Here is a 72,089-nt window from a genome sequence, read left to right as displayed (position 1 = left end):
AAGCAAAACTATCAGATTATATCAGTAAGAATCCAAACATAACCTTGAACAAAACTTAGCATCTGGTTTCCACTGACCTTCAAAGAATTATAAACACAAGACTATTAGCACAATTGAGAGAACTTCCCTCAGTTCTCAAGCTTCTCTCCCTATCACTCCACCCACAGAAGACTATCAACTTACTCCATCAGAAAAAAATTAAAAACTGTTATTTCATACAATAAAACCTTAGCTCATCACAGTAAAAATCAAAACTAAGAGACCCCAAATATATCCATCCGAAAAACAAAAGGTTTTCTGTGTGTTGCTTTGTCTATTTGTTCACTTGTTTTTGTTTCTGTTTTCAGTTTCAATGACTTCATGAACAACTCAGAGCTTACCCTCCCTAAGCCTTGGATCATTTTACACTTACACAAGCTGCTTCTAGTTATCCCGGGAAAAATCATGCTTTTAGACTTTTGCAATATTTATAACCTCAGAAAATCACCAGTGTTCCTGGAGTCTAAAATGACTGTACCCAGAGGAACTAATTTTCATCTGTGCTTTGAACTTATACAGAAACTGCAGCTGCCTTTGCTTCTCTGGCTTAGAGGTTAATTTACTACAGGGTGTTCTGTTTGGTTCTCTTTGGTGTTATTTAGCTGATAAATACTCCTTGGAAAGATTGTGACCACCTTTGTCATGTCCTTATTATATTGTCAAATTTGGTTTATATCATCCCCTCTCTCTCTCTGAAATTACATTTTGTTGTTGTCAAGAGTGAGTTGTTCCTTCGGAAACTAGGAAACCCCCCCCATTGTGTGTCACCTTGAGGATAAGTGTGACAGGTAATTCTAGGTCACTGCTTTCTCTTCTTCCAGGGCTTTGAAGGGGGTGGGAGACAACCATTATAAAGTCATTCGCTACTCACTTTCTACTACAACCTATCTACTAACAGGATATCAAATTCCCAATCAGCAAGAATTAATATTTAATGGAGTTCTTATAAATAAAGTGTATACCTCCCACTGATGACAAATTAATATGCCCAGAAGTTAAATTTCATATCAAAGAAAGAACCCAAGTCATTATGTGCTGGGTTAGGGTTAAAATCTTAGATCTTTCGGATTCTCACCTAATTTCTTGCTTCATTAATTAATGAAGCAAATACCACTGCTTCATTATTTGCAGCCAAAAAGTCTCCCTGGGGCTGTCCTTCAGGTGTGGTTTCTTGCAAAGGACACAGAGAAAGAATTTCCAGTTATTACAGTAAGGAAAAGAAAGGACAACCTGCTTTTAAAAACAGAAGAAAATTCAAAATATTAAGTTAGACACCCTAACACTTGCGAAGTTTACATACCTTTCACATTACCTAAGTCACTCCACCAACCATGTTTTCTTCTAATGCTCCAAATTTGAAAACATACTTAAAGTACAACACAGAGGAAACAATGAAAGGCTCAGACTTATAGTCAAACAAAAATTAGAATGGAACTCTATGTGAAACATTAAGCAAAGATGCAATTGTGGTGTGCAGCTATTAAGAAGGATGAGTCACATCTGTGTAGACTGACCTGCAAAAGTAGTTACAATCTAGTAAGAGAACAAGTGTATTGTACAATAATGTATACAGAATAACCCCATTTTTATAGAATGCATAAATAAGCAAACATTTGTAAACATGACAGAAAGTTACAAGTTTCTATGAGCATAGAGGAAAACATGTAAGTACACATAGCCAATAGTTAAGATTGGTAACCTCATGAAGGTACAATCAGAAAGAAGAAAGCAGTCTACAGTCATACCACCCTGAACGCGCCTGATCTCGTCTGATCTCCGAAGCTAAGCAGGGTTGGGCCTGGTTGGTACTTGGATGGGAGAAAGAAGAGAGCAGTCTTCTACTCGTATCTTGGGAGTGAGACCATAGACCTCCCACAGCTTCCCCACTAAGGACTTGAGAGGAAAAGAGTTAGGAATTCAGACAGTATTATTTATTGAGGCCTTCTACAAGGCCTAGAGAGAAAAGATTACCATAGGATGAAATTGGCCCATCTGAAAGCAGAAAAAATGAAAGCTATGAATTTGCTAATAGGGACCATTTCTGCCCGTGGCCCACAAGCAATCTGAGATGCCTAAAAATACAATGAAAGGAGTGCTTCGCAGAGAGGAGTTGTTGCAGGAGACGAAATTGGAATGTTTTCCCTCTCAGCTACACGCTGTTATGCACTCTAGGAGCGACCGACAAAGGCAACTACTAAAACGGCTGACCTAATTACAAAGAAGCAGCTGGGATGCAGCCCAGGAGCAGGAGGCAAATTTCTGGGGACTCCTACCACAGCTATTGTTTACCCTGACCCCCAGGCAGAGACCAACATGGACAAAATTTAGTTTAGAGTCAAGTACATGAGCCAATCTTTGAGACTAAGGCAAGGCCTGCAGGTAAGAGATTGAAATTCTCTTCGTGGCCCACTTTCACAATTCCAAAACTATCTTGATATGATGTCTGACTTTGGATTATGAGCCCATGGAATTCAGGGAATGGAAATTGCCAGAGAGCCTCATGAGCTGTTAAGGAAGTTGTTTTGTTTGAGCTATGAATCAACTCCCAGGATCCTGAAATTTTACTAAGCCAAGTGGACTGATTCAGGATAGTACTATTAAATAGCTCATTCTCCCTAACTTCGATCCGAGTTGTAGCCACGGAAGCAAAGAACAAGAAAGCAGAAAGCAGAATAGAAATCAAACTGTTTACAAAACATTCTCATTCGGTAGGTTTTGGTTGGAGCTCTGTACTTTTAATAAACCAAATGGGTTTATTACACACACAAATACTTGATTCATAATATAGTATTTTAGGGGTACAGGAATCTGAGCCATAGGTTACTTCAGGCATTGACTTTCATTACAGGGTTTTCCCATCTGTTCAAATAGTCTCTTCTGACCATCTCTAGTTCTTGAGGACCAGGAAGCACCAGAAAGAGAGCTGCAAATTAAGGCCTAGGTGAACCACAGGAATCTGGAGAAAATTTGGGGCCAGGTAAAATGTTTTCCAAGAAAGCTTGCAGTCAAGATTCCAGGGTTGTAATCGGAATCATAATCAAAGAGAAAGAACAGAAATGCATAGGCCAGCCAGCATGAGATCCAGAGAGTAAAGTGAACTCATAAATGGAAGAATTAAGCAATGAGGTCAGAAGGCAGGAGAATCTCACTCATGAGTCATCACCAATACTAAGGCCATGAATCAAATAAGGGTGTTTAAGATCCACTTTTATAGGGAGTGTCTATGTGTGCCTTGTTTGATCTCCAGCCTCAGTCATCCCATGTCTTCCATTCAGATGTTCATGGGTTGTGAGCCTTTTCCCAGAGTGCATTAGTGGTAACCAGGGGCAATTACTTGGATTTGAACAACTGTCAGGCAACTCAGTAGCTGGGCCTGTGCACCAGGATCCAGATAACAGGATTTTCTACAACTACCATCCTGTGGGTTGGTACTTAGCTGTCTCAGTCCCACAAGCACCTAGAAAGAGAGAAGAAAAAAAGCAACAGGCACACTTAACTAGAGAAGGCAGCATATTTCCCATCTTTGAGTAAAGGGAACCTTGAACAGATGGAGGGTAATATTTATAGAAGTAGCTGAATTCTTGGCATACACCTGTCCATGCACACACTGGTGGCGCTCCCACAGTGTGGTAACGTGCTTCCTCCACTCACATAGCTTATTTCCCCCTCTGCAACTGAAACAACATGGTTGGCTTGCCAGTTGACCTTCTGTGTGCAGACAACTGATTCTGTGGTCTAAACTAACAAATTATATAAGTGTCCGGAAAGCCTTTCTGGTGTCAGACACTTTGGTTCTCATTGTTCCTGCGTAAGACCTGTTCCAGCAACCACAACTCCAAGACATAGAAACACACCGACTGACATCCCAGTAGAGGTGGCCCGTGGTGGTGGAGGCACTCACTGCCAGGCCAGGATGACCTGGTATAGCTTGAAACACTCTCAGAAACCCTAAATGGTGCTCCAGGAGGAGTCTGGTCAGGAGTGTGGGACCGTTCATCTATTCGTCTCCCTTCTCTGCCAGGATATCAAGATGGACACTCATACTATTTCCCCATACACAGTCTGGGGTACAGAGTTCATCAGTGGCATAAAGAAAAGGAGGTGCTAGACTTGTCAGGGGAAGTCTTCCTGCTACGTGGATCAAAGCAAAGTTAAGCCTGCTCACGGGGTAACCTTCCTGGGCCACTACCAACAAGAGGAGCCCACTGTCTCAGGTGGGTTCCTTTCTTTGGGATACTGGTCAGAAACAAAGGGGTCACTGCCAGCTCTACTGCAGCAGAAAACACTGTTTTCACCAAATTCATTTATTCATCTGAGATATACAACTAGACCACACTTCTCAGTCACCATTGCAGGAAAGTGTATCCCTGTAGTGAATTCCATCCAACGTAATACGAGGGAGAAGTGATAAATGCCCCTTCCAGGCTTGGACCATAAAAATCTCTGAGGTGTCCAGGCATGGCACCTCTTTTATCCAGCCTACTGGCTGAATATTGGTGCACTGGAATCTACACACTGAAAATAGAGCTTCCATCATCCTGGATCCCTAACGTTACTGGGAAGCCAACTGGAAACATCTGAATCAGTTGTTATATGAAAAAGAAAGGAATGATTCTTGTGTTGAGTCACCTACTTGAGGGCTTTGTTGTCACACAGATTGATGTTCATGCCAACCTCTTCCTCATGGAGGTGGTTATTGAACATACTTTGTCCATATCACCATCCTCATTCATTTACACACAAACTGAGATTACACAACGCGGCTGCTTATAGAAGCACATTTATGTCCCATTGGTGGGGCCAGGATAATACCACCCAGGTTATGATGGGACCAGAGGAGATGACCATCCACAGATTCCTGAAGAAGTATGACCACAAAACTGTAATTTTAGTGTAAGAAGAAAGCAAAGCTAATTGCTAGAAAAGCATCCGTAAAGTCAGGGTGAAGGGAGGAAGCCATTCATTCACAAGAGAGAAAGTAATGATAATGGAGCCAGGAGGCCAGCAAGTGAGTTGGGTGGCAGAGCATGAAGACAATCACAGCACATGGTGTAGCAAAGGTCCACTTTCTAAACGTGTGAATGAGCAGCGCAGACCTAGGCAGCGTCAGCCCCCATCTTTTATAGCCAGAGCTGCATCTCATTACCTACCAGAAGCCTTTACCTACTGACTGCTTCCCTGCAAATCTCACTGCTCAGGGTTTATTTCCCACTTTATTTTCTTTAACCTTGGTCTGCACCTGTCAGACACTGGCAGGGGTTTGGGGCTCCATTTCCATGTTCTCACCACTTCCATGCCTAGATGTGAACATTTCTCACAGGCTGGTGATTGCTGTGTTATGTTACTGTGGGTAACTGGCCCTTTTCCGGAAGAGAAAAGAACTACTGTTTTTGCTCCCATGTTCTTTCTAACCCTGTAACTTCATAATACCACTGTTTATCAGCCCCTTCTGGGACTCAACAGAAAGCACCCAGATGAGCACTCAGGCTGCAAAAGGGGGCAAGTTCTCATGAAGCCCTGCTTCTAAGACTTCAGGACTTCGTGACAAGAGTCACACGCCTCTAAGTATTCCATGACCTCTTGGCCAACCTAAGGTTCCTGGGGAAGGAGGTATCTGGCTTTTGGTTAAAGGTCTGAGCAGAGACTTCATCAGCCTGAGTCCCTCTCCACTACCAAAATCTTGCCTGCCTCTCTAGTGGTCGCCGTGTCCAAACATCCTCCTAGGGAGAAGCCCAGCACAAAGAAATGACCACATCTGATTGTTCAGATCTCAAGTCTTCTGTTGGCCTTGGCCTCCATGAGCTGTGCACTCTCGTGGCCCGCAGGATCCCTGCCCTATATTCAAAAGGTCTTTCAGTATACAATGGCCAGTAATGCTTAATAAGGATCCTTGGTTCTTGCTTGCAAATGAGAAACATGTGACCTCAGCTCATGATGAGGATATTCATGTTTTATCACATGGGATAGAATCTATGCAAATTATCAGTGCTGAGAAGTCTTCAGCAGAGTTGAACCTAGTATATCCCAAGGTGAAGATGTGATGAATAATGTAGACAGATCACCAAAGCCTAGGGCCAGGAGACCACACAATCCTTGAGGACAAGCTGAGGGTAGGACAAGAAAGGTTTAATGGGACAATCAGATTCCAAAAGAAAATCCTTCGTGCATGCAGGAGAAATAAGGTGAAAGAAACAAGAAAGCTTAAGTAAGAGGTTGGACAGATGATACTACAATTTGAAAAAAGCCTGAGGTTCTGTGTCTGCTCAGATGTGGGTATGAATTTTTCTGTCTCCTTTTTACGAGTCCTGTGGCCTCTTAAATTCATTTAACCACTTGAAGCCTTGGAGGATTTAAAAATAGAATACCCCCTGGAGTTACTGTAAAAATTAGAAGTTATACATTTATGTGGATACAATACTTGCATCATCTAGCAGGCAGCAAATAAATGATGACTGTCATCAATACGATTGTTTGGTTGTGAACTTTCCACAGGTGGTAACAGTCTTAGTTGGGGCCTGGTGACAGAAATCATTATTCATAACACTCACTCAGCCAACAATGAATCTCTATTTTGTATTGAAAGCTTACTCTTTACTCGCTGAACAAAGTAAACTTTTTTTACATGTAAAATCTGAGCTAGCAGCCAAAAACCAAGTACCCCATGTGAAAACCTATAATGTCATGGGTTTTATGTAGTGCTTCATCTTTATTTTAAACTGCCAGTATTTTAAAACTGTGTTACTAAAAATAAATTCGATTCATTTCTATACAATACTGCACTTGCTTGGCTGCCTTTTTGTTCTTCTAAATTTTCTTTCTTCCTTTTTTTAATTGAATAACCCTTTGTCCTGGCACCATGTTAACATGCCTTTCGGTCTATTTATATATGTGACAACTTGGATTGACTTTTTATTTCAAGTTTCTTCCTGGCAAACACAATGAGCACAGTAAGCCTACTTAATAAATGTTACATAATAATAGTTATTAAATGTTCTTTTAAAAGCTCAAGCAGTTTTTATCTTTAGCTTTGACTTTGGGATAATTTTATACTTCCCCAAAGCTATTTATAGGTCCCATCAGGAAGAACAGCTGAAAACAAAAAGTGTTCCCAGTCCTGCCAACACTATGGTGAAAATGATTTAAACTCTGAATTTCTGTTGCAAGCGTTCAAATGACATTCAACATACGGATGTTTAATTCCAGTAACAGAAAGCTTTTCCCATCCAGAGTCTTCCTGATGGAGGTGGTTACTGAATACGCTTTGTCCACATCACCGTCCTCATCCATTTATCCCAAACTGAGATTACACAACACGGCTGCTTACAGAAGCACACCTTTTATTTGCTGCCATCTGCCCGTCTGTAGCTGTGCTCCTTGGCTGTTCCGTGAGTCATCTCTTCCTTTCAGCCTGTGAAGCCTGAGCCACAGCACATTTAGTCAAGGCCACAGATATAATCACACATCAACCTTACAAATACAAGGAAGGGAGGGCCTCCTCCATAATGTAATTTGCACACCATAAGGTCAAAAAATTATATACATAAATGCGCTACAATTTAGGCTTGCCAGGCTTAGCAAATAAAAATTTTAGCAGCTCTATCCACCCTACACAGTTGTCCCCCAAACTAGCCTAGATGCAGTGCCAGAAAATCCCCAGATTACCTTCTCCCCCAAGTCAAGGGAGCAGGATTGTATAGTGGGCAGGTCACTGGGTTACAGACTGAAGACCTGGGTGCTGGTCTCAGATCTTGCCACTTTGCACCTACTTGGTTTGAATAAATCCATTAGGATTTTCACCAAGATTCTATTGATTAAGAAAAAAGGTCCATTGCCAGACTTCTGGGAACACTGCTCTCTGTGAGCTGCCATACTAGGTGCTGAGGAAACAATAAACCCGCCATCAGGGAGCACAGTATCTACTGGGACAGAAACCTGCGAACTCGGGGAGAAAGGGGAGGCTAGAAATCAACTGAGCTGATGGTTTCACGGTTGTTACTGAGGGGGGTTGTAATCACACCTCTGTCAGATTACATTGCTGGATTTCCCGTCAGTGTGCACTTTGTTTTACTTTATATTTGTTTTCATGAGAAGCTTTTTGCCCTGGAGAGAGATCAAATGGAACCTGTTGCTTGGCAATAGTGGACTTCACACAGGTGAACACAAGCTACTGTGATGTCTCACCATCGAAGGTAATCTCAGCTTTTGAGACTACATAATACCTTTGGGAAAGTTGTACGAGAAAGCTCCATCTTTTCCCCTGTCAGAGAGAAGAGTCTTCTGTGCTGCTTGCAGGTGCCTTGCTCATTGGGTGAATCCTGGAGAGGTGAGAGCTGGCGGAAATGGCCTGGCTCCTCCGACAGCTTCCCGAGGAGCCCCAGTATCCACGGAAGAGGAGTTCTTCCAGTGTTAAGTCCAGAAGGGCAAAAGTGGTGCAATACTCACCAGAGCAAGTGGGGAGGGGGCAGACCCCACCTGGGTCCACTCCAAGGTTTCAGGCCAGACCGAGGAGAAGCCACCGCTGGCCCCCACACTGGGAAGCAGCAATTTCTGGCCCCGTCACACTGATGTGCCACGTTCCTGTGTCAGTGCGCTCAGCTGTTGAGTGGCTGAGCTTGGGTGGTAAACTAAAAAAATTAAAATAAAAATTACTTTCTTAAAAGTGTGAACTTTCCACTATTCTGTACTTTCTAATAAAAATGTGCCTCTTAGATTAAGATACTTTCCAGTATCATTCATCTCACTTCTGCTCACTTGATTATTGCTTTTTCCAAATCTTGCAACCTCTCTATCCAGCCCTTCTCTTCTTGGTGGTAAAATCTCACAGACTCCAAGGAACATGGAAAGAGATCTAAAGTTGGGAGCTGTCAAGCTGTGTTTGAATCCCAGCTCTCCATCCTAATTACTGTGAGAATTTGGGCAAATAATTTAATTGCTCTAAAAATGTTTCTTCATCTGCTTATTAAGGTACAATGCATTTGCAAACCTCTAACAGGTACTGTCACAGAAGAGATGTCAGTAAGATAAAATTACACAATTAAACATTTTAAATTATTTTCTAACATTTAAAATAAACTGCACTAAGTTTTTGGTACAGTATTTATTTCATTTGCTACAAATGATTCAGCTGATTACAAAATTATAATTACTATATCTACCATAAGTTAATGGATATCTTATAAACACTGTCATTTTATGTCATGCTGAGAGTTCTGGTGACACAGAAAGGAGGGACAAAGCTGGCACAGGACCCTACAGCTTCTGGTTTCCTCACCTCCACCACTTCTCCCCAGGAGTCTTAGATACCCCCTGGTACTCCAGACAAATCAGTATGCAATCAGAACCCAACTGTGCACCAGGGTCATGGCCTTTCCAAAAGAGATTCTGGAACTTACGCGATTACCAGTAAGTGCCTGGGTGTTGGTGTCCCTAAAATTTAAGCCACAGTCAGCAAGTTCCATGAAAGTTCTATGACATTAGAGATGGTGTCCCCAAAAGGGGCCCAGTCAGCTTGATGGTCCCTTCCCTGACTTAGCCAAATATAGTTGATGACTTAAAACCAAGAACAAAACAACCTTGGCTTTGTGTTAATATCCACCACTTTGTGATAGGTGTTACTGTTATGGTTTTTATTATGTAATACATGGGGAGTAATAATCATCCAGTATGATGCTTAGTATATTCTTCTCACCATGAACTCAGTCTGTTATCAGAGAATAATAGGAGCAAGGTGGCCTAGGAAAATATGAATTTTGGCATTAGGCCTAGGTTTGAATCCAATTATGCCTGAAAAGTTACTTAATCTTCTGGGAACAGTTTCTTCAGGTGAAAAAAAGGAGAAAATAGTGTGAATTAAAACAGGTTAAGTGTATTTTGACTACAATAAGTGGCCAAAACACAGCACCCATCATTATTATGGTTTGCGTACCTTTATGCTGAAGTTAATGTTGTAACTGTAAAAGCTGTCAAATTCCGTCAAAGTATCATCCTTGACAAGTACCACAAATAATGAAGTTCACATAGAAACAAAGTTCCTTCACATAATCACCTTATCAGCTGACTACTACTCCCCTTTAAGAAGTTTCCAAACAGTTCCAGTGAAAATCAGGGACAAATATTGTGCCCTGTGATAGAGAGAATCTGAATATAATGAATGCAGTGTGTGTATCCCACCTTCTGTAACAAGCTTGCCTTGGGCATTTTATCAACCTCAACACTGAGATTTATGGGATTTTTTTAGACTACCACCACAACATCATAAAATAATTTTATTATCTTTGAATATCACCATTGTGATGATCTTTTGATGTGTCAATTTGTGTAGGCTGCATACCCATTATTCCATAACACACTACTCTAGGTGTTGCTGTGAAGGTATTTTGTAGATAAGGTTAGAATCCCCAATCAGTTCCCATCAAGGAAGATTATCCTAGATAATCTGGTGGGCCTGATTCAATTGATTGAAAGGTCTTAAAAGCAGAAGTGAGGCTTCTCTGAGGAAGAAGAAATTCCACCTGTGCAGGCAGCTTCGGTCTGTGCCTGTGGTTTCCAGCCTGCTCTCTCTGACCGCCTGCCCTTCAGACCTCCGATTTGTGCAGCCAGCCCCACAGCCATGTAAGCCGATACTTGCAACAATCTCCTAATAAATGTCTTCTACAAGTTCTGCCTCTCTGGTTACAAACACAGACTGATAGAGCTGGTAACTTGCCCCTTCTTCTTGCTTTAAATCTGACTGCACCTTGATACCTAAGGTGGAAATGGCTCCTAAAGATTCTCTTTATTATCAATAAGTTGAGTGGAGTGTATTATTTTCAGGGTAGATGTGAAAATGCTTTTAGTTTAACATGTTTCTCTATTGTGCTATATCTTTTTTACCTTTTCATTTCAGAAGAAACTGTCAAATATAGATTCAATGACAACCTTCTTTTGTAAATCAACCTTCGGTTGTAACTCAAAATAAAAGAAATATATTTAGCCCTGGCTGGTGTGGCTCAGTGGATGAGTACTGGCCTGCAAACCAAAGGGTCACTGGTTTGATTCCCAGCCAGGGCACATGCCTGGGTTGTGGGTCAGGTCCCTCCCCAGTAGGGCGCACACAAGAAGTAACCACATGTTGATGTTTCTCTCCCTCTTTCTCTCTCCCCTCCTCTCTCTTTAAAAATAAATAAAATCTTCTTTTAAAAAAGAAATATATTTAGCTATTACATATAAGTGAAAAAGGGAAGGTAAAATTGCATGGCAGGCTGGAAAAAAACTGAAACTCTTATATACAAGGAAGTGTAATTTCCTATGAATTTAAAAGATTTTATTTTTAATTATACTTTGTTTGTGCTATTACAGTTTTTATCCCCGTTTTCCCCTTTTGTCCCCCTCCACCCAGCATCCCCCACTCCCTCAGGCAATTCCCGTATCACTGTCCATGTGCATGGGACATACATGTTTTCTGGCTACTCTTCACCTGTGCTGTGCTGTACATTCCCATGACTATTCTAAACTACCAATTTGTGCTTCTTACTTAATCCCTTCACATTTCTTGCCCATCCCCCAACTCCCCACCCCAACACACACACACATTCTGGCAACTATCAAATGTTCTCTGTATCTTTGAATCTGTTTCTGTTCTGTTTTTTAGAATCAACTGTTGATAGATGTGTTTATTGCCATTTTATTGTTCATATTTCTGATCTTCTTCTTAAAGAAGACCCTTTAACATTTAATACTTATTTCATATAATACTCCATTAGCTTTCTCTTGTCTTGGAAGCTCTTTAAATGTCCTTCAATTCTAAAGGATAGCTTTGCTGGGTAGTGATAACCTCTGGCTGTAAAATCCAGTGGGGATTAAGGCTGTGGAAGGCAGAAACTTCTGGAGTCTCAGGCAGAACCTCTTAAATGGTCCACATACAGACTTACTCAGATCTGCCCCCTCTGCTCCAATATGCGGGTAGCAGATTGACAGGCACCAGAGACACATGTGAAGAAACTGAATTGTCTAGCATCCGCACAAGAAGCAGGGGGCACCTGTCTCCCAGAGAGAAGTGCCGGCACTGACCATTGTTCCTTTTCTGAGCCCTCCCTCCACAGAGCCATAGAGCTGGCAGGCAGGCATCCTATCTGAGATTCCATCAACCTGGCTCACACTGTTTACTCTACACTGGTGATCCCCTGAGGCCCTCCCCCACCTGACTTTCAGGCCCACCCAAGCTGTTTCTAGTGGCTTTTCCGTAAGAATGGATTCTCTTGGCTCATTCTTCAGATTTTCCTGAATTCTTTCAAACAAGCCTCATCTGTTTTCAGCATGAGCCCCTGAGCCCCATGCCTCTTGCTAAGTTGCCCCAGGCCCTGCACTAGCAGCAGCAGGCCTTGGTTCACACCACGACCTTATCTGGGCACCTACAAGCCCAGCACAATCAGCAGCCATCTACGTATCATTTTGTAGCTTATTCTGTGTGACCCTGGACAAAACACAGTTGATGGCTGACCATGGATGTACCAACAGCAAAAGGAGAGTGTACACAGCTCACAGAGTGGGTACATACCAAGTACCCAGCTTGGGTAATAGAAAAGGCTGTGCCACTGGACTCTACAGGACACCAACTACATTAGGCCACGTTACCAACCCTGGAAGAGGTAGCAGCTCTACCTAATACATAGAAACAAACACAGGGAGGTTTTGAAAATGAGGAGACAAAGAAACATGGCCCAGATGAAAGAACAGAACAGAACTCCAGAAAAAGAACTAAACAAAATGGAGACAAACAATCTACTAGATGGCAGAAACACTGGTTATAAGGATGCTGAAGGAACTTAGTGGGGACCTCAACAGCATTAAAAAAAATCCAGCACTAATTGAAATAAAGAACAATTTACAAGGAATCAATAGTAGAATGGATTAAGCCAAGAATCGAATCAACAATCTGGAATATAAACAAGCAAATCAGAACAGCAAGAAGAAAAAAGAATTTAAAAAATGAGAATAGTGTAAGGAGCCTCTGAGACAACTTTTAGCATACTAAAATTTGCATCATGGGGGTGTCAGAAGGGAAACAGAAAGACCAAGAAATTGGAGACCTACTTGAAAAAAAAGACAGAAAAATTTCCTAACTTACTGAAGGAAATAAACACACAAGTCCAGGAGGGACAGACAGTCTCAAACAAGATAAACCCAAGGAGGCCCACTCCAAGACTCATCACAATGAAAATGCCAAAGGTTAAACAAGAGAGACCCTTAAAAGCATCAAGAGAAAATCAGTTAGTTACCAAAAAATGAACTCCCCTAACACTGTCAACTGAAATAACAATCTAATTTTAAATGACCCAGCAGTAAAATTTTCATAACTCTTCCAGACAGAATTTTTTAAAGCTGTTTCTTAATACTAATGATCTCTTTCCAAGTTTCATTTCATCCCTGACTACCCTGGGAATTTCTAAAACTCGAGTATAATTACACAGATAGGTTTTGAGAGCTAATTTGAAAATAAGAATCAAAAAAAGCAGGATTTGAAACTAAGCTCAAATTTTAATTTAACATAAAGTATTATTCATGACAATTTTTCTAAGATAAAATGAAGTACTCTTCAAAAAAGAAAAACTCCACTTTAGAAATGTTAAACATTTATTCATTTTCTTACTGGGGGCATTTTTCCTGGTTGTAATAAGAATATGCACAAATAACCATACTTTTTGATTTCTAAATATTAACAGCCCAAAAGTCAAAGTGATTCCCCCCATACAGATCAGGTACTATTGTAAAATAAATTATTTTAATTACAAAGTACTAGTACCAATATATATCTAAGAAACGTATTACCATTTATCTGTAATAACAAACACGTGTTTTGATATTTTTATTATAAAAACTGAGTTTTCAATAAAGGCAGTTTAGAAGGACTATGGTTCAGAAAATAATTTGAATGAAGCAGTCCTTTAACTTAAACTAAAACCAGGGAAGAACAAAATGTGACGTGAACATCTTTCTGTGATATATACAGAAATATTTTCATGTAAACAAAAACAAAGATGAAAAAATTAAAGATCTTTGTTAGCAACCAAAATAAACAGATTTAAAAGGTTATTTTATTTTCTTCATGATTCCACTGAACACGACTGGTATAAGCAGAGCAACAGAAATGTGATGAACCTTTACATTCCCCTCATACTCTTCAGGAGGTTACATACCATAAAGACCTCTCTGTCTAGGAGAAAAGAAGTCACTAGGGGAATTAGACTCCAGAAAGTCATGACTTTCGAATATTAAGTCACTCTTGTTGCTCTACTGTGCAATAAGATCGACTGGTTGACCAGAATTTTGCCAGATGAAGAAGGTACAGCTAATACTGGTGAGATCCAGCACTAACTTCTGGGCAGCACATCAGGCTCAATGACAAGCAGATTTTCCTCTTACTGCGGGTTACCCATGCACTGGAAGACAATGGCTTCCAACACAACACAGACAATGTTGAAGTGGGTATAGTTTCAACAGAAGCATTTCTTGAAGCATGCCCCAGGGACCACCTGTGTCAGAATCAGGGAGAGTGCTCACTAAAATAAAAGCATGCATTCCTGGGCCCAATCCCAGACCCTCTGGGGGTCCTGGGCAGCGGGGAACACTTAGACACATATTCATATTGAAGTTTGCACATCACTACTGAGGACTATTAGGGATTTCTTTTGATCACAAATATTTCACTATGTCTTTCATGCTTCTTACCTATTGGCCTGAAGAAAAAAACAAAACAAAACATTTCTGATTATGTCAATCAGTGGTGATAATTAGTAGTGGTATTTATTTTCCCCTCAAGAAAATATAGGGGAATAGGCAACATATGAGTCTGCACCTAAGTTTTTCAAAGGTACTCCATAGTACTTTTTAAAAAGCTTTCAAAATGTATACATAATAAAAACCGCTCAAAATGATTTGTAAACTGTCATCTGGTCAAGATTATCCAGTGTAAAGAGAACTGCTGATCGGTGTTGCTGAATTCACACAAAGGTTCCTTTCTTCTGTTTTCTTTCACAAACACGGAGCATCTCAGCAGGCACTCCAGGGCTCTCACCAAATGATAACACTGCCTACCAGGCCACACAAAAGTACCTAAGGATTGCTCATAAAAAATGACAAGGACAACAAAAGCTCAGTTTCAACTCCAACCTAAAAGGAGTCTCAAGGCCTACTGCCAATATGTAAGATGAATACAGAGCATGCTAACTTTCCTTAGAGAAAGTCTAAGGAAATATACTTAATGTCTGCTTGAAATCCAGTTTATATTGACAATGGAAAGTAGATACCCTCCTACATGCTGCTAGTATTTACCACTGTGTTTGTGTTCTGTAACACACTTATGGACACAAAATTCTTACCTGTGAAGAACTTAAGCAGAAACCAGAGGTAGGTGACTATCATCAGATGATTTCAAAACGGCATGTTAAAAAATAATACGCTTGAGTCCAAAAAATGCTCTTTAACTGGAGAATGAGTTCCAACACCGTTTCAATTGCAAGAGCAAGGTTCCCCAGGTCTTTCATGATGTGATCCACCTGCCAAAGTCCTAACCCCTGATGACACTGTGCCACGTGCTCTTCAGACGCTCACTGTTCAGAAATAGCTAGTAAAAAAAAGTGTAAAGAAGTAATACTGGAGACCAACAAGTGAGGCTGTCCTCAACTGGGTTCTCCAAAAATCTCCACTTTCATATGGAGGAAAGCACACTATGGTTGGGCCAGACCTTACATCGTCTAATCCAGCCCTCTGGCTGTACAACTGAGGAAACTGAGGCCCGTTTTCCCCACTGGTTCACAAAGCACTAAAATTCAGAAAAGCTTTTATAAATCCGTAAGTGTCCATGGCTTACTTACCTATTTATAAAGCCCATGACATAGCCAAGAGGCTACACTTTCAGCCCTTATATACAGCCTTCACCTGAAGCCCCATACCTGTCAGCTACTTTATAGAGTGGATCAGTGGTTTGAGAGAAGGGGAACAAAGAAAGGGTCTGGATGCTCCTCAAGGGTCAGATCATAAGAAAGAAAATAATCATCTGAAACCCCAGACCTGCCCCATTACAACTTGCTCTGTGCCCAGAGTGGGGCTTAGATTTGCTTCTTGGCTGCAGACTCACCTCTGAGCTCATTCAGACTCCCGCGCTGCTCTGGGCAAGCACAGGTAACAGTGCTGTGCTGGAAGCCCCAGAATATTTAGAAACAGATGAACAACTGGAAACCTCCAACCCCGCAAGGCCAGGACCTACGTACAGCTGCACTTCACTTCTCCATAATGGTTAAGTCACTTGTTTTGTAAACCCAAAAAAATCACCTTATTTCCTGATAGCCTCCTTTATCTAAGATTTTAAAGTTCCACTGTGAAGAGAGATTGGGAGTGACTTTATTTCATTTTATATTCCCCAAACTTTCTTACAACAGTTCACATTTCTTTTGGTAATTAAAAAGTGAAGTTATTTTTAAAAGGTTTTACAGTCTAAGAAATAAAAGGACATACTAAGTTCCATACTAAGTCCAGGTGTGGGTGCTGGCTCTGTTGCTCCCACACCTGAATGACGCGTGATGTGTTTGTGTGGCGCAGGGGAACAGCGCCACCCCAGGACTCTGACGGATCGTTTTGGATTGCAGCTCTACCATTAACCTTGGGCAGAATTTTAGTCTTTGAGACTTGCTTTCTTCACCTTAAAAAGGAAGAAATAATACCTACCTCACAGGATGCTGTGAGGATAAAAAGATGCAGTGCCTGGCACCTGGTAAGTGTCCAGTAAGTGGTCCGGCCTGCTGGACTCAGTGAGAACCCTTGAGTAAAAGGAATCCCCCCAGCCCACAGCAGCCACCCCTAACTGTATCCCATTTAAATCTGCAAGGGTGCTCTGTCTCCTTAACTTTGCCCTATTACTCTGAAGAATCGCTATTGTGCTTAGAAAAATTTCCACACTTCTATGTTCTCTCCTTTAAAACTGCGAATGCAGATGAAAGTTAAAAATCTTCTTAGAAATGATAATGCAATGTTTCCTAAAGTACAACATGTCATGTATAAAAACAATTCGGAAAAAACATGATTGAATTAGTTTGTACACTGTTTCTTAAAGTGCACCAAAGCAAATAATAATGACCTTTGAAATGTCACGAACCCCCTTGGGTCATTTTTTAAAATAAAAGTAAATGTTTATCCACTGAGATGTATGTGGTTTTTGGCTCCAATATGATGACAAAAAGCAGCAGTGTCTTCCAGAAGAAAAAGAATTAATAAAGTCAACTGAGTACACCTGAGCAACACACCAAACACCTACAATTCAGTGTAACTGCAGGCTCAGTGAAGCACAATCCTGATTCCTACCCCCAAAACAAAGCCAACCTAAGGATCAAAAACCATCTATCTCCCCACCCTGAATCAAGGATTTCCCTTGAATCCTGGAGGTAACATTGGTGATCACTTCCCTTTTGTGTATCCTGTGTAACAGATCTATAACTGGTCACCATTCCTTCTTTATACTGCTCACACACACTTACACACAAACCTATGAAAAACAATAAAGTGTAAGTGGAACAGCCATGTGAAGGAAAATTCAGAGTCAGATAAAGAACCACCGTCACCCAGAACGTCAGGCAGTTCCAACATTCACACCACCGTCCGGTGCTCCCCGCACACGTAGACGGCGCTGGGGCGTATCCGGCGCCTCGTGTGGCCAGGGAGCCGTGGCAAAAACTTGAAGGACTTGGGCATCATGTCCAGGCAGGCATCATGGAATTTCTTAATCCTCCAGTAGTAAATTAGTGGGTTCAATGCAGACTTGAGGTAGCAGAGCCAAAGCAGCCAGGTGCTAATCTCAAAAAAGTTGTGCTTATAGTAAAACTGCTCACTGAATGTTGCCACAAGGCTGTAGGTGGTGAACGGGGCCCAGCAGATGATGAAGACTGCAAAGAGAATCAGAATGGTGGTGAAGGCACGTGTTTTAAAGCCCATGTCGATGCTCATCTGGAAGGGTCTCTGTAGACTCATAAGACCCAGTTTGCTGGCCTGGCTGAGGCATATACCCTCTGGGTAGCTATGGATCCTCAAAGCATTGTGCCGAAGAGTGTTGAGTATGCCCATAAATGAGTAGAGGATCACCAGGAAGGGTATGAAGAAAGAAATGAGAGAGATCAAAATCACATAAGCCTGGTATCCAGGATCAGTTGAGTAGCCAAACACACACTGTGGGGCTCGAGAAGGTATCTGAAGGTCAGGGTTTCCGACAGCCAGAGGGAAGGCTATACAAAAGGAAGTCGCCCAAGACACTGCAATCAGAACCTTAGCCCTATATGGATTTAGTTTATCTTGCCTCTGGACTATAATAAGGAACCTATCAATGCTAATGATGAGCAGGATGGCTACTCCTTCAATCACAAATAACCAGAAAAACATAGCAGACACCCTACAAAAGAACTTCCCAAAAATCCATCTGGTGGTAAGAATAGTTACCAAAGCAAAGGGCATGTTCAGCACTGCCAGCAACATGTCTGCACACGCCAGGCTGGCGAGGAGGATGTTAATGGCAGATCGCATGGCAGCTTTTTGGTAAACCATGAGGCAAACCACCAGGTTCCCAAGAAAAGACACAAACAGAATAAATATCATTATAGCAGAAAGAATGATTTGGAGGGGCAAGTTTAGGCTCTCATAAACTGCTGGTGTTGGGGGTACAGCTGTGCTATTCACCGTCAAGGAACTCATCCCCGTGGGAGCCATGGTTTCAGAGTTGTATCTAAGCAGCGGACCAACGCCAGGATGCTGGAATGGCGGGGGGACTGTGACGTTCACGTAGGTGTTTTCATAGACTACAAACGTGGTGTTGGTTGGCCCAGTGTGGGACGCCATCAACACTGAAGAGAAGACCATGGTTTCAGTAGGATGGAAGGAGCCAGCAGGCAAGTGGGTGTTCAAGCATCTCAACACGGAGCAGCAGCAGTATCATGTTTCACTGACGGGCTTGGGCACACAGTCTGGAAAATAAACAAAGGTGTCCATCTTCCACAGGAGTCCTTTTGCCTGAAAATGAGCCCAAAACACAGAAAGTAAATGAGAAATGAGGTTTGTAAATAACTTTTGACTTCTTACCTTTCATCATGAAGGATCAGGTTGGCTTTTTTTAACTCTTTAAAAATATTTGCATCTCTAACAAAGGCAGTACTAAAACACTGCTGTTCTGTTGTTTTATTTTTAGTCAACCATGGCAGAAATTTCACATATGAGGTGAAAGTAAAAAAGAACCAAAATGTATTACCGCTTCAAAGTCAAAAGTTACCACCTTATTTTTAATTCTTCTTTTAAATTTCTACCATTTATGTGATGTGGGTTCTTCCTTCTTTATTGCAGAGATAACCTTTTTAATTAGAAAGAATTCTCTTTGGATTTCTGGGTAATCCTTTACTAAATCCCAAAGATTTAGGGGGAAAATAAATGTGTGGGAGCTTAACTTGCTCATTATTTGGACCTAGAATTAGTCACTAATTTCATCAGTAAATTCTGAGAGTTCATTCATTCACTCCCTGGGGTATGGAGGGTGGAGGCACCCCACTGGGCAGCCCTAAGAGCCAGCCAGATCATGGATTGTCTATCACACCGGTATCTCTCTACAGTCGCCTCTGTTGACAGGGCTGCCTTTATGAATACAGAGAACAATCTGCTTGTTCAAAGTATCAATTTTACTAGTTATTATCACTTTTATAACTCAATTTCTTTGTTTCTACTAGATGTTACCCATCTCCACATTTTCACTCTGAAAAGCAAATGGATGCCAACATTGAGGCAGTGATCTCAAACTTTATTAACCACAAAGGGCCCATGATTAGGGGGCTGTGGTAGTTAGAAGGCCATGCACCATAATCTCTTTAGAACTACCTAAATATATGTATGAATAAGAATAAAGACTGTGCTTGCTACATATGTCACACTCAATACAAGTCTATCTATAGAGAAAAATTATAAACAGGCAATTATGTATCTTAAGCCTAATATAACAGCTATAATTGTTCTTGACCAAGTAAAAAAAACATATCCATCCTGAAATAGTACACAGTTTATTGTGTGTTAAAATATAACTGACATACAACATTAATTTCATTTTGGATATACAATGATTCAATAGTTGTACACTGTAAAATGATCACCACAATAAGTTTAGTCAACATCTGTCATCATACATAGTTAAAATTATTTTTACTGTGATGAGAACTTTTAAGACCTTAGCAACTTTCAAATATACAATACAATATTATTAACTATAGCCACCTGCTGTATATTATATCCCCATGACATTTATTTTGTAACTGGAAGTCTACACATTCTGACTCCCTTGACCCATTTTGTCTACTTTCTACCCCCTCACCACCAGAAACCACCAATCTATTCTCTGTATCTATGAGCTTGGTTTTCGTATTGTGTTTTGTTTAGATCCCACATATAAGTGAAATTATACTGTACTTGTCTTTATCATCTCACTTATTTCACTTACTATAATGCCCTCAAGATCCATCCATGTGGTTACAAATAGCAAGACTTCATTTTTATATGGCTGGACATTATTCCATTGTGTGTATACATAACTACATATACATTCATACACACATACAAATAGAGGTATGTATGTACCACATTTTCTTTATCCATTCGTCCACTGATGGACACTTAGGTTGCTTCCGTACCTTGGCTACTGTGAATAATGCTGAAATGGACCTGGGGCCGCAGGTGTCTTTTCAAGTTATATGGCTGTTTTCTCTGGGTAAACGTACAGAAGTAGAATTGGTGGGTCATATTATAGTTCTCTTTTGAATTTTTGGAAGAACCTCCATACTGTTTTCCACAGTGGCTGTTCCAATTGACAGACCCCTTTTCTCCACATCCTTGCCAACACTTCTTGTCGTTTTTATAGCAGTCACTCTAACAGGTGTGAGGTGATGTCTCATCATGGTTTTCCTTTGCATTTCCCTGATGATTAGTGACACTGAGCATCTTTTCATGTACCTATTCGCCATCTGTATGACCTCTTTGGAAAAATGTCTGTTCAGATATGCCCATCTTTACTTGGCTTGTTTGGTTTTTTTTTTGTATTGAGTTGTATGAGTTCTTTGTATGACATGGATATTAACCCTTATCAGATATATGATTTGCAAATATTTTACCCCACTCAGTATGTTTCCTTTTCATTTTGTTGATGGACACACATTGAAACATTCAGTTTCCCGGGCCAGCTTGAGAAACAAAAACAAAAAATGGAATGAAGCCAAAGCAAAACCACATTTAAAAGATACTTTTTAGATTATTATATATACACATATAGTCATAATGTTTTTCTGCTATTGAAGCCTCCCACTACTATAAAAACTTCCAACACAATTGATTCAATTACTCATTTATCAAATATTTATTTTATAACCTAGTATATGCCAAGCACTGGAGAGGCAGCAATAAACAAACGGTTCCTGGATTTCTGGTTAAACAGGGCAGACTGATCGATCATAAACCCTGCATCTCAAAATCACACTAAAATGACAGTAGAAGGATTTTTAAAAAACAAAGTTACAACCCAAAAGGACAAAAGATAAGAATGAAAGACACATCAATAGCTGGGGACTTTTTTTTTCCAAGCAAAAAGCAAATGGTAATGTGGTAACGGACTGAACAGACCTGAACAGAGGGCTCCTTATCCTCAACAGCTCCAGGCAAATAGGCTTAGAAGCTGACATTCCCTACAGATCCCCAGAGAAGCTTTGGATTGGGAAGTACCGATTAAATAAGGCAGGTATCACACACAAAGTCATGTGTGTGTGGGGGGGGTGGGGGTGGGGGGGTGTTCTTTGTTTACCATTCTTTTTTTCTAATTAGAATTCCTAGATATGGAGCAAGGGCCTATATATATATTTGCCTACAATAAGCCCCTGCTACACATCCAGGAGTTCTGATTAGAAAAGGAGATAAAGAACACACCAGGACGGAGGGGAGTACACTCCTGAGTTCTCCCGAGAGGTAGATGGAGCCTGAAACAAAGAGTGAGGCATTTCACCTCAGAGGCAACCCAAATTTCAACTTTATGTCATTAAAAATAAAACAAAAAGCAATCTCTTTCGGGGGGCAATCTGCTTTAAAATTAAAAGGAATCATCTACAAATAAATTTATATCACAACAGAAATGTCTACTTTTGGGGAGCTGAATTCTGTTTGGGTTTTGGGGGTTTTTTTGGTTTGGGTTTTTTTTTTTTTTTTGCTGTTGTTGTTTGGTTTACCTGTAGGTAGAGTAACAGAAAGCTCTGAACTAACCAAAAGAGAATATGTAACAATTAAGTGTAATGGATGATGTGGGCAGGGTCCATTTAAAGTTGTTTTTATAAAGAGATTATCATCACTGCACTAAAATTTCACTTATTTCCAGGGTATCTCTAACTGAAACCCTACATGCAATAAAACTAAAAGGGACAATGCTACGAGCCCATTTTAAGGACGAACCTTAGGCAGCGTTCTATTTATACTACTGTTCCAGTTCTGATGTATTTCTAATTCTTACCAGAAAGTTTACCACAAAAAAAAAAGAATGTGTCTCATTTTCTTATGCAGAAACATTTAGTTCTTCCATGGACATGTTTAAAATTAGATTATCAAGCATGAAGATTTATTTGCACTCACATTACTTTTCCCCACAAATAATGAGGAGAAATGAAACTAAATGCCAGCAAGGGCTCTGTTACAAGGAGAATATTCTAAGTGATTTCTGATGACAATTAAAACTGAAAGTCAAGTGGCAAAACAGGTCAACACTTAGTAGAAAAATATATTACTTATAATTAAAATCAAGGAAAACATTTAAGTGGCTGATAGAAGATTAACCTTCTGGAACCTTTCTAGAAATACAAAAAGAAAAAAAAACTCATGAGCCCCAAGGGTGACAGGTTTCATTAATATCCCTTTTGTCTCTTATTTGCATTTTTATTCTTAGGCTTACATTCATCAGATCATTGTTCTGCTGAGAATCTTTACCTGCCTTGAAACTATTATTGGGGAAAATGCAGGCCATCTTCATTTCATCAGCCTTTTTGAACAGTTCACAGATACATTACTTCCCTGCCATGCATGTTTCTCACAATGATATTTGACTGTAAATTCACTATTTAGAATGAAACATCAAGTCTAATTGATCATGAACCTAGAATCTTAAAACAAATCATAAGCCTGCTGAGATCTATAACTGCTATGTTAAAACCTGAATATCTCCTGTTATTAAACCATTTGCATAGAGCAAGGATGAAATGTTTTGTTCTGTTTTTCACATTTAAGCAAGTACCTGGCACATGAGTTTTGATGGCCCCAAAGCGCACTTCTGAGTTCCAGCCTCTTGGACTCACACACTCCTTTAACATCTCCACGAAGATATCTCAAAAGCACCTCAAACCCTGCATGTCCAAATCAAACCGAGGGGATGGCTCCCCTCCCCACCGCTCTAAGCTACCCTGCACTAGCATTCTCATGCTCTGTGACTCGATCGCCACCCACCTGGTTTTACAAGCCAGAAACCTAATAGTCACTCTCTCATCTTCCTCCCTCTGCTATAATTGACTACATCCTCCAAGAGCTGTACACTTTAACCCCTAAATATTTTTCCTACCAGGCTCTCTCCAACCATCTACAGCATCCTGTCAGAACTACCAACAATTCTCGTAAGGCAGAAATTTTTGCCTGGGTTCTTCACAACTGGATTCCCAACACCTACTACAACTGTGAGTGCCACACAGTTGATGTTCAGTAAACATTTGTTCGATGAAAAAACATCTCCTGCTAATTATTCACCCATCCTTCTCCCTGTTCACTTTGTGAATTCTTACACCTCCATTGCTATGGGAATCTTCCCTGGTCCACTGACCAAGCCAATCCCCACCCCTATTCTATTGTCTCATTCTGACTCATACTTCTCTGTGATAACAGCAGATCCACAATCATTTCACAGTGACTGCAGCATCCCCTGATGCATGGTGGGCCTCTGCCCACCCCACGCTACTCGGCTCCGGCCAGCAAACTCCAGAAAGGCAAAGATGTGATTTTTTTCCCCTCAGGACTGTATCCAGAAACTCAATTAATAGCCTGGTGTATAGTCTACACTCAAAATACTACTGAATCACTAACTTAAAAAATCCTGTTATCATATTCATAATTAAATGCCTCCTTTCATTCCCTATTTATGAAACCCTTATAAAAGAGTTCACCCTACAGCATTACCTTCATGGTTCTTTACTGAAACAGTGTGTCCTGTCTATCTGGGAAGCAGGCTACAGAGATCGACACTGGAATGATACACAGGGAATAGAGGAAACGATTACCTACTGGGATCTGTCAGCGTAGGTTACCATTCTCCAAGCAATGAGTCAGAGAGGTGCTCTAGTCTGAGTGTATGTGTCCCCTCAAAATTCTTATGTTGAAAACCTAATGACCTAATTTGATGGCATTAGGAGGCAAGGACCTCTGGGGAATAATTCTGTCAAGAGGGCGGAGCACTCAGGAACCGAATTAGATGGCGGGGGTGGGGTGGGAGGCGGGGGGAGTTGGGAGGTGGGGGGGAGTTGGGCAGAGGGCAGAGGGAGATAAATGGTAACAAAAAAACAATAAAAATAAATCAAAGGGGCATGAGGAAGCTCCCTGCACCTCCTGCCATGAGAGAATACAGTGAGAGGTCTGCAACCTGGAAGCAGGTCTCCACCTGCCTGCCCTGGCACCCTGGTCTCAGACTCCCAGCCTCCAGAATTGGGAGCAATAAAGTTCTGTTGTTTGTGAGCCACACCCAGTCTGTGATATTTTATCACAGCAGCCCAAAGGAACCAAACAAACAAACAGAGGAACACAATTACACTAAACCCACAGTCTAGAAATGATGTGAACGGAGGCAGTGGGTTCATAGAAAGCAGGGAAATATTAGATTATCTAAGATTAAAACCTGAGCGGTAATAAAAATAAAACAGTATAATAAAAATCAGAGCATTATGAAACTCTTATAGACTATAACAGGGAAACTCAGAAATAAAAACAGGTTTGAGAAAAGTTGGGGAAGTGCTTTGGATCCTGTTTACATGTCTCTATATTCATGCAGTCCCACCTGCCACCGGGGCCTCCCTAAACCCGCTGGCTCTCAGCCGATTGCTCAACTCTGACCCCACACAACCCACCAAAGTTCTGGCTCCTCCAACCCCTTCCCAATTCATATTACACACTGGTGGGCATGAGATCTGCCTTCCACTGGCTGTGAGAGTGGCTCCTTATCCCAGTCAAATAGCAAAAGTCTGACAACAGTCCCTGGCGAGAATCTCTGTAGAGATGTAGCAGACAGCAAGGGCGACTCTTCCTTCCATTCCCCTAAGGACCACCAGGCCTATGGAAAGTTCTCTAGTCTGTCTAACAACTCACCTGACCAAGTGGTGGCCAGGTCAGTATAACACACTGCCTTACAATTGCTTTCCTTCCTCCCTGCCTCACCTTTTCCCCCTCATGTTTGCTTCCCAGGGATCGAACTTCCCAGTCCAGTCTTCCATTACATTAGCTCTGGTTTCTCGTAAACCCCAGCAAAGTAAACCCCCACTGTTCAGGCTATGGTTTTAGGTAAACCCCAGCTAAGAAACACCAAAGCACTGAAAAAGAGATACTAATCTATAAATGTATTACTACTACTACTTTTCTTCTGCTCCCTAACTGCAGTTAATAAACTCATCATTGATTCACGCCAACCCAAATCCTGGGAGTCAAACACCGTTTCTTGCTGTCCCTCTGCCAGCCCACCAAACCAGTCCTGCCAACTTTACCCCAAAGTAGTTTCTTAACTGCCTGCCTCCGCCTTAGCCCTATCACCACATCTCTAGTGCAGGTGGGAGCCTCCTAAACGGTCTCTCTTCCTTGGTCTCCCCTGACCTTTACCCATCAAACTGTAGCCAGATGAATATTTTTCATCACGATCCTAATCATTTAGACACTTGATGGGTTCCCATCAGCTACATCAACAGTGATCAACCTTTTTTTCTCCTCAATCTTGAGGGATCCAATATACTGATAACTGGTAAGAACTCAGGAGCCAAGGGGATATAGAAGGATGATACCAAAAATACAAGTACCAGCATTTCTAAAGGAAATTCTCCTCCCCTACTTTATACTATATCCACCTATTCATTGTTTAGTTTAGTTATTTTGTTCTCTTTCTGATACTGCCCCTTCTCTCTTGATCTGGGAAGGGCAGAGTCGCTGGGTCATACAGGTGGTCATGTGACTACCAAGCACTCCATCTCCACGCAGTGACCATTCTGGGGATGGACCCATGACACCTGCTGGTCCCTCTGCCTAGAGGGTCTTCTACATTTCCCTTGGGTCCTTCCTACACACCCTTACTTCCTTTAGGTTATCATTCTCTCCAGGAATCCTTCTCAAGGCTGCAAGCTGCCTCCTCTCTGTGCTCCAGGTGCACTCTGTGCACACCTCCAGGTCAGCACCGTGTTACAAAGACATTATCTCCCCAGGAGCAAGGCACCTGTTAGGAAGTTTTTATTAGGTCTTTAATTAAAGCCAGTTGGTGAGGAAAGACTGACTGCAAAAAGTAATCTGGGATCCCTCTGGAGTAAATACACTCTGTAAACATATACTCACAAAGTAAAATACCCACCTCTGTGAATCCCTTCAATAAAGTAATAGAACTGTCTCACACTTAAAGATTTAGAGATAATTTTAAACTTAAGGAAAGAAAAGGTCCCATGAAACAAGAACATTTCCTAATCATCTACTTCTACTTCCCCTTTCCCCACATATATTCCAAACACTGCTCTTTAAGGACCCTTTGATCCAAATGTCCATAGTTAGGGGCCTAGTTAACTCGTAAGACATGATTCAGACACTTTCAGTGTTACTTATGGCACTCAAATCTCCATGTAAAAACATGGAGAAATGCTTGTATGGAAAGTCTTTAAAAATGGGATGAATGTTGCATAGAAAGTGTAGCAGTTTTACACACACGCACACACTCACACACACACAGGCTCCAGGGTAATAATCACTCAGTGCTGAAAGCAATGTTAATGATAGTAGAAATGTGGGCTTTTTTCCTTCTACATTTTAATGCACTTTTATTACCTTTATAATACAAATAATTGACTGGAATCCTAAAAATATTTACAATGTATTTGAATGGAAGCATAAAGTTGTACCTCATTAAAATTCTAATACAGTAAACCTCATTCTATAAGAATTATTCATTATAACTGAGTGACCAGGATTAACCCAGTCAGAGAGAGACAAGCACCATGCAATTTCACTCATACGTGAAATCTAATTAACAAAATAAACTAACAAAATAGAAACAGACTCATAAATAGAGAACAGACTGACAGCTGTCACAGGGGGTGGCATGGGGCTAGGTGAAAAGTGAAGGGATTAGGCAAAAAAAAACCCCAAAACCTCTGACACAGATAACAGCATGGTGATTACCAGAGGGAAAGAGGGTGGAGGGAGAAAGAGGGTAAAGGTGGGATAAATGGTGATGGAAAAAGGCTTGACTTGGGGTGGTGAACACCAATAAAATATGCAGATGAAGTATTATAGAATTGTAAAAAAAGGAAAGGAAATTCTAACACAGTAAAACCTCATTCTGTAACAACTGTTCATTATAGTTGAGTGACCCAGGTAACTCTGAGTGAATGAACTTCACCACCTTTTTGACAGACGTATTTGGACAAGCGCTAGTCACTTTCCTAGCCTCTTCAGTTGAGCTGTGATGTCATCAGACGCAGATCAGATGTGCAGGACGCAGGGCTGACGGACTCAGCTTCACCACTGGTCTGCTACTGTATACACTGAGGGCTCCCCAAAGACTACAGAAAGGCAGACTCAGCATGGCGTGCTTTTCTTCATGGGACACAGGGCTGTCCCTGGAATTTCCAAAACTGTATGTGAAGCCCACCCTGGGGAACACACTTCCAGAAGGTTCCCAATGCCTGTGTTTTGGGTTAAATCAAAGAAGTATAGCAGCTATTCTGCCCCAGCCTCCATCACGCCAGCAGACCTATTTCAACATTGGCTTTGACTGCTCATCTTGCTTGAAGTGCCTTCAGCCTCCACCCTCTCCAGAGCTTCCACTTCCTGCAGCGCAGGCTGCTGGTGCTCTCGAAAGGACTTCACAGCACTGGCTAGCTGCTCATCTTCCCCCCTTCTCTTCCTGTGTCTTCAATCTCCTATCATTTCCCTCAAACTCTGATTTGAATGAAAAGATAAGCCTTTAATATGAAGTCAGTTGCTATTTTGTTCCTTGTCTTTGGAATGCCAAATGAGAAAGTCACAAATCTGCGATATTATCTAGGAGCTTGCTACTCAAAGAGTCGTCTGTGGACCAGCGGTATCTGTATCACCTGGGAGCTTGTTAGAAATACAGAATATCAGACTCCAGACCTACTCAATTAGAATCTGCGTTTTAAAAAGATCCTGAAGTGATTCCAAGGCACATTAAAGGGAAGTACTGATTCTGGTGTCTCTGTCTAGGTTGTTTCCAGTTGCCAAAGGTCTGTGGCACACTTACACACTTAATGCTGTTCCAACCCCCAAAGCAGAGAGACTATGCCTGCCCTTCACCTTACCACTTAATCAGGAAGCACGCTCATTAGTAGCACTCATGGTCTAGCAGTAGGGAGGGAGCCGTGAGGATGTGCAGATCTGTGCTCTGGGAACAGGGCTTTCTGCCAGGGCTGCTGAGATTTCAAATGAGGTTAAATCAGCTAAGCTCTGCACTGGTCCAGACTTGCGGAAACACAACAGTTACTGATTCCTACAATGATAGACGCTTTAACATGTTTTCCAAATTCCATAAAAATTAAACTATGTACTACCTTCTACTCTGCATTTCAGAAGTGTAAATATATAAATCAAATATTCCGAAATTGGAGAAATTTAGGGGAAGCCCAGAGAAAAAAACACTTTCTCATTGATTTTTTCTTGGTCTTCACTGGTACCTAGGTGAGTTAAACCTTGATGAAATACAAACTGACTCTAGATCATAAATTGAGTCTTCACAAATTATCAAAAATGTATGGCTGGACATATTAAATTCATTTTTAAAATCAATAATGGAATATTTTGCTCCAATTTAAATATATCCTCTCAAGCACTTAGAATAATACCCATATTTATGGCAGCACCTCAACCAGACACCAAAACAAATCACATGTACTTTTTAATTAGACTCTCTATTTCGAGATAGCTGTAGATTCACAAGAAGTTTTAAGAAATACAGAGATCCGTTTACCCAGCCTCCAAGTTTTTTTCTGAAAAACTGTAGCACATACCACAAATGAGAGACTGCAAACCACACAGTCAACATGCAGAACAGTCCCATCACCACAAGAATCTCTCCTGCTGCCCTTTCATGGTGGCACTCAGGCCGCTCCTCCCACAGCCCCAGGTCCTCCCTGACTCCCCGCCACCATCCATCTATTCTCCATCTCGGCAGTTTTGTTATTTTAAAGATGTCAAATGAATGGAATCATACTCTATGTCATCTTTTGGGGCTGATTTTTTCCTTCAGCATAATTCTCTGCAGAGTCATTCAAGTTGATTCACATGTCAATACTTTGCCCCTATTTCCTGCTGTGTACTATTCCATCAATCTACAACAGTTTGTTTAAACACTCACCCACAGAGGGATATGTGGGTTGGTTCCAGTTTCTGTATACAATATATAAAGCTACTATGAACATTAACGCACAGGCTCTTGTGTAAGTTTTCATATCTCTAGCATAAATGCCCAAGGGTACATTTACTGGGTCACAATGTGGTTGCATATTTAATTTTACAAGAAACTGCCAGTTCTGCAGGGTGGCTGTACCATCACATCCCCACCAGCAATGTGTAAGTGATTCAGTTTCTCCACATCCTCACAAGCATTTCGTGTTTTCACTATTTTTAATTTTAGCCACTCTAGTAAATGTGTCATAATATCTCATTACGGTATTAGTTTGCATTTCCCTAATGGCTAATGATGTGGAGATCTTTTTTGTGGGGTTATTTATCATCTGTGTAACACCTTCAGTGAAGTGCCCCTTTCATATCTTTTGTCTATTTTTCTAATTTGAACTATCTTGTTTTTTTACTGCTTAAAAATTATTTGCATACTTATACACTGTCCTGTCAGATATGTAGTTTGCTACTGTTCCCTCCTAACTTTGTGATTAGCTTGTCGAATCATCCTTTTAACAGTCTTATGAAAAGCAGAAATTGTTAATTTCCATAGGGTCTGTTTATCAGTTTTTTCTTTCATGGATGGTGCTTTTGGTATCAAGTTTGGAAAATTTTTTTCCTGACCCTAGATCCTGAAGATTTACTTCTATTTTTTTCCTTTTAGTTTTATTCCTTTATACTTTACATCAAGTCTTTAGTCCATTTGAGTTCATTTTATATAATGCATGGAATTTAGGTTGGGGTTCTTTCTTTCTTTCTTCCTTTCTTTTTCTTTTTGCCTATGTACGTTCTACTGCTCTCACACCATTTCTTGAAAAGCCTACCTTTCCTCCATTGAATGGATTTGCAGCTTTGTCAAAAAATCAGTTGCGCATATTTTGTGGATATATTTCTGGGTTCTTTTCTGTGTCATTTCCACAAATATCACACTATCTTGATAATGCAGCTATATAATTCTAGGGAGAGGGATTCCTTCTACCTCTTTTTTAAGGTTATTTTAACCAGCTTAGGGCCTAACCTTATCCATCTAGATTTTAGAATAAGGTTGGCTATATTTACAAAAGCGTAGGAACACAGGAGAAGGGAGGGTTTTGACAAAACGGGCCCTTGCTGTACAGCCACCCTCTCCCCATCCTTTGGCTACGGGGCTGAGGAAAGCAGGCTTTCTTCTTCCTGTTTTACCTGTGCCCGGGCTGCGCACTCTGGTATTATCAGCAGCAACAAGGGCGTCAGGAAAGCCGCTGCTGCGTTGTTCCTCAGTCCCGAGGCAGCCTGCCTTCTTTCCAGGCTTCTAGCATTTGTTTCTGGTGTTATGTCCAAGAGGAGGGCTTTAGACAAATGGTCACAGAAGTTCCAATGTCAATTTTTAACGTTATTTGTGGTGTAAGAAGAAAATAATCACAGAAATATGCAGAAATAAACTTTTAGACACCTTCCACTATTTATAAAATGCTACCTTGTGGCCACTTAATAACCACAGAAGGACAAACAGAAGCAAAGCAAAACAAAACAAAACTAAACCCTGTTTCCCCAGGCCCCGCCCCGCACAGGGACAGGCACACGTGCTCAATGAGTATCTGCTAATTGACTTACTGATGCTCTTCATTTAAGAAACTTTTGAAATGTCCTAGGCTCTCTTTGGAAATGAACTCTATATTCCTGGAACACAAGAGAGGACCAAAATAAAGAGACAAGAGTTTTGCCCCGCCTCCCCCAAGGGTGGGCAAAAGTAGATTTACAGTTGTGAGTACAAAAAACACAGACTTCTTTCTTATACTATTTGTTAATCGTTGTATTATTTTCCATACAAGCAACTATAATCCTACTTTTGTCCTATCTGTATTGCACAGTGATGAAAGCAAAATGCAACAGTGTATATAATAAGCTATTTGTTTAAAATAAAAGGCAAACATGAATATATGTATGTATTTACTTATTTTTGAAGAATAGTCCAAAATGGGGAGTTGGGGACTCTTGAGGTGGAAAAGAGAGATGAGAAAGTCTTTTCTGAGTGTATTTTTACATAGTTTTGACTTCTGAAACATTTAAGTACTTTACATATTCAAAACTTAATATAAAAGGATAAAAATGTAAATCTCACAATTTAATATATTCAGAAATAAATGAACCCAAACCCCTATGTCAAATTAATAACCACAGTGAAGGAAGATTTTATCTTCTGAACATAGTACTCCAATTGTATGCCTTTGGAATGAATGACCTACATTCTGAAAACAAAAAGAACTTGCAAAGAAACTCTGTACTTTACTTAGCATATATTCATTGACAGTTGTGATACTGACATTTGGTAAAACTATTTTGTATGCACCATAGGATAAAGCATATACACATTTATGTCCCCTCCCCCCCCCCCCACCCCCCAGCTCTATGCAGTGCAAGGGTCTAGAAGCTACATTCCAGACACAGTGAGCATCCAGGTCTTGGTTTCTAAACACCATTAAAAGAACCAAGGCTCCTGGGAAAAAGGTCTGGGGCTCCAGGTGTGGGTCAGAAAATGTACAAGACGAGTGATGCTTAAGTACCTGACTGTACCAGAAAGCAAAGAAGTGCTCAAAGACTAATGGGAACTTCACAACCTCACTTCTCTCCAAAAGATTTTAGGAACGTTTTCTTTACCCTGAATGTTCTTAAATTTCGCAAGAATTGGTCTGAATTTAAAGTTGCCTTCATCCTTTTGCTGGGCTCTCAGAACTCATCAGTCTGAAGATTTGGATTAGTTCCCAGAGCACAAGAGGAGCTTCTGTTATTGATTTGACATTTTCAGCTCTTTGCTTACTGCTGTACCTTCTGGAATTCCACGTATTTAGATATCAGACCAACTTGACTAAGCCTGTCTCTTTGCCCTTCTTTCAAGTTTTCTGCCTCCCTTTTGCTCTGTGTTCTAGACAATTCCCTTATAGTCATCTTTCAAATCTTTCATTATTTTAATTTCAGCAAACAAATGTCTAATTTTCAAAAGTTCTTCTTTAGTCTTTGATTGTTCCTATTTTACGACATCCCATTATTTTCCAGACGTGCTTTTCCGAAACCTCCTCTAAGAAAAATTTTAAAATATTCTCTTCTATTTCTTACTTATGTGTTCCTTTCAAAAATACCTGTTCTGTTTATCACTCTTTCATGCTACTGTTTGTGTCTTCTCATGCATCTTGTGGATATTATCTGATTAAAGAACAGGCTGGCTTTTTCCTCTACGGCTGTTTTCGGTTTCTTCTGCTTCATCCGACAGAATTGTAGCAGAAGCAGAATTTTCTTCAGTCTCACTACAGGAGACTGAAGAATTGAAGCAGAATTTTCTTCTGCTTCATCCGACTCTTCAATTTTCGACAGTCTCGCTACAGGCCATAGGGCAGCTAGCTAGCTGGCTGGAAGGGAGTTCTGTGTATGGAGCTACTGGCCTTGTCAAAAGGCAGGGTTTACTTCAGGTTGAGCAAAACGGGCCTTCAAATACCAAGAAGGCAAGGGCTTCACTTGAAGCATATGCACTCTACTCACCAGCTCCAATTATCCCCCAGGCTGTCCCTTTGATTGTTGAGAAAAGAAGTCTCCAGTTTTCAACTTGGATAAAATGTTAGCTTTACTCTACAGGGTAGGGTTGCAGGTAGAGGACAGCAGTGCAAGTGTGGGCTGTAGCTTAACTAGTCATTCCACCTCCTCCATTCCCTGCGCTCAGACCCCACTGGGCATCTTCTCTCAACTTGAAATACCTGTCATGGTCAATGGAAGTCTGCAGAATACAAGGTGTGGTGAACTTTCAAAAACCCTCAGTCATAAAAGGATTCTCAACATTCCCACTAAGAAACTAATGAACTCACCTGTTTTTATTTTTTCTCTTTTTAAAATTTCTGTAATATCTGAGATGAAGAGAAACTTGTGCCAGCTTCAGAGTTGCCAGTTTTTATGTTACTAAACTTCCCCAGGCCTGTTTCTCTTACCCGTGAGTCATCATTCATCCTGCAGAACCGCTGCCTCGGGTCCCACCTCTAATCCTATTACCTTCCTCAACAACAATAACCAATCAACACTGCTTTGAGCATTTATTTATGTGTCAAATACTAACCTAGTGTTTACATATTAGCCAGACACTACTCTGGTACTTTACAAATATTAATATTTGTAACAACTTTAGAAAGTAGATATCGTAATGTTTCTCATTTATGGATGAGGAAGCTGAGCTAGCTACAAAGAAGCTAGGTAACTGGCCCAAAGTCACAAAGCTCAGATTTGCACTTCAGCAGCCTGGCTCTAGTCCGTGAACCATCATGTTAAGGAGAAAAAAAGTTTTCTTCCTTAATATGAGAAAAAATTAAGGTTTGCAATTATAGCTACCACTTTCCAAACACCCACAGTGTATCAGACCTTCACATGTATCACTCCTAATTCTGACAAACCACCCCAAAGACAGAAGTTACTGTCCCCATTTTGAAGACAAGTAAACCAAGGCTCTGACTGCGATGTGCCTCCAATCACACAGCTACTCGGGAGCTCAAATTGGAATCCAGAACGGCCTGGCTTTAAAGCCCTTGCTCTTTCCAAAATGTTTCGCTGCCACCCTCATCATCAGAGGAAAGAGAAAGAGACTTTTGCTCCATTTAACACAGCAACCTGCAGCGTGGAAAGTGCTGGCCCTAGATCTGGCCCACGCACGCCTCTGGTCTAATACCTTGAGAATTTTATTTTTAGACCAGCCTTCCCCAAAGGTTTCATTTTTTCTTTTGGAGCACCATTCCCTGAGGGTTCAAGGCAGCATGAGAACAGACTCTTTTTTTATGCAGAGTTGATGAAATGAACAAAAAAAAAGATAGAGCAGTGGCTAAAACAAGGACATTTCTGGGAGTAAAATTATACTTCCACAATGAAGAAGTATGCCTAACATGATAGGGAAAATTCCACTATCTCTCATCCTCAGACATTTTCATAATGTTCACTAAGAATTAAACAGTCTGGATAATTTCTGGAAATCCAAACAGTTGGTTAAAGTTGGGTAAACTATGTGAATGAAGAACGCTTTAGATCTCAAAACATTTTAGGTGTATGCTTTAGAACTCTGAAGTCCGTCTAACTGTCTGATGAATAAAATGCTTCAAAATGCAACTTCTAAGGCTGCTATTCAGTGTGTATGTGTGTGTGTGTGTGTGTGACACTTACTTTAGGGATGACATTAATTTAACTTCATGTTAGGAAGGTAAAAAGGGAATATATTTAATTCCCTTTTTACATTTGTGAAGATTTATCAAACAGATAGTTATCTTTATCTCCCATAAAAGTAATGCAACACCAAGAAAAATTTGATCCTCTATTAGTAATTTGGATAGATGTGAGAAAGATAAGGATTCAAAGGATGCTTCACATCCTTGAGACCATGCTCCTAAATGAAATGATATAAATCAATAACTAAAGAAAGTTTTCCCAGTGGGCGGTAAGTGAACAGAGCACGACACAGGAAGCAGTTTGCGTGAGCTCAGTGCTGCCACCTCTGCACGATTTTTAATGCGATCTGCTTCACATTAAGATGGACTATACCACACGCCAGGGACCAAGAAAGAATACAAGAGAAAAGCAGATATAATCCTTGCCTTCAAAAGTTTTGTAACATATAAAGAGCAATAAAAAAGCTACTCTTTCCAAGTTCATTAAGGTAATAATCTTTTATCTTCAGATGCATGAATTCTTTACAGGCAATGTTACGCAGTTCTTAAAAATCAATGATAAATAATGAAGAATTATAAGTAAATAAAAAGAGAAGATGTCAAAGGCCAATCATTGTTTGAAACCATATTCAGTCTCACTGAAATAAAAAGAAATTTGCAATGTTATTTTTTGCCTTGCATATTTTCAAAGGTTTAATAAAGATGAAAATAATTCTGGTAAACTAGTACACCACTAATAGAAATGCCACCTCACTGTAATTCAATAAACTTTGTTGACAGCCTTAAAAAACACTCCCAGGGTATTTCGTCCAGGCAAAAACAAAAACAAAACCTGTGGCAAACCAATGGTCTCACCAAGCACAACACAAAAAAGATGGACACATTTTTTAAAACCTCTCTGAAGGCATCTACGAGCTACCAAAGCAGTGAGAATCTGGAGGCCCCCATCTCAGAGAGGCGGAAATGTGAGGCAATGATGATACCCCTCCCCTGGAGGCAGGAGCCAAGTCTAGGTTGCCAGCTCTGAAGTTTTTCTCCAGGCAGCTGGAAAGCTAAAAGCCCAAAAAGTGGCAGCTGAAAGGCTTTAAAGCAGCTGAGGAACTCAAAGCTGAGTAAGAAAGGCGGCTGGTGGCTGAGAAGCTGAGCAGAGCAGAGCCCCTCAGTGTCAGGGGCTGGGAGCTAGCATCCAGGGCTCACAGCAGTGGGGGGAACAACTTCGGAAGGACTGCACTTGGACAGGCAAGAACCGGAAACTGAAGAGCCCTCCTAACCACCAACACCATCCTCTAGCTAGCTCAAGTTTGTGTTTCCTAGTCTTAATTTTCCAAGTCAAGTTTATTTTTAAATCAAATAAAACATCAAAAGTAGTAGCCATATAAAGGAAATATTAATAAGTTGACCAAAAGCATCATTATAAGAATGAAAAAGCAGCCCTGATGGGTGTGGCTCAGTGGATTGAGTGCTGGCCTGCAAACCAAAAGGTCATCAGATTGACTCCTAGTCAGGACACATTCCTGGGTTGTGGGCCAGGCCCCCAGGAGAGGGTGCACAAGAGGCAACCACACCTTGATGTTTCTATCCCTCTCTTCCTCCCTTCCCCCCTCTCTAAACATAAATAAATATTTTAAAAAATAAGAATGAAAAAGCAAGCCAAATGACAGAAACACTTGCAACTGAATAATCGACAACAGACTCATACCCTGAATATAAATACATATTTTAATACCAATCAACTTATATAAGAAAAACACAAATCCAATGAAAGATGAACCAAGAAACTGAAAACTTTACAAAGATAGATATCCAAATAGACACATACGTGCGCACACACATACGTGCGCACACACATACACGCACACACCAAAAACATGGAGAGGTCCTCTTCCTCATTATTCACCAGGGAAATGCAAATAAAAACCACAGTAAGGCACAAACCCAACAGAAGGGCTACATTAAAAAGACGGAAAACAGCAAGTGTTGGTCAGGGTGTGGTGCAAATGAGACATTCGTCCATTTCTGTTTGGAGTAGAAATTCGTAACTGCCTGCGGAAAACAGTCTGCCATTTTGGTAAATCTGTAATTGTGCCTGCTCTATAACCCAGCAACCCCACTCCTGGATATACACTGCTCAGAAATGCTCACATTTGTGCACCAACAGTCAAGTACGAGTATAGTCCTAGAAGCAACATTAAAAATAGCCCAATAATAGAAGAGCGAAAATGTCTGTCAGTAAAAAAACGGATAAATAAATGTGATATATTCCTATAAATGAAAAACTATAAGGCCATGAACATGAACAAACTACTGTAACACACCACATTGATGAGTCTCAGAAATATGACACTTTGCAAAAGACACAGACACAAAAATGTATATATAACATTATTCCCCTAATGTAACATTCAAAAACAGGCAAAATAAATCTATGGTGTTGGTAATTATTGGTTACCTTTGGGGAAGAGTAGAAGTAATACCTAGGAAGAGGCTTCTGGGAGGTTCTGAGGGGCTCCTGATGTGCTGATAATATTCTCTCAATCTGGGCAGTAGTTATATACATGTATTCATTTTTTGCCCCTATGATTTGTACATCTTCCTCTCAGATATACATGTATATCTTCCTCTTTTATAAGCACATGAAAAAACACTCAACATCACTGCCATGAGGTAAAGTCATATTAAAACCACAGTGAAACATTTCACACCCACTAGCATGGCCATAATAAATAAGACAGACAGTACCAGGTGTTGCTGAGAATATGAGAAACAGGGACCCTTCTATATTGCGGGGGCAATGTAAAATGATGGGGCCACTTCAGAAAACAGTTTGCCAGTTTCTCAAGTATTTAAACATAAAACGCCCATAAAATTCGGCGACTCTACTCCTAAGTATTGACCCAAGAGAAATAAAAATGCATGTCCACACAACGCACACACGTGAGTATTCACAGCAGCATTATTCTTAACAGCACACGCCTGGAAACCACCTAAATGTCCATCGAGTGGTAAGTGGACACACAAAATGTTAATACCTCCCTTCGGTGGAATACTGTTTGGCAATGAAAAGAAATGAAATGCAGATACATGCTATGCCATGAATAAACCTCAAAATATTAGAGTTAGCAAAAACCCATCACAAAAAAACCCATATAATTCCACTCACAGAAACGTTCAGAAAAGGCAACTGTACAGAGACACAAAGCAGATTAACAGTTCCTGGGATGAGGAACAGAAGGGGATGAACTATGAAAATGCACAAGGGGTCTTCCGGAGGTAAGAAAACGTCGTCAGACCGATATGGTCACGGCTGAGCCACTTACTAAAACTACTGACCTGTATTCCTGAAATGGCTGAGTTTTATATTATGCTAAATATATCTCAGTAAACTTGTTCAAAATTTCAAGAACATGATAGCAAGAATATGGAACCAACCTAATGGTTCACATTAAGGAAAGAGGCTGAATTACGTGATTTCTAAATAATAGAAATACAGCCATTAAAGCTGTTTTTAAAACTGAGGAGTAACGTCACAGGACGAACATGTCGAGTGAGGAAAACAGACTCCAAACCTGTATATACAGGATGATATTTCCATGTTTTTTCAAATTTTAAGAGAGTAGAACATATCAAAATATCATGAGATGTTTCTAACCAGTAGGATTATTGGAGATACATTTTTTCTTTTGTTTCCAAATCTTATAAATCGAGTAGCTCGTTTATATTCAAGAAAAAATCACTGAAGAACATTTTCATATATTACATATTAATATTTCTTTTCCATGATCCTAAGACATAAACCTTTAAAACAAACTCTGCTCCTTAGAAAAGATTTGAAGAAAGCAAACTTGGCCTTTCCCTGCTTATCTCATCACGCCTGTTGTCTGTGGGGAGAACCCAACCCGGCACTCAGAAATCTGGAAACTGAGGGCAGGACTGACCCAGATGTACCTTCCCTTTTAGGCAAAGGGCGGGAGAGACATATGAGGAGAATATAACTTTGTTACCCCCCAAAGCACAATATTTTAATATGGTTATTTATCCAGTCATTGCTTTGAAAAGAACCCTATATTTCTTCCCAATATTTACCAACTATCAACAAAATAGTACCTACTGCTTTGTATTAATCTCTAGATCACCTTTCTGGTTCCCACAAATATCCCCTGGGAATCAATGCAATTTTTTTAAAAAGAAGAAAACCGTGTTTTTGGTTTTTGCTATTCAGCAATAGTGGCATTTGTTTGTTTAAAATTTTTCAATCCAGCGTTAGAGTCATCTGAATTTCTGGGCACAGCCCCAGTCGTCACTCCACTTTTTAAACCTGTTCCCTTTAGAAACTCTGACTCATCTGATCCCATACGCCTGTCTCCAGGAGGGTTAGACATTTAATTTTCTCTAGTAGTCATGGAGCTAGCACAGTGAAAGTTTCCAAGGCCTTAAAATAAGCTCCATCAAACTGGTATTCCTCCTAAAAATGCTAGTACTCTCTTCTCCACTGCTTCTTAACAAAAATGATTTCGGCCAGTCCTTTGCAGGAAATAAAAGGTCAGTCCGGGCCACAAGATACTCTCTAGTGAGCACTTCCATGCTCCCCCTCCAGTGTGTCGTCCCCTTAGCAGTGGTCAGAGCACCTGGCTGCCATTTACAAACTATGTGTCATAGCGCAGGCTACTTAGTTTCGGTTCCTCGTCAGGAAAATGGAGGTGATCGGAGTGCGCCCTAGTTCATGAAGCTGTTGTGAGGGTTAAATGCTGTGGCGAATGGAAAGTCCTGTCACTCAGCCAGTGCTCAGCAAACACGAGCCAGCAGTTCTATGCAGCCAGAAAAGAAAACCATGTCCTCCACCACATGGCACTTCAGTGATGCTGAGGATTCTACCCTGTCACCCATGCAAATGACGACTGTCCCCATCTCACTCCAAACTGAATTTAAGCCTGCTTCTCACTTCAAGATTCCACACTGACATACTTTTCTTTCTCTTCCTCTGACCACATCCACTCCAGCTTCTGGCCCCTTTATGTCAGAAGAGTGACCTTCAATAATCTCTTTGCAGAACAAAAGAGATGTAGTTTCTTTGTACTTTCAGTGATTCAAACATAGTGGAAGTCTATAGATTCCTTCCTAGACCTTCTAGAGACAGTCTACGACAACCATGCCCAGAGTAGTCCTGGCTCCAGATGCAACTATACCAGAGCTTACCTGCTGTTTCACACATCTGCTGCTGCTGACTATAACTGTCCTGAGAGCTCCAGCCACGTCATTCCAACAAAAATGGCCAGGACCCAACCTCGTACCAGGTACCGTACCAACTGCTGGAGATTCACAGGGCATGCTATCTGTCTACCAAGAACAAATGGGGGATACACATGCTTATGCCATAGTCTCCTCTTGCTTCCTCTACAGCTGGGCAATGTCACTGCCTGAGATGGTTCAAACATCATCTCTTGGCATAAGACAGTGTGTAAGCCTCCCTACCTCACCACCTTACCACCTTGCCTTCCCACATCAACCAGATACATGTTATCCTATGGTATAATAAAATTTCAGAGGATGTGAAATCAGAATACCCTAATGAGATTACCAGAGACTTCAAATAACCTGTATGTACAAGAGTCAACCATATTTTGTATTTTTATTTAATATTTTTATTTTAAAAAGACGCTAAAATCCTTGGTCCTGTTACATGTAAATTTAATTCATTACCACAGTAAATTCTGATAAACGTAAGAGATGTGTGGAATTAAACTTGTCCCCTCTTATCCACAGTTTCACTTTCTGTAGTTTCAGTACCTGCAATCAACTATGGTTCAAGAGTATTAAATGGGAAATTCCAGAAATTAACAATTCATAAGTGTTAAATTGCATGCTGTGCCGAGTAGTGCGACAAAGTCTTGCACCATCCCCCTCCATCCTGCCCAGGATGCTTTGTTCAGCATGTCCTCCCTGTATTTGCTACCTGCCCATCAGCTGCTTAGTAGCTGCCTCAGTTATCAAATCAGTTGTTGTGGTATCTTGGAGTTTGTGTTCAGGTAACTCTTATTTTACTTCATAATGGCCACAAAGCACAAGAGTAGTGATGCTGGCAATGCCAATGAGAAGCCATAAAGTGTTTCCTTTAAGTAAAAAGGGGAGTTAGTACAGTAAGATATTTTGAGAGAGGAAACCACATTTATATAACTTTCATTACAGCATATCATTATAACTGTTCTGTTTTATTATTAGTTGTTGTTAGCATCAGACTGTGCCTAAACTTTATTGTCGGTATGACTGTAGTGAAAAAAAAAAAACATGGTACATACAGGGTTTGAAACCGTCTGTGGTTTCAGGCATCCACCGCGGGCCTTGGAACACACCCCCTGTGGATAAGGGGGAAATACTGAGCCAAAGGTTTTCATGAGTGGAAAGCTAAAAAATAATGTAAGAGAAGCAGCAAAGAATTAAAGAGCTTTCTGCTCTTTCTATACAATTTCAACACATGATTGACAAAGGGCAATGTTGGCTCATTCTCAGAAATGATGGCAAATCTCTTTGACTTTGATTCTCTTTGACTGTGATCAAAATAACTCTGGTTAACTTAGAAAGATCCTGAAAAATCTAAAGGCCATACTTAAAATACTTAGGGCACAAAAATCTATGAAGAAAGACTTTAGTTTTAGTATTCAAATCTGTTTGAATACTTAGAATGAAGTAAGACTTTAGTTTTAGTATTCAAAACGGCCACCCGATAAAGACAGAAAACATCAACAGTTATCCCATGCCAACTGATGTCACTTGCATATCTGGCTGCGATCCTCAGTCTTCAACCATACTATCCATGTATATTATCTACATCACTGACATATACTTTTCAACTTGACTTACACGTTTCTTTAAATTTATTTTTTTTCCTTCCTTCAATAGTTATCAAGCACCTGTTCTAAGCCAGCTTCTGATTAAGAATAGCATAGAATGAAGAACAAAATACAAATCTCCTGATATGTAACTCATAGGTCTAGAGATACTCACTGCCATGGTTAATTTCATGTGCTGACCTGACCAGAATACAGGTTATTGGAATAAAACATTATTTCTGGGTGTGTCTATGATGGTGTTTCCGGATGAGAGTGGCATTTGAGTGGGCAGACTGCGTAGAGAAGACTGCCTCCCCAGTGGGGTGGGCATCATCCAGTCCATTGAAGGCCTAAATAAAATAAAAAGATGGAGGAAAGGGAAATTCACACTCTGCCTGACTATTTGAGCTAGAACAGACCCAGCTGCCCTCCACCTGTACTTCAGCCATTGGCCTTCCAGTTCTCAGAACTACACCGTAAGCTTTCCTGGGTCTCCGACGTGCAGATGATAAATCATGGGACTTCTCAGCCTCTATAATCACATGACCCAATTCCTTGTAATAACTCGTATCTATCTCCTATTGGTTCTATTTCTTTGAAAATCCCTGACTCATACCAAACACACATAAACGTACACACATATACAAAACAACCACTGGATTACACCATGGTATGTGTGCTGTGAAGAAAACCTCAGATCTTTCAAGAGTGGAAAACAGAGAAAGCCAAATTTCTCATATATGTGTTCATATTTTCTTGCAACATTATCTAAATCTCATGTTCTAGGACAGTGTTTATCCATTCAAATGAATCCTAAAGTACTAGGCTGAAAAACAGTGTATTTTGGTTTTGTAGTTATAAAACTCACTAGCTAAAGGATTCTCTACTAAACCTTGCCATAAAGGAGAGTTCTTGTATAAAAATGATTGCATCCTATAACCCAACCTTATTTCCATATCTGTTATTTCTAAATTTTAATTTTCAATCCATTTTGCAGTCCATCCAACAATGGGGAGGAATTGGTCTAATAAAAAGGATTACGTAACTGTCATTCAAAGTACTGCATATATCACCCCCCAACACCCACCCTGCCCCCCACCACCTAAAAAATCATGTCTTAGCAAAGAAGTGTTTTAGAGAAAATCTGCAACATTCACTTTAAACCTTTAGAAATGAAAGACATCCAGGTAAAAATGACTGTATTTTAAACACCAAAGAACAATTTCTCATCATGCATCACAAAACCACGAGAGAAAGGATTTGGGGTGAGGTTGTGTTTGTTCATAACTGGGTTACCCACTGATAGTGTTCCAATGACATTGCCATGCACTAAGGTGCCTGTTGCTAGCCCTCTGGTCCTCTGCTCAGAGATTAAAGCATCAGCAGAAGCTCTGCAAGTTCACAAAGTGCTGATGCAATTGACATACAGCCAGCTGGTAAGACCACGGACCCACAGGGAATTCACTGGCCCAATGACAACTATACACACGATAGTCAGAACTGCAATTCCAGGATTTCCTCTTACACAAAAAAGGGGAAAGAACAGTAAATACTGCTACATACATATCACTGCTTATACTATGGGAACTTTTTTCAGAAAGTTTTATTATACTTCATGTACAACCACTCCTTATTCAATTTCTCCTAACAGATATGGCCTATGAGAAAGTGATACCAGAAAGTGTTGTGTATGTGCACATGTATGTGTGCGTGCACTCAGTGTGTATTCAATAACGGCAAGAAGCATCACACTGGAATGACCCAAATGTAGAGTTTGTCTAGTGGTTGATGGAACAAATGTAAAAATTCTTCTTATATGTAGAATATTGATTATGCTGGAATTGAGTAGAAGAAACAGAATGGATTCTGGGAGGGACGGTATTTGGTAAAATAATCACTCCAAGTTGCAAGTTTGTATTATATTAGAGAAATAGAAAATTTTATTTCTGCAAGGGCCACAAATTAAATGGATGCTTTATATAATGTGGCTTGTCACTTGAGTGTTCTCTGTCTATCCACTAAAAAATAATAATAGTAATTACCAGAAGGGTCTGTTCCTGGAACTTTATTCCAACCTAGAATCTAGATATGAACAAAGACTTTCCACAAATGAAATTCTACTATGTAAGCGGCAGATATCATTTCCATTCTGGTGCATCCTATGCAAGATGTGGAAAAACAATAGAACAAAAAGATAGACTTTAAAACTTAGAATGCAAAAGAAAAACTATTTCACAGAGCAAAGAAAATAATAAAAGCTTAATTTTATGACATGTATAATTATCGTATGATAAACAATAATTTTCCAGAAGTAATCAAAGTAGTCTTTTTTAAAATTTGGATTCATTTTACCACTGTATCTAAGTTTTTATAGCTAATGCACAGTAACTGAGTTTAGAATGACATAAATGCTGAGATTCTTAAACTCGTTCTACTTTAACTGTTCTATATAACCAAGGCTGTACCATACATATATCTATATCATTTGGGGTTAAAGAAAAAATTGAGTATGTTATAATAACAAGATAAAAACTAAATGTTTCTTAAAATGTTTACCAAGATGTAACCGTTTGAAAATAAAAAGCACATAATTACTACTTTTCAAAAGTGAACCTACCCAGAAGACCCCTGCGGTGTGCCATCTTTAACTTGCTTTTGAGAGTATAAGCCATGGCAATGAAACCCATGGGTGGTTTCTTCACTTTCCCTACTATTGTTTTAAAGGCAAAGCCCAGAAATCTGGGAAAAAAGAAAACTAAATGTGACCAGCAATGTCTTTCAAGCTGGAAGATGCAACCAGATATAACCGGGTAATTTAAAATAAGATGTCTGTACTAATTTCTAAAGAACAAAATACAAGTCAAATACAAAATAAATGTAAACAAGATGATGTTTAGGGGTTACTAAGAGAAAGTGCTGATACCACTATCCAAAGCAAACAATACATCATAAAACCAGAGCTATGATGTACTGTTTATGAAAACGATGCATCATAAAACCAGAGCTAAAAGGGGAAAAGAAAAGCAAGCATTGGCCGACGTATCTTGACACGTGGATGTCTTTTTCTTTTTCAAAGCAAACACCAGAGTGATTAGTTAGGGTATGCACATTAACCTGAACAATTTTGTTTCTGTTTCTGTCTGTAATCTCAGAGACAAATTAATTTTTAGCATAAATTTCAATCATTTGAGTTAAGATTACAGCAGTATAATATTTGTCTGAGTACCCCAACAGCAACCACAACTAAAAGGGCCACATATGCTCTAAGCTCTTTTGCTCTAAGCCAAAAAGGCAAGTAGTTTCCCTCCCAAAATGTGTAATCATAAAGTAGCCCTGAGATTTAAAAAAAAGAAAGAAATCTCCAAGCACAAATTTGATTTAAAATTTGCCCAGGTCAGGAGAGCACCCAAGAATAGTAGGAGAAGCAAAATGTTTTTCCCTTGGGAATAATCTGCCTTTAATCCAGGCCTGAAAAAATTACCATAAAGTTCTGAGGAAAGGGAGTAGCTTATAATCAAAAACCACAAAACCTCAAAATGATTAAAGCAACATGAGTAATTAAGAGGCAGAGGTAAAAAAAAAGACAACCAAATCCACCAAAAGACTTCAGTTATAGAAGTTATTAGACAATGAGCATCAAAATAAAAAAATGGTTGAAACTTATGAGCAGGAGACAAGCAGATATGAAAAAGTCAATGTTTTAGAAATAAGAAATATAACAACTAATATTAAAAACTATATCAGCAAAGTACAATATTAGACATAAATGAATTAGTAAACTGCAAGTTGGAACACAAGAAACTTGTCCTGAATGTAATCAAGAGAAAATGACGGGGGAGATAAGAGACAAAAAAGATACCTACAGAAGGTCCAACGAACATGCAATTGGAGTCTCAGTGGAGATTATAAATTTAATACAGGAAATATCTGAAAAGATAATAAATAAAACTTTTCAGAATCCCTGACAGATGCCAGTTCTCAATCATAGCCTATCTAATGCTAATCAGGACCTTTTTCATTCAGGAAATATCAGAAATATCAGAATGAAAATTCAGAACCAAAAAAGGGAAGGAGGGAGGCGGGGAAAGGAAAGGACGACAGAGGCACAGAAAGAGAGAATTTTTAAGGATCTTTAAGGAGAGGGAAATTATCTGAATGTCTTTAAAAGGTAACTGAAGAAACCAGAAGGAAAAAATAGATTGTCCCACAAAGGAAAGGTAATTATCTTGACTGTTTCATTCATACTGGCAACAGCAATATTCAGAAGACATTAGAATGATACTTTTTGATGTTCTGAAAGAAAATAACTGTCAAAGTATAGTTCAATACCCAGGGAATTCTCTCTTTCAAGAAAGTAAGTAAAATAAAGGGATTGTAAGAAAAACAAAATCTCTATTTCTTTTCTTTCTTGATCTCTGTCTCCCCCAACCCCCACCATGTCTATTATACACATATACACACACACTCAGCAAAGGAAAAGTGAAGGGTGTACTTTGGGCAGGAAAAAAAATGATCCCAGAGAGAAGGTCTGATATATAAAAAGGAATGGTTAGAAAAAATATGGATAAATATGTGGTTAAATGTAACAGACACTGTATATCACTGTGATAGTAATGTCCAACTTATTAAGAGGAAAAATCATTCTAGAACTTTAATGGTCAGCAGCAGTGACATATAAGTTGGAAGTGGATATCATCAGAGTTAAAATATTCTTAGGAATTTGCATTTCTAAAAAGGAGAATGTACTAGTCTGCCTGTGCTACCCTAACAAAACATGAAGCTGGTGGATTAAACAACAAATTTATTTTCTTACAGTTCTGGAAGCTAGAAGTTCAAGACCAAGGAGTCTTGGAGCTGATTTCTGTTGAGACTTCTCTTCCAGACTTATGGCTGCCCTCGCACTGTGCCTTCACACGGCCTTTCCTCCCCGCACGCCGGGAGAAGGAAAATGAGATCCCTGGAGTCTCTTCTCTTCGTTAGGGACACCGGGCTTCATTCTCAGGACTTTCTGTAACTTAATTACCTCCATACCCTGTCTCCAAATACAATCACAAAGGTTAGGGCTTCACCATATGGATTTGGAGTGGACACAATTCAGTTCACAACAGAAGGCAAAGACACTAACTTTAGATTAAGATGCGTATGCAGAGGAAAACTGTCTGGGCATTTACTAAAATAGACACAAAATGTATAGCCAGTCCCATAACCCAAAAATAAAAACAGTAAAAATGAAAGAAAATCTATCCCCAAAAAAGCAAGAAAGGAGAATAGGAAGACATAAGAAGCAGAAAAATATGTAACAGTGTGATAAATGAATCCAAATATATAAATCTTCATGCAAAACAGGATAATGACTAAACTCTGTAGTTAAAAGCAAAGATCCAGAAAAATGCTATTCATAAAAGATACTTTAAAACATTAATACAGAGGTCTGACCTCAAAGTCATAGAGAGATCTATTGAGCCAATCACAACCTATAGAGAACCCTATTTTACTGTATCAGTATCATATAAAAAAGACAAGGTCAAGTATCAACATGCTAGAAGAGGGCAAGCACCAGGTACTAAGAGAACAGAGAACCTTGGTCTTCAAGAAAGGAGGAAAGGTGACTGTCACAGTAGAAGACAGTGTCTGAAAAGAAAAATACTGGCCCCGAAAATGTTGGAGTGTTGTGAGTGTTTCTCTTTCCTTCACAGCCAACACTGAACTCTAAAAATGAAAAATGAACATGAAAATATAAGTGTGACCTTGCATTCATTAGGGTCATGTTTCACAGCTAAAGATAACTTTACTTATAAAAATGAAGAGGAGAAATTTCTCCCACCATTTAACTGTCAGCCCTTCAGTTTGCACATAGGTCCTGTGCCTAAGTTTTTGCCTCTATTTCATATCCCTAGTTTTGTTCTTGGGCGCGATCATGTTTTTGTCGTAGCCGGAATGACACCTACCTGGTTTCAAAAGGTAACTTCTGGGCTAAAATAAAGTTTTCTATTTTTGATAGAAAGGGAGAAAGCTATAGATAAATACATAGATAAAATCTAGATATTAAACACACATACCCCCCATTGGGCTCAAAGCTAAATCCTATAAATTTAAACCTTCCAATTTTTTTCTAAACATTAAGAGTCCATGAATTGGCAGCAAAGGGCAGAAAACAGAATATTTTTAAATCTTAGCTGGGACTATACAGGAAACAGCGTTCATTCCCTCAACCATACAGCGATTATGCATGCATCAGTACCAGCCCATGTGGGCAGGCGGTCGGACGGTAATACAGCAAGGAGACTGAAGGTACGAGAGGGAGAACATCCTCAGGGCACACTGTCAACTGCTGGGCCGGTTTAGGCGCAACTGCATTTACAGCTATAACTGAGCACTAATGGGCAGTTTGCTGCTGAGACCAGATCCTGCAGCTGAGTCTTTGTAAGAATTTAGGGTTACTCCTTTTGGATGAAGTCCTAGGCAGCCAGGTCGGGGTTCAAATACTAACTTGAATCTTTCATATTACACTGGCCCAAAAAACTACAGAAGGTGATGAAGGAAGACCATGAGTACGTTTATAGATTTTATACTGAGAATAATGAAATGCCCTGAGGTCAATGAAAAACATCAATGCCTTTTACCCCTACTGAAAAATTCTACTTTTACGGCTTCACTCAGAAGGAATAACCGTAGATGTGCACAAAAACTGAGCTGTAAGACACCATTCTATAGGAGAGGAAAAAGGGAAGGAAAATCTGCCTGATATTATGGTGGCATATCCCCAATAAATTATGACACATCCATGGAATAAAATACTATTCAGTATCAATATACTACAGAAGATCATTCCATGATACAGAATATGGTTCTTCTTTGTATGAAAATCAGAAAACACATACATAGTAAAATGTCATCTTTAGAAATTAAAGTATTATAGTATTTCTCTCTCTCTATATATATATATATATAAATATACACTAAAATGTTAACAGTTATCTCTGGACATAATTCTCCTTTTTCTCCTTCTTTTCATTGTCTTTTTGTTTTGCTTTGTGATTCTCATTTTTTTTTGCTTGTCTGAATTTTCTAAATTTTCTTTAATAAACATGTTACTTCCATAACAAAAAATATCTATTATACCAAAAGAATAAAGATTTGAAATTTGATAGTAGCAACTATACATGAAATATGGAAACAAAAATGAGACATTCCTAACACCATTATACCCTTGAGTACAAACAAATTTACCCAAAGCCTAGCTCAATAAATACAAAACTCATAATATGTATTAAGGAATTCAATAATTCAAGAGAAGGAAAAATGTTTGAAGAAGAAAGAGGTGGGAACAAACTAAAGAATTAAGGAACAAGTTTTTTGCCAGGGCTGGTACTATGAAACTCTAGAAGGCATGGCAATTGGGCAAGTTGATCAAAACAAAGCAGGAAAACAGCCTACTTCACACACAGCCTGGAGGAAATGGGAAAAATACACTTAAATGATGAAAAGAATAAATTTTATTAGAAGTAATTTTATTAGGCAAACATCTTCCTCTCTGGAAGGCAATGGATGCTATGCCTGGAACAGCCCCTTTGCACAAAAGCTCCCTTCGAATCTACATTCTCCAGGATTAATTTAGATCAAAAAACCTGCAGAGGATTTTTGACACCCTCCGTGGAGTACCCTGGGAACACCCCGCACAGACGTTAACTCACCCCTACATAACTTCTAGTTGAAACCCTTACTCTGACCCAAACTTCCAGCATCTTTAAATGCCCGAAAATATTCTTTCTCTAAAATTACCCACACATTTATCTTTGTTTAAAAAGAAAGAGGTGACCTCCCTTTGGAAGAGAACAGCTACAATAAAGAATTGTATCCATTTTGTACCACCTGCCCAAGGAAGATCCTTAGAAATTTTCATGATGAAATGAAAAAGTTGCCTAGCCCTGGCTGGGTGACTCAGTTGATGGGAGCGTCACCCCATACACCAAAAGATTATGCATTCAATTTCCAGTGAGATAACATAATTAGGTCGTAGGTTCGATCCTCAGTTGGGGCATGTGTGGGAAGCAAAACCAATCCATGTTTCTCTCTCTTCCACTCTCAAATCAATAAAAATATATCCTCTTGTGAAGATTAAAAAAATTTCCTCAAAATATTTTTCAAATGCTTTAGTGACATAGATTTGGCTAAGCTAAATAAAAGAAAAATAGTTAACTAAGAAGCTTTGGTCAAAAACCTCAAAAGTTTAAATTAAGGTTACAACTATAATGATACATAATGTTTTCAACTGAAAATTACCTAAGATCGATTAACCTATATGCCAGGTGATTGGTACAGTATCTGGCTGGGGTGGGGGGGGATATCTAAATTGGACCTGGGAGGAAATAAATTCTTCAGCATCCCCACTTGAAGGGAATAATGAAAACAACTGTGTTAGTATTAATTTCAGCAGGTGATCACTAGATTATCCTCCTAACTATGAATGTACATTCACTACTGCCCAAGACCTAAAAACTATGATAAAATCCAACCTTCCAACTCTTCACTACATTTTTACTTAACATGAAAAAAACTTTCTAGTATAATAAACTAGGGTATCATGCTTGAGTTTTTTCAATCTTCTGCCACACAGACAGAAATGGAAACAAATTACTCTTACCAATCTTGTCCGTATTTACTGGCACAGAAAGTAAAAGGCACTTTATCCTATGTGTCAAACTCAAACACTAAAACAGCTTGCTGTCTGTCAGCTTCAGAAACCATTTTTTATAAGCATGGCAAACTGCCTCAAACCAACTAAATGCTAAACCATGTTGGGCTGCCCACACAACAAATTATTTGGAATGTTCTGCATGTTTTGTGGCTGCAAAAGTACCTATTATGTGGATTATCCAGCTGAAATTAGGGCCACATCTGACCTTGAACAGAAAATTCCCAGGAAACCTGAAACTGGAACTGACCGAGATCCCATCAATACTGAAAGTCTGAGATTTCAGGCTCACAATCAAACATTTCCAACGCTATTTTTTTAGAGCCCAAGACATACAACATAAACTCTGGGAAACACATCACTGTCTGTTTCAAGTAAACAACTAAAAAACACCCTAAATACACACATGTCATAGCTTCAAAAAGAGTGCTACACTGAATGAGTAAAGGGCATCTGTAGCAAAATATAAACACGTTTCTTGTAAATACCTAGCAAATTAAAGCAAAAAATCAATATAAAAATTATTTGCTTCCATTTCTAATTTTCATTACATATGCTGAAATGTGGCAGCTTCAGCTGTGGAATGTAGAAAGAAATATCTAAAGCTTTGCTTGGAGTGATCGGAACCCTGCATTATAGGTATTACTTCTGATCAATTGAGCACTTTATTACTGAAACTGTACACATATTATAGGATTATGCAATTAATATTTTTATTAGATTTAAACCTCTTTCAGGACAGAGAGAACAGATCTGATGTTGAACATCTTTATATGCTCCACCTTTCACACAGTGCCTGGTACCTAGTGAGTACTCAAAAAAAAAAATGTTCTAGCTAAGGACTGCTCCATAATAAACCTCTCCTAACTTAATGGAATGCAGCAACAGTTTTTATTATTACCTCAGTTCTCAGAGTTGAACAGATTCACTGAATGGTTTTTACTCACTAAGGGGTGGCTAAATCACCTTGCATGCTTCCTCGTTCAGATATCTTGCAGTTGATCTGGTGGTTAGTGGAGATCTCAACAGGAATACGCACAGGGCTCCACTCCATGTGGGATGGGCTTCCTCACAGCATGGTAACTGGGTTTCAATAGCTAAATCTCAGAAGAGAGAGCCAAGAAAAAACGACTTCTTATTTTCTAAACTTACCAAGTAAAGTACATAGTATCCCTTCTACCACATTCTATTTTTTAGAAGTGAATCACTAAGCTCAGCCCCTGGAAAAAAGGAAGATAATTAGTCTCCACCTCCTGATGGGACAGTAGCAAAGAAACTGTGGACATTTAAAATTACCACAATAAATATTTGAGATAAAAATTCTATTATTCCTCCCGTATATTCAATCTTTCTATGTCTATTCTCACTGCTCCACTACTTACAAACATGCTCAATTTCCCCACACCTTCAAATGATGTACCTAACACCCTCCAGACAAACACTCCGCTCTTGACCTGTGTTACCATGTAACATTAAATTTATCCTTTTATGCTCATCCAAATTTCTTAAAATTTTAATACAGGTATTATTTGTCCAAGCATTAATGGGTGCCTCTTTCAAATCAAATACTTAGGACATCATTGAAAAAATTGGAATACCAAAATTTTCCCAAAGTTTGCCTCCCCATGCCTTTGAGATCTACTCTCTAAGACAGGGGTGTCAAACCTTCTGGGGTCTCTGGGCCACACATGAAATACACAAACACTAACAAAAACTGATGAGCCAAAAAAGGTCCATGCATAATTTTTGTGCTGTCTACCACCACAGAAAAACAAAAAAGTCCTCACATAATAACCCTAATTATGCAGCAGCCCCTTCGATAATCTTTTAAAATCATCAAGCAAGTCCCAAGTTTGTGATCACTAATATAGAAAATGTACATATCTAAGAAATAAAACTAAGTAATGTTTTAAGTAAATTTGTGAGTTTGTGTTGGGCCAAATTCACAGCCATCCTGGGCCACCAGTTAGACACCCTTGTTGTAAGCCCAGACCAATGGCGAATGCCCTGAAGGCAATTTGAAGTGTTAAAAGAAACTACATGGACAAGGTAAATTCGACCTAGGGATTCCTCTACCAGAGATTAAGAAATGTCTGACTCAATCATCCACTGATGGACTAATTCAGGCCATTTCAATAAATATTTGATTGGGGATCCTTGGCTTACGGCTCCTTGGTCCAAGCCCTGTGCCAGAATAAGAAAATATTGGAAAACAGCATATTTTAATTTAACTGATATTCATGAAAATGCTGAAGAGATAATAAGCTCTAACTATTTTAAGCTTTTGACCTTTTAGATCTGCTCTTCTCAATGCACGTGTATTATCACATCCCTGAATTCTTCCATTATATACATTAGTTATTATTATTATTTACAATTATGTTATATAAAATTATGTATTATTTCCATTATATATTAGATACATATATATAGATTTTCTATATTGTGATACATACACATTTACTTTCAAAAAGAACCATTCACAAAGCAATCATCTCAAATCAAACAAACCACATACAAAATCTCGAGGGACTCATATTAATCAGTACAATTCAAGAACTAAGTCACATCTACCTTAGAAACCCATTTATTTTTGAATACAGTGCTTACTCGCCTGGAGTCCAACAAAATTAAGGTAAAATGGTAACTGTAGTTAGGGTTTTAAATATGTGACTTTTTCTAAGCAAATTTTTTCCCAAGAATGTTCAGTTTGCTGCAAATTTTCAAAAAATGTTTGATATTATGAGTTGTTTTCATAAAGTTTCAGTTCTGGTATACCTAACAGCAGAGTGACAAAACTGTGCCCAGAGATGAAAATCTATATCCCAAATAAAATGCTACAATATTAATGGTTGTTATGGAATAATTTTCCTTCACCACATCCCCATTGCAAGCAAGGTGTTAGCCACAATAGTCCCTGTCTATTTTGGAAGTATATTTTCCACGCACAACATTATATGTAAAGCATAAACTTGACTAGCTACTTCATGATACTCTTGTCTTCAAACAAGCTCCCACATTCTCTTTTTACTTTTCAAAATAATTTAGATGATATAATCAATTATGCCATTAAAATTTGGGCGATGACAACACTTCACAAAACATAGGGACTTTTCATCAGCATCTTTGATTTGTAGCTGACACCAGACGTACACAGCATCCGTGGAGAAAACAGACACAGAAATAGACAGGTGTGGCAGGGATGTGAGAAATAGTCATCAGTCACCTAGGGATGTGAGAAATAGTCTTCAGCCACCCATAGGACACATGAAAAAAGAAAACTTACCCCTTTGGGTCATAAATGTACTTACATATTAGGTTTCACCAAAGAATTACATGTATTAGATACCTCATCCGAGGGCAAAACTGTCAGAAGGCCAGATTATGCAAGAAACATCAGGTTTTATTTATGATTCTTAGAAAAGTACTCCTAAAATTAGGTGAAGCCTACTAATTTAAGACAATGAAAATCAAAAAATAAAGAGAAACTTCTATTCTAAAAATATATGGTTAACAACTCACCTTAATCACTGAAAAATCCTGCATACCTTTTACAGGGCTCCCTGTACTTCCTAAGTGTCGAGGACCAAGTCTAAACATTCAATCAGGGACTACCCGACCGCTTTGAAAATTCGGGCCACTGCTGGAGGAAGGGGGGTGCAAATTTCAGAAAGATATATTGTTGGGTGTGTTTATTTGTTTGTTTAGCACGCTGGGCCTCTAGGATATTTTTTCTTTAAAAAAAAATTCCCAAAAGCAAAAGGGGCGGAGGAGGGAGAAGGAAAATCAGGGCGGCGCTGAACACCGGCCAAGGCTGAAAAGACACACAGCGCCGCAAGCTTACCCACATGTAAGAGGCAACCTCTCCGAACTGTCGGAGCTCGGGAGGAGCCTTCCCAGTCGGGCAAAGGAGGTGAATTTCACCCGCAAAGAATGATGAGACCACATTGTAAAAGTTCAAGAGGATTCCATCCCCCCACCCCCTCTCCTTCGCTCGGCGTCTCGGGGAGCGAGCCCTGCGGTGAGGATTCCGGCACTGGCAGCCAACCTGCAGCCTCCCGCTTTCCTAGAAGGCCTAACTGCCCGGGCGGGCGGGGATGGGGGATGGCGAGGTCCGGGGACCCGGCGAGGCGGCACCGGGGGAAACCGAGTCCCGGCCGGCCCGCCGTGCGGCACTGGCCGCTGAAATCACTCCGGAACAGCCGCAAAAATCTCCCCCCAAACCCGAGCTTCTCCCGCAGAACTTCGGGCTAACCAGCCTCCTCCTCCGCCACACACTCCGCCCAAAAGCACCCCGCTCCCCAGCGCGGAGGATCGAAGGGCTCCCGCCTGCCGCTACCTGTCCCGGGCGCCCGAGGACCCCCAAGTCCCACCTCGTACAAAGGGCTGTGCTCCGCGGCCGCAGAGCTCAGGGAACGTGGCCCCATCCAGTGCCTCCCGGAACTTTCCTGACATAGCACTTCTCTCCTCCGCCGCAGAAAACAAGGCTTCCAGGTTGGGGAGCAGGGAGAGGAGGAAGACCAGGAGGAAGAGGAGGAGGTAGTGCTTTCCAGGCGGCGGTGGAGCTGGAGCAGAAGTGAAGACCTCCGCGGCTGGGAGCCACCGCCTCTCGATCTGCTGGGGGTTCCCGCCCCCAGGGTAACCAAAGCTCCCTCTTAAAGGAGCCTTCCTCGTTTTAGCACGGGAAGTGAGGGGGTGGAGAGAGGGGGCAGGGGAGGCAAGTTAAGAGCGTAGGGAGCAGAGACAGTGATTCCGGAGGCCGTCGTCAGGGGTGCCCCTGGGATGCTGCGCTCGCCCTTCCCTGTCTGTTTCCCCATCTCCCCGCCAGGTCTTGGTGACCTCTCAGCCTGGGCAAAGGTAGTGTGAGTGGTCGACCCGGCACGTGGGGCCACCCTCGCCCTGGCTTGCGCCCCCCAACGACGGTCTCCTTGAAACCTTGCCCTCTCTCCTAATCGCCCTCTGCTCATTAGAGTCTTTTCTTCTACCTCCCACCCACCCTCCTGAGACACACGCACACACACACACCACACCACCCCTCCCCATCCTCTCTCTGCCCTTCGAGGCTGCCCTGGCCTGCGTCCCCAAAGCTAGTGTAACTGAGTTTCCTTCCTTGTCTCCTGCTTATTGTTCCTTTAACTCTAACACTGTGATGAAGATCTCCCCCAAGAGTTCAGGAGACTGAACAACTAAAGATCAGCTGGGGCTCCTAGACAGGCCCTTGAAGGTGTCACTGGTGAGTGGCATAGGAGCCTTGCCAAATGCCCTGCTTCACCCTGTACCCTGTTCTCTTCCACTGACCAATCACCAGGTGGCCTTCAGCTGGGTTTCTTGGACCATTGTCTTTCATCAACAAAGACTGGAATTAAAGATCTCCAAAATGAACTCAGGGAAGGTCCTCCAGAAACCATACTTTAAGATGTAAATGATACATGCTGCTTTCAAATAACAAGTGATCCTGACTTCCCACCTATCAACATTTATGATGACTGCTGAGACTACAGTGGGGTATGCCCAGTGTGGGGGTGCCCCCAAGACACACAGCATCAGCAGCTAAGGTCAGCCTGGGCAGAGACCGCAGTAACAGTGGGTGTGAACAGCAGAAGGCTGTTGTCATGGCTCCAACTCTTGCTTCTTAGTACCATAGGGTCTCAGCATCGTGTTGTGTTCTTTGAACCCTGCACAGTGTGCTCTGGCAGAGGTGGAGGTGGAGGTAGGCAGTTGAGGTGAAGACCCAGCCTGGGCTCCAAAGAGGAGAGGGTGTAGCTCAGAGAGAGGGTTATTTTCTAATTTGCACAAAGGCTCGAATCCGTAGCCTGCAGCTGAACTTCAGATCCTTCTCTCCTGCCACCTGCATCTGTGAAATAAGCACACGTGAACTTGTGGAGGAAGAAGGCAGGGAGAATATATGCAAAAGGCTGACGCAATTTCTGTTACAAGATGGAGAGGAAATAAGCCTCTAAAAAACTACAGGGTGTGGTCTTGCCTGGACCACACATTAAAATGAGGCAGGAGGTTGGCAGTTATCAAGAGTGAAGATATCCTGGTTTTGTGATCATCTCCTGTATAGTCAGATGGTTGGATGTAACAGAGCACCCATCTCAAACTGACAAGGAAACCTACAGTGAAGGAGATTGAAATGTATTGGCTCATATGCTTATAAATCCCAAGAGTAAAGCTGGGGGTGAGGGAAGAATTTTTCTGAATCCTTTTCCCCCCTCCAGGTACTCAATGAGTGTCAGGATTCAGTTTCTCTTCATATCATGGCTGTGCTTTCATTACACTCATTTTATTTTCTCTAATCAGGATCTAGACTTGCAGGCCCAGGCTTACCTCCTCCTCCAGGCTCCTTGGCAATTGATCCCATTTAGCAAGCAATCAGACCAAGGAATGAGTCTCACTGGACTCACTTGGATTCCGTGCCCATCTATAACCATGGAAGCATTATAACCACAGGTTGGAATACATACGCACAGCCAGGTTGGGGTCATTTACCCATGTCTGAAAAGGTCACGGCAGACATCGGTAGTGCCCACCCTCTCCCCAGTACAAACCCATGCCACATGGAGAGAGGAGATTGCCCCCAAGAAAATTAGTGTTGTTAAAGAGGAAATGTTGAGTAAGTAAAAACCATAGATGACCCATGCCCCACAGCCCTCCATTCCCCAAACTCACACAAACATACCCCAAAGGGCCTGACTACTTCTCTGGCTCCTCTGCCAGTAGCCTCGGAATAAGAAGCTTGCTGATGGCCATGGGGTTTCAAGCGACTGAATCAACCAGCACATCTTCTGGCTTCAGAAGCCCCTGGGAAGAGTCCGGGGAATGTTTAACAAACCACTTGTAAACAAAGAGTATCTAAGACCTAATTGTAGTCAATATCTTTTCCTAAATCAATATACGCCTGCCTCCACATGCCCCCAACCCCACATTCATTGTTAAGCCCTGTGTTATTATATAATCAATTCAACTTAATAAGAGTCTGTGGAAATTTCTTGTTGCATATATATTCATTCAACTTGAGAAAGAAATGTGGCCTATGAATAATCACATTTCAGTATCCGAGGGACACAGGTCCCAGCTTCATTTTCAAACTCCAGTAAGTTGTTCTTACTCTTTTCAGAGATAGCACTGAGCTTATACTTTGTGTACTAAAAATAGCATTCCACTTCAGCCTTTTTGATTTCCACACAAGAACTTTTCTTACAGTTGCCCGTAAAAACATTCCAGATATTATTTGCATTCTCTGTATGTTATGGAAGAATTTCTTAGATGTCGTAGAAAAGTAGACTTAAAAACTGGAAGAGACTTTAGAGTTAAGATGAAACAGCCCTTTTCATTTCAGGGATGGAGAAATGAAAGCTCAGCGGGGAAGGGGATGAGAAGGTAGAGGGGTTCAAGTGTGTGGTGATGGAAGGAGACTAGACTTTGAGCGGTGAGCACACAGTGGGTACAGAGATGTGTTATAAAGTTGTGCACCTGGAACGTACATAATGTTATTAACCAGTGTTACTCCAATGAACTTAACTGATTTTTTTAAAAGAAGTTAAAAGCCCAGAGATTGACTTGTCTACAGTCACACAGCTGTTTTTAGCATCTGTGATGTGCTAGACATTTTGAAAAGCACAGAAGCAAAAGCATACAACATGGTCACCATCCAAAAAGGGGTTAATTTGTGTCAAGGAGACATAACCATAAAAAATATAAGAATTACAGAGCAAGGCAATATACCATATAATTTAGTATTTTAAAAAGTGTGATGAGGTCTCTATGTTAACTATAGGCATTAAAATAAAAGACACTGTGAACTAGGGTAGTGCTGGCCTAAAATGCTTTTTAGCCGGGAACCGATGTGATGGCCTTTAAAAAATGGGATGAGGAAACAAACGAAACGAGAAGGCACTGGCAGGGGAAAGATCTTGCTATGTGTTTGGAACAGAGTGGTTCAAACTGCAAGTCATGAAGTCATTTCAGTGAGTTTTGATCAGGACTTTAAAAATTAAATAAAACAATATCACAGTGCATCATACTTAATAAGATTATTTGTTAAACTTGGTTTTCTTTATTCTGTGTGTTCCAGGTTATGATGTAAATTTCATGTCCTACTTTAGGTCATTTTCAAAAAAAGTTCAAACTCCCTAGTTCTGAAGGCATATAGACTGGATATGAAATTCTACTTTGTAGCAAAACATTGAGAAAATACTTTCTCTCTAAGCATCGATTTCCTTAGACAGGAAACTTTCTGAACAGTAAGACCTAAAATTGGTGCCTCTTATTTAAGGGCCAGATTGGAGATTTTTGGCCCTGATTGCATATCAGGATCACCTGAGGGGCATTTCAATCTACCACTGTCTGGGTGCCACCCTCAAAGACTCAAACCCAGCTCTGGGGTGGAGTCTGAGCATCAGTGGGTTTCAGAGCTCCCCAAGTGCAGTCGTGGCCGCAGCCCCCAGGGCTGGACCCAGAGCAGAACACGTCTAGCACCCGAGGACCACGGTGATACACTGTCTTTTTCTTCAGCAGGCATACTGACCTTCAGATTTATGTTTCAATTTCTTTACCAAGCAATAGGTAGCATGCTAGGCAGTCCCCAGAATCCTAACTACTTTCTGGTCTGAAAACCTGCAACTGTGGTGCAAAGTGCTCACAGTTAATCTCAGTCAGTGACACAGCATGGATCCTGAGTCACAATATCTTATGTGTTTCTCCACATGTACAATTTATGGTCATTTATAAGCATACAGTGGTTTCTGGAGACGTCAAAAAGCAGTAACGTGCCATGTCAAATTCCCCAAGGAAGAGGAAAAGGAATAGAAGCAAATGGCATTGGAAATCTGTAAGCTAATTAGCAAATAACTCTATGATTTCTGTTGTTTTCATCCTGACTTTTAATAATGTAGTTTATAAATATCATAATTAATGATGTGCTTTTTGGAAGTTTACATTCCATAATCCTAAAGAGTTCATGTCTTACACAGTTTTCCCCTGTGCAGTCAATCCCTTTGTCTGTGAACCAGGGGTAGCCTGCTTCTTTTTTTCACGTTTTAATTTTTTTATTGTTGTTCAAGTACAGTTGCCTCCATTTTCCCACCACCTCTTTCCCCACCCCCTCCCCCCCTCGATACTAATTGTCTACGAGACTCAGATCCACTGCCATTCTGCCTAGTCATTTTGTCTAGGTAAAATTCAACTTTTGTTTTTACTTTGATCGGGCAGAGATAAGAAATGTAACATAATTCAGAATCTTGCCAAAGAGACAGGGCAACTAACGTAAGAAAGAAAAAACTTAAAACCTGAGCATCTGACAAGGCATCTAAGTGCGCCACGATATGACAAAACCAGAAGTACCCAGAACTAGTCAATATGAGGTCTTCCTGCCTAAGAAACTGAGTCTGAATCTAATCAAGCCCCTAGACCTAATGGGAAATAGAGAGACAGAAAATCAAATTTAAAAACCACCCTGAGGAAGCAATCAGTCAAATCCAGAATGTCGAACATTCGGCAAGAAAAAAAACCCAGCCTGGTCCCTCTATCAAATTAATGGCGTGAAAAAAGGGGCAGCCCGTAGAGAGTTACATTTAAGAACCATAACCATGCAGTGCAATGCGTGCACTTTATCCTATTTTGGACAAAGCACGTGTGAAAAACACCCTTGAGACCATCATGAATATCAGAAACAGACTAAACCATAAATGAATTATTGTTAATTTTGTTAGATGTAAGAGTGGCATGACAGTACATTTGAATCAAAAATGTCTTCAGGGAATATATACCAAAGAATTTTATAATACTACAAAAATGGAAGGAGGAATATATATTTAATATTGATAATTTTTAAAGCTGGTTGATGGATACATAGAGGTTTTGGATCCTATCCTCCTTGTTTTTGTGTATATTTGGAAAGTTCCAGAGCAAAGATTTTTTTAAAAAAGTTATTTGGTTCAAGTGTGGTTAGCGTATTTTGCTGTAGTGCGCTTATTTTCTGTGTCTTCACCTGCTGTGGTTAAACCCAGTGCCGTCGCACTTTTTGTGGGGCAGGACCAATATTTTTGTGAGGCAGGGCCCACCTTGAGGCAAATCCAGGGGGCGTGCCGATGGGTCTGTGGCTGCGAGCTCTGAAAGAGGGTGGGTGTGATGGAAAGAAAGGATAGGAGGGAGAGGGATAAATGCATGTGCCCTAGAAATGCTAAAGGCAAACTAAGCCAAAATTAAATTATTTACAAAAAGCCATGCCATTTTTTTTTGCATTTTATCGGGAAGTTTTCTAACGTAGAGATAATGCAGGAGCTCTTGGTATGGTTGGAAGTAGGTATGTGACCCTAGAGGAACTTGAATAGCCTAACACGTGAATACATCAACTTTTAATTCAACAAACATTTTTTGCAAGATCCTTTGAGACAATATGGGAATTCAAAAGGAAATAAACTCCCAAGAATGATTATAACATTTCCAAGCAAGATTGCTTCTTTTTTCCCTTTTTGTTTACTTTGTCCAGATTCTAGACAAAAACGTTCACATCAAGGAATTACACTCTTGGAGACATTGAAAAAAAATTGTTGACTCTTGGAAGATGACTCAAATATGAAGGGGAGAAATAAAATGGAAGGGTGTTTTTTGAGGAAACATTTTTTCTGACTTACCGGTGCAAGAGTTGATTTATATGTGATAAACTTACAGGACATTTTATAAAAATGGATAATCAAAAGAGGCAATCAAACAATGATGACAACAGTAAATAAAAAGTGATAGCCCCAGAAGTTAAATTGGATGGGTTAGATTTAAAACTGCTGATAGCAAAGCAAAGACGAGACCTAGGCCTACGTGAAGCTACAGTACAATCCATAGTTTGAAAGCCTGATGAATATTTTAAAACTATATAAAGTTTTTTTATATTCATCCTAGTTTAAGTTAAACTAGGAATAGAAAGCGACTTATGGTTGAAATGGAGCATTTACTTCTGCTTTAGATGGAGGACCGTAATCAAAAACACATCCCAATCAGTTTTGCTACCATTCAGACCAAAGAGCCAAAGTGCTGCACTGAAGGAAACGGTAATTACAAGGAGACAGAAAGAACATTTTACTTCCAGTAAAGGCTGCTTTCATTGTTTCAGAAGTCTGCGTGAATTCGTTGACCTTAAACTATCTGGTGAAACTGCAAGCTCGGGTAAAGAGGTTGCTTTAAAATTTTCACCCTGATTCCAAGAATTACAGGCAGTCCTGGTTTTGCACAGTCTCCAATGACTGGCTTTGGCTGCCTCCACCTTAGAATGCCCATGGTAAAGTCTGTAGGACTAACTGGCTGATTGCTTCTATTCTCTTTGTAAACCTTAGTGCAGGCATGATATCTTGGGCTTTTCCCTTCCCCAAGCTTACCCATCAGACCCCAGCGAAGGCACACACTGCTTGTGCACACACTCAAGCACATGCCCACACACCAAACAAGCATTGCAGTGGGGAGATCCAGTGGGCAGAGACCGGTGAAAAGAGATGCAAAGCAGCCGTTCAGCCTTCTTGCAGTCCAGGTCTCAGTCTGGTGTTCCTCCTGCAGCGGTGTCTGGATCGTTACTGGCGCAACTGAATTTTAGGGGAGAGTAACCTTTAAAATGGCAATTTAACTTACTACGAGTTAGAAAATATTACTAGCAGATCTATCTCAAGGATATCCCTTCTTATAATGAGACTGGTTTTTTAATGTGTCAATTAATATATGTTCAGTGAATAAAAGTTCAGATATTTTGAAGATATGCCAGAACTCACAAAAGGTGTTTCATATAAGACTAAATTTTTTGGAATTCTGCCTTTCTAAGGACATTACAATAACATGTGTTTCTGAATAGTTGAAAAATTCACAAAATAAAAAATACCAAGTTCTGAAGAATGGCCTGGTACAAGACAGCAGTTAACTCCACGAATTTTAATGCACAGAGTGCCACCCCAGGGCTTCTTCACTGACAGCTGGTTATATATTTACTCAGACTCTGCTTTTGCCAACCACCTAGGGAACTCACATTCCCACAGGGAGCTGCACTCTTCGGCTGCTTCTGTGTGTACACAGTTTATAAGAAAAGCACCAATTAGTGGAGACTTCAGTAGAAAATGTTATAGCTATTAACAACATGACATTTGTGTGACTTTTTGTGTTTGAACCCCCAAACTAAGATTATGGATATGTGTGTTGTATATGTGTGTCTCTGTGTGTATGAAGACATCAAGGCCCTTTGTAGTGACTATCTCCCAACCAGTCCTTAATAATTTCTGATAAAAAACCTTGTCCCTTAATAACATTATTTTAAATAGAAATGGGAATTTAAGTTTTTCATTCATCAGTATATTCTTCATAGAAGTTTCTGTAGGTTCCTGAAGTGGACATGGCGTTATGAGGATGCTGACCATTGTTTTGGTGGCAGGGAGTCAGAGGTAATCTGGACCCCTATCATTTGGAGAACGAATGTTAAATATAGTAGATATATACAATGGAATACCACTCAGTGGTGAGAAGTACATGATAATGTACCATGGAGTGAAAGTGTAAGAAAGAGTACAATGCTGCTTATGTAAATTAAAAACACATATACAAATAGCACTGCATATATCTATTCAAAGATACATTAAAAAACATTGGTCATGAACATCAAGCAGCCAGCAGCTGAACCAGCTGGAGTTCCTTGGACATCAGTCTCCATTTCTCTTCATAGGCTTCCCAGCATGACCTCAGGCGGCTGGACTCCCTATGTGGTGTGCTTTCACAGCTGTAGACCACTGGTTCTCAAACTTTGGCATGTGACCCTCAGGAAGGTTTTTAAAAACCAGACTCCTGGGATGCCAGTAGTATAAACAACAACAACAAAAAAAACCATACCTAGCTACATGGCAGTCGAACTTCAGGACACCCAAAGCAAAGGGAAGATTTTAAAAACAGACCGAAATAAAAAGACTGTTTAGTCACCAAGGAATAACAATTAGAATGAAACCAACTCAAGAGCAGGAATGGATTCTGAAGACAGTGGAATAACATCACCACAGTAGTTAAAAGAAAAGAATCACTAACCTAGCAAAACTATTTTTTACAGTAAGCAAGTGAAATAAAGTCATTTGCAAATAAGCAAAATCCAAGAGTTTTCTACCCAGAAATTATTACTGAAGGAGCTACTAGAAGATGTAATTTAGGAAGAAGGAAAATGATCCCAGAAGGATAGTCTAAGGTGCTGGAAGGAATGGTAAATTCATAAAATGATAAACATAAATTATTTATATTTATATTTATATAAAATGCTAATTTAAAATGCTTTAAAATAACATTTTTGATGAAACAGAACTACGATGTTGTAATATACTAGCATACCAGGTTGGGGGTGTGGGGAGTAATTGGAGTTATGGTTTTAAGGTCTTTGCATGTCCAGGAGGGAGGCACAGATTTGTTTGTCTTTAGATTTGTAAAGCTAATTATAAATGGTCATTTTTTCAAAGACAAACATTAAATAAATCAAATAGAGTGAATAAATTCAAAATATGCAAAGGAGGAAATGGAATAAGGAAAAAGCAAAACCAATGAACACTAACAGCTAAACTCAATCTCTCCAAAACAAACAAATGAACAAATACAAAATAAGAAGCACAGAAAAGCATAACAAAGTGGGTGTCAAAAAGTAAGAGTGTGAAAGTAAGTCCAAATATATCAATAATATTAACCAAACATCTAAATGGATTAAACTCATTAGCTAAAAGATCTCTTTCTGTGTGCTCTTTCTACTACTATAGATTTATGAATTCTATAGATTTATTGAATGCATTAGAATTAATTATATCATCATCCTTTTTGGTCCTCAAATTGCCCCAAATTTGGCCCATGGGACTTTCTTCTAGCTGATTTCTGTATCATTTTGACATTATCCCATTAGTCTTCAGGTGTTTCCTTGCTTTCTGTAACAAGAAAAGGGAAAAAATTAAAAAGAAAATACTTCTTTACAGAAAAGTGGGGGCTCGTAAGTGCAAATAGTACTATACATTGGAATAATTGTTATTCTGCAATCCACAATGTATTTTTTGGTAAAAAAATTTTAAACATTACATAAAAGACTATCAAGGAACAGTATATCCTCCGAGTGGAAAAGTTCATCTCACAGATCATCTAACAGCAAAGGAGGGATGTGGGTTTATTACAGAGATTTCTAGGACACATCACCTTAACCAAGTAATGCAATTGATCATTCATTAGGTGCTTCCTGGTGTGGTTGGATTAAGAAGTATACACTTTTACCAATGAAGTAGCCTTGACAATAATGTTAACCTACATCTAATCAAGGTAAAGACTTAGTCCCCACCCCCCACCCCATCATCTGCAATGGCAGATTCCTTCTGCAGACCAGCTCTCACCCACCTGTGCCCTCCAGCAGTGGATGAGCCAATTCTGGAGACCATACCCTCTGCACTGGAGGGACGCTTCTAACAAGACCAGCTCTGCCACACACTGGCAGGCGTCTTTCCTCTTCAAAAATGTCTTTTCATCTTCAAAGAGGTCAGAATCTCAGCCTTGGAAGAGGGGGGGTGCTTTGCACCTGCTATTCTAGATCTGTTAGGCCCATCTTTCACCCCTCCTACCAATTAAAGGTTTTTTTTCAATTTTTCAATTTTATTTTTTAATTTTATTTTAAATGTTGTTAAAGTACATCTTTCTGTTATTTACTCCCACCCCAGCCCACCCCGCCAGCCCTCCCCACCTCCCTCCCATCCCCCCCACTAGTTTTTGTCCATGTGTCCTTTATATTTGTTCCTGTAAACCCTTACCCTTTTCCCCTAAAATTCCCTCCCCTCTCCCCTCTCAGCACTGCCAGCCGGTTCTCTATTTCAGTGTCTTTGGTTGTATTTTTAATTAAAAATTACTTACATTACATTTTCCCTGTTCAAGTAATTGGTGTGGTTTCATTCCCTGACAGAACCCTGACTGAGTATATGATACAACAAATATAAGATCAGTGTTCACGATACATAAATGACTCCAACAAGTCAATAGGAAAAAGACAAACAACCTAATATAAAAACAAACATAAACAGGCTTTTCACAGAGGAAAATTAATGGGCAATAAACATATATCACACAAAAAAGTTCAACCTCATTAGCACACCATTTCATAGTGGTTGTGGGGAGCTGTAGGCTCAATGGAAACACTGCTGGCTGGTGAGGAAAACACTTTGGCACTATCCCTAAAGGTGAAAATCATTACAGCCTGTGGCCTGTGGTCTCATTCTTAACTGTGCACCCGAGAGAGACACAGTGTGACAGGAGACACAAGAATGCTCCTCACCTCAGTATTCATAGCAGGAGGGGGAAAGGACAGGACACATGTCCATAGAGACGGCAGCAGGGTGGAGGAATGCTTTGTGGTATATTCTCATAACAGAATACCGTAAATATGTTAAAACGAATTCAGAAAATGCAGTGTAGTTGCTTACTCTTGGGAGCATAATGTTGAGAGAAGAAAGCAAGCCCAGGAAGACTGCTGATAACATGCTACTACAGATATGTTAGAGCTTAACAACAACAACAAAAAAACCAGCAAAACTAAGCAATGTATTTTTAAGCATCAGACACATGTGTTAAAACTGTATGAAGAAGTATATAATCCACATCTAATTACATATCAAACATTATGTTTATAAAAACAATAAAGCAAAAGGCTTACAACAGTGCTCTGCACAGGGACGTGGTAAACCAAACGAGTCACATCCACACTGCTCTGCAGAGGATGGTAGAGTCGGTGGTACTCAGTGGTGGTGGGTTTTTGTGTCTGGTTTTGTGTAAGACGTATAAGAAAGAGGAGGGTCGGTCTGATAGACTGAATTCTCTTTTATCAAGCCTATAAGTAAAATCTGAAATTAACAACTTAAGTAATAAATATATTGTGTTTTGAGTTAGAGGCCAAGAGGAGTGTAAGAGAGGAAATGAAAAGAACTAACACAGTGGCAGAGGTGCGTGGGACACCAGAAATGTGGAACCAGCACGTGTCGCTTTTTTTCCCCAGGCCTGCAATGAGTCTTGTTTGGTGTGGTTTAGTTTTTCTTTTTAAAAATAGTTTTGCTTATATACGTACCTTAGTAAAATATTTCCATTATGCAAAATATTATAAAATGCAAAGCTATAAAAGAAATGTTCGGGATCTCAGTTTAGAGATATTGGGGAGATGGAGAGTTAGGGTCCTGGAGAGCCAGGAACATGTCCGCATTAGAAGTCTTCAAGGGTGGCTGGTGTGCCTCAGTGGGTTGGGTGCTGCCCTGCCAACCAAAGCGTCCCCAATTCTATTCCCAGCCAGGGTACATGCCTGGGTTGTGGACAAGTTCCCCTCTTGGGGGCAACCCAAGAAGTGGGGGCAACCCAAGAAGAGGCAACCACACATTAATGTTTCTCTCCCTCTCTTTTTCTCTCCCTTCTCCTCTCTATAAATAAATAAATAAAATCTTTAAAAACAAAAAAAGAAGGCTTTGATTCTAATCTGCACTCTGCTGTCAATGAGCTGTGTTACCTTGGTAATTAAACTTTCAGATCAGACCACCTCAGCTGCAAAATGGAGGACTTCCCCGTATCATCATTAAAGTGCATTCCAATTCTAAAATTTAATTTTTCTACTATTATTTCAGTTCAGCATTTAGCTTTTAATCATAATTTTATTTTCTTTTTGTGAGCACTCACACGGGTTCCATATCCCTTCACCATCATCTTTATTGGGCTTCCCATGCCTGCCAGCCTGGGGAATACCCCCTGAGAAGGGGATGTGCAATCTCCCACGTGGATGGCGAGCAGCTCCCTTTGAGTTCCCTGCTGTTATATTCCTGGTCAATGAAATGGTTCCTGGGAAAGAGTGGAGTCAGGAAAGTGAGTGTGTTGGAGATGCAGAGTGCAGCCCAGAACTCTCCCTCTCTTCAGTCTGTGACTCAGGGTTAGAACTTGTTTATCTTATTGGCAGAACAATTTAGGTGCATTTCCAGATCTCTTCTGCTTTATGCCTTGATTGTACATTTTGAACTTCAAAGCTCAAAAAAAAAAAGGCACATCCTACCACGTAAAGGTTTTCTTTCTTTTGGCTTCCGAGTTCTAGAGCAGCAGTCCCCAACCTTCTGGGCAGCAGGGAACAGTTTTGGGGAAGGTGATTTTCCCAGGGACTGGGTTGTGGGATAGTTTGAGGATGATTCCAGCACATCACATCCAAGTTCACCTCCTGCTGTGGGGCCGTTCCTAACAGGCCTGGACTGGTGCCATCCGCAGCCTGGCAATGGTCCACAGCTCGGAGGTTGGAGACCCCTGCTCTGGAGGATCTGCTCTCTCTGAAATTATTTTCCCCACAAGAGCAGCGGTGGCAGCCTCAGGCAACAGACTCAGTCAGCCCGGAGGAGTGAACACACCCAGACGCCAGGTGAATCCTCCTCCTCGCTGAGCCAAAGGGACCAGGACACAGGCGGTCCTGCAGAAATTGACATCTTGACCTTACTCAGGCTTCACAGGCCACCCACCCTTTAGACCTATGTTCATATAAGTTTTCCTTTAAAAAAGTTATTCTTAGTTTTCAAACAAAACTGAGGTGTTCAGTTTTACAATAGAGTAGTCAAGCCGTTTACATCTGTGTTCCTGGGAAATAGCCTGCCACTACATCATGTGCTGTCCTGTTTATTGCTTCTGTTTCCTTGAAGGCCTTGGGTACCGATAAAACAAAATTACAGCGTTCACAATCACTCCTGGCAATTTGGTCTCAGTTTCTTGAACATTTTGTTGCTTTAGTTGTTGTTTTCATATTTCTAATCCCATTAGAAGTTATGATTAAGTGTGCCTGTCTAGTTTCTAGTTCCTTTTTTATAACTGTGTCACTTAGAATTTTTTTCTGATGTATGTTTTCCTAGTGAAATTTAATTATATGGGCTTATGGTTATAGTTTAGAAAAAAGCTCATATGAGTAACTAAGTTCAACCCAACTATTATGGCGTCATGAATCCCTGCAGCCTGTGCTTGCATTATGAAGAAAAATGTCATGGTGAGGTTTTTTTTTATTTATCCAGATCGTGTCTGATTTTATGAAATCTACTCCACATGCAACTAAGGATCTTTTAGCTTTGAAAGTTTAGCTTGTACTGGTTTTGATTTACTTCAGTTAACACAAGCATTTATGGCACGCTTGTTTTGTGCAAAGGATTATTTGAGTGTTGTAAAGGATATCAAAGTGAGTAAAACAGAATGGCTGCTTTCCAAAGAGGAAAGCTTTCTCCTAAAGCAGGTGGAAACAAGCGCTATAGAGTAACGAAACCAAATCTGGGACAGCATGGAAGGGGAGAAGCTTCATTTCACCTCAGGGGTCTTGAAGGGCTTTTAGGAGGCAATAAGATTTGATCTGGTCCTTGAAACGCTGATAAAAACTTCAGAGGATGATATGTATGTGAGACAAAAATACATGTCAACAAAGACAAAGGGTTAATAGTCTTAGTATAGAAGTACATATATACCACATAATTCATAATATATATCAAATATAACAAAGAATTGCTATCTTCAATATATTATATAGCATTATATGTGTTAAGAAAAACACTAAAACCCTCAATAGAAAAGCACATCCTAGACACATTTATAGAAGAGAAAATGTATGTAACTAATGCACTCATAGTCAAAAAATGAAAACCCAATTGTAATTTTTAAGCATTTCAAATTACCGAGATACTAGTTGTATCTTTTAGAAGATACTATTCAGGACCTTCAAGGTATAATAAAATGGGCATTCTTGCATAAACTGCTACAACCTTTCTAGAAAACAATGTAAATTAAGAGCCACAGGAAGTTCACATTTTTTGTTCCCCCAAGCAATTCCACATCTAGAAATAGGTCATGAGGAAGTAATTTGAGGTATGGCTAAGATTTATTTGCAATGATTTTCTCCACAAAAATACCCCTTAAAAACCAGAATAGTCAAATAAGTTATGCTATATGTTGCTGAGGCAGTATCCATTATTCAAAATGACGTTTAGGGAGAACTTTTAAAGACATGAAAAAAGGCTAGAGATTCACTATTGAATGAATAAAGCAGGATACAAGCAGTATCTGCTATATATTCCCAGGATATATCTTAGAATATATATACTATGATAGAATATATAGAATATATATTCTCAGGAGATATATATGCGTGTGTGTGTGTGTGTGTTTGGCACCAAAATATTTACAGTAGTTATTTCTGGATGAAACTAGATGTGCTTTCTTCTCTATATTTTATTTTCCATATCTTGCTCACTTGAGCATAAAGTACTTTTACTATTAGAAAACACTCTTTAGCCCTGGCTGGTGTAGCTCAGTGGACTGAGCGCGGGCCTGCGAACCAGACAATCACGGTTCGATTCCCAGTCAGGGCACATGCCTGGGTTGCAGGCCAGTTCCCAGCAGGGGATGCACAAGAGGCAACCGTACACTGATATTTCTCTCCCTCTCTCCTTCCCCTCTAAAGATAAATAAATAAAATCTTTAAAAAAAAGAAAACACTTTTTTAGACAAATTTGATATCTTTGTACCAAGGGCCAATATTTTGTAAACAGTGAGTCTAGTGGCCATCCGCTCACAGGGGCTTCTCTTGTACTCTGTATACTGGGAAGAACCTCAGACTGTATACTCTTGGCTTCCTGCTCTACACCCTACTCCTTTATGACATCTGTGTTAACTAGTTTAAGGGGGTTCTTGGTTTCATCTTTTGAAACCATGAACTAAGAACTAATCCATCCAATCAGAACTACATAAATATGTCCCCATTTGCATCTAAACTGACCAATCAGAACTGCTCCATAACAACCAATCAGAACACATAATGCTGACCAATCAGGACATTGAGATTAGGGCCAAATTGAAACCTTATATTTTGTCTGGTCAGAGCACACTTTTAGTTTCTGCCAAAGGCAAGAGTTTCCCATTTTGTAAATTGTTATCTAAATAAAGTGTCTCCTTGCCCCAGGTGCCGTTTAGATTTGTTAACACTGGTAAGAAATTCAGTGGATGTCCCCAGCCCCTGCTACTCCCCACTCGCAAGCTGAGGATGTGCCTCCTTGTCTCAGCTTCTTCTCCCAGCCGCTCTGCTGCTTTCCACAAGCTCTCCAGGGTCTGGCAGAAGAAACCCCTGAGTGTGGTTGGTAGAGTAACAATTTGTAGTTTTAATTTGAACGTTTCACCCAAAATGTCATATGGTGTGCTTGAATGTGATACTGTTATATTACAGAATTACATACTTACAATTCTGTAATAAAAGGTTTTGTAATAAATAGGGGCGCTATTTGTGCCCAACCCTATATACTCGCCTCCCCACCCTGTTCTTTTACAATGAGCTGAGAAGGCTCATTACACCCAGCGCCCTGCCTTAAAACTAGTTTCTCTTTTCTTGAAAGAAAGCAGGGTTGACTCTTTAAACTTTCCTGAGTCGTGAGAAGTAAAAATATATAGATGCCTATATTTTTAGGTATCAAAGATAACACAAAACAAAATAAATAGTGTCTGTATTGAACAAGTCTGAACTTTCACACCCTGCCCTTTCCATGTTTATTTTCTCCAGTTATATATTTTTATATGTCTCACAATCACGCTACACTAGTTCCACAGTATTTTTACCCACTCACTCTCTTTCCTTCCTTAAACGATTTTTAGGTGCCCGAAATACACACACCTTCCCATCTTCTCTGCTTACCAGTTGAAGCAACTTTGAGAAGGGATACTCTTTGGTATTTGACTACTGTCAATCTTACATCATTTCTTTTAGAGTTATTCTGAATTCTAGATTTTTTCTCCTTCCATTCTCTACCTCTGATTTCCTTAGAACACCTTACGGATTAGGAAGTGCAGTCAGGATTAGAGTAGGGATGCCATCTCTCTGTCGGTGTCTTCACCCTCAAACCCCTCCCGAAAGGTCTCAGGCTTGTGTTATACAGAAGGGATTGACTCCCTGAGTCAAAGGTAACGATGGGCAAACAGAAGCACGCACTTTCTCCTGCCCTGACAGGATTCTGCCTCCCCGTAGTAACTCTCACCACTCCCTACCTTAGATTACTCTCCTTCTGCTCTGGACACAGAGGTCTCACCTGAAAGTCCTATGGTAACAGCTCTTCCATCTCCCTGAGAACTTTCATGGTTCACCCCTGAAAGGCAAGCAAATCTCACCATTTGAGTGTTTCTCACACACTCCTTTCTGTAAAAGATATATGCATTATCAACTACATTTTTAAAACTTTCTAGCTTTTTATATTATTTACAATATGTGTGAAGATGATTTTAGCTGTGAGTGACAGAAACCACTTTGAGGCAGGGCAGAAGCCAAGAATCAGCAAGCACTCCTGAATCCCGGCCACTCTCCTCTCAGCATGGTCGGCACACCTGCTGGCTTCCGCCCTGGCACAGCCTGGCTTTTTTAGTTTTCATTCACAGACCAGCCTGCATTTACAGGAAAAGGGGTTTCCTTTTTTTTGCTGTTATTGTTATTGTTGTTTTCACTAGCAGAATCTATTTGGTTATATTTTTCAGAATTCTGCTCAATTTCCACTTCACTAAGAAGCATTTGGCATATTAAATCAAGTGAGTCCAAATTTGTAATCTTAAATAATGTGTTCTATGTTTTCATCTGTTAAGATTTTTAAAATAAAAACT

The 72,089-nt window shown here is 40.1% G+C and overlaps 1 protein-coding gene across 2 annotated transcripts; it reads right to left on the bottom strand.

Annotated features, from left to right (window-relative positions):
• Positions 1 to 16,633: 16,633 nt before the first annotated feature.
• Positions 16,634 to 55,037, bottom strand: GPR63 (G protein-coupled receptor 63). Of its 2 annotated transcripts, XM_037059741.1 has the most exons (3): positions 54,815 to 55,037; positions 41,922 to 42,096; positions 16,634 to 19,065 (listed from the first exon to the last, which is right to left on the bottom strand). In XM_037059741.1, exon 3 carries the CDS (start codon positions 18,913 to 18,915, stop codon positions 17,656 to 17,658), a length of 1,260 nt encoding a protein of 419 aa, XP_036915636.1. In that variant the 5' UTR covers positions 18,916 to 19,065; positions 41,922 to 42,096; positions 54,815 to 55,037; the 3' UTR covers positions 16,634 to 17,655. The 2 variants fall into 2 exon arrangements, with proteins under 2 accessions (XP_036915636.1, XP_036915637.1); XM_037059742.1 differs by lacking the exon at positions 41,922 to 42,096.
• Positions 55,038 to 72,089: the final 17,052 nt, after the last annotated feature.

Source organism: Sturnira hondurensis, unplaced genomic scaffold, assembly GCF_014824575.4.
Source record: "Sturnira hondurensis isolate 20B ecotype Veracruz unplaced genomic scaffold, ASM1482457v3 Scaffold0011291, whole genome shotgun sequence".
Taxonomy (NCBI): Eukaryota; Metazoa; Chordata; class Mammalia; order Chiroptera; family Phyllostomidae; genus Sturnira; species Sturnira hondurensis.
The sequence above is the reverse complement of the archived record's forward strand: the minus strand, read 5'-3'. Positions and strand labels throughout refer to the sequence as shown.

Bases quoted from the DNA above. Each gene is read 5' to 3' on its own strand.
- GPR63 (XM_037059741.1), bottom strand. From the start codon at position 18,915: ATGGTCTTCTCTTCAGTGTTGATGGCGTCCCACACTGGGCCAACCAAC.